This window comes from Diabrotica virgifera, chromosome 6 (assembly GCF_917563875.1).
Source record: "Diabrotica virgifera virgifera chromosome 6, PGI_DIABVI_V3a".
Classification (NCBI taxonomy): Eukaryota; Metazoa; Arthropoda; class Insecta; order Coleoptera; family Chrysomelidae; genus Diabrotica; species Diabrotica virgifera.
In genome coordinates, this window is record NC_065448.1 from 116,403,585 (window position 1) to 116,475,673 (window position 72,089).

The 72,089-nt window shown below is 33.6% G+C and overlaps 3 protein-coding genes across 3 annotated transcripts; 1 reads left to right on the forward strand and 2 right to left on the reverse strand.

Moving 5' to 3' along the window:
- Nucleotides 1-26,491: 26,491 nt before the first annotated feature.
- On the reverse strand, nucleotides 26,492-27,175 carry LOC126886160 (uncharacterized). The gene has a single exon (XM_050653011.1). It carries the CDS (start codon nucleotides 27,173-27,175, stop codon nucleotides 26,492-26,494), a length of 684 nt encoding a protein of 227 aa, XP_050508968.1.
- A 9,333-nt stretch (nucleotides 27,176-36,508) lies between these two features.
- On the reverse strand, nucleotides 36,509-38,062 carry LOC126886161 (matrix metalloproteinase-18-like). The gene has a single exon (XM_050653012.1). It carries the CDS (start codon nucleotides 38,060-38,062, stop codon nucleotides 36,509-36,511), a length of 1,554 nt encoding a protein of 517 aa, XP_050508969.1.
- Nucleotides 38,063-43,048: 4,986 nt separating this feature from the next.
- On the forward strand, nucleotides 43,049-46,921 carry LOC126886162 (uncharacterized). Its single transcript, XM_050653013.1, has one exon. The coding sequence runs from the start codon at nucleotides 43,049-43,051 to the stop codon at nucleotides 46,919-46,921; it is 3,873 nt and encodes a 1,290-aa protein (XP_050508970.1).
- Nucleotides 46,922-72,089: the final 25,168 nt, after the last annotated feature.

The following is a 72,089-nucleotide window of genomic DNA, read 5'->3' on the forward strand; positions in this document are numbered from 1 at the left end:
TTTATAATGTAATAGGTATATAGTATCCAAAAAATCCATTTGCAACCTGGCCGGTCAAGTGTTCCGAACGTATATTTTTGCCTTATTTCCCTGGAGTACAATGTGTCTCCGGTTATCCATTTCTTTTCTCTTTTTTTTTCATCCCTATAATTTCGTTTGCAGTTTTTGCATAATATCCTTGAAGTTCTTCCATATTTCTTCCACTGTTTCCTCATGTTGGGACACTGCTGTTCGGTTTAATTTCAATCTTTTTGTGAATTCGATTCTTTTGTTTACTTTCCGGTTTTTGTCTTTGGCTAATTTCATCTTTATTTTGACCCTTACTTCAAAGACGCATGTCTTTGATATGTTTAATTGCAGACCAAATATTTGATTTTCGTTTTCAACCAGTCGTGTAAGATCAATCAGCTCTGATTGACTATTTGCAAGAAGGGCTGTGTCATCTGCGAAACGTAGGTTGTCTATTTTATGATTATTTATTGAGATGACTTTTTCCCATCCTTCAAGTGCTCTTCTCATAATATGCTCTTCATATATGTTGAATAATCGTGGAGATAGTATACATCCCTGTCTGACACCCTGTTCTGGATGAAATTCCTTTGAAAGTGTGTCAAGCACTTTAACTGATCCAATAGTGTGTTCGTATAGTTCAGTTATAAGCGAAATAAGGTGTTGGGGTACGCCTACTTCTTTTAGTATTTGCCATAAGTGTCTCCACTTGACCCTGTCGAACGCCTTACGATAATCTATAAAGCATATGTACAGTGGAATATTAAATTCCCTATATTTTTCGATTATCTGTCTTATATTCAACAGGTGTTCTCGAGTACCTCTACCTTTGGTAAATCCAGTTTGCTCTTGTGGAATTTCTCTTTGAAGGAATGTTTTTAGTCTCTCATTGATTACATTTAGTATTATTTTACTGGCATGTGATATATGAGAAATAGTTCTATAATTGTCGCATTTATGGAAGCTGCCTTTTTTATGAATTGTTGTTATTGTAGATTTTGTCCAGTCTTCAGGCCATTGTTTAGAATGCCATATTTGGTTACAGAGTAGATGAAGTAATTTTACGCCAGTTTCTTCTGTGGCTTTGAGTATTTCTGCTGTTATCATATCTGGACCTGGTGCTTTATTATATTTAAGCTTAATGATCACTAGTCTTACTTTATTTTCAAGTATATCAGGTTCTCCTTCTACTTCATCAAAGATTTGGTTAACAGGTTCTTGGGGTTAATCATCTTTATATAGGTACCTGCAATACGATCTCCATGTCTCTGCTATATCTTCTCTGATTGTTCTCAGAGTTCCAGTGTTGTCTTCAATGGCCCAAGTTCTGGCTTTGAAGTATCTTGTTAAGTAGCGTATTTTTCTAAATAGATCTCTCGGCTGATTATTCTGATCATGTCTCTCAATTTCTTTGCATATACTTTGATAGTACAGTTTTTTATCTGCCTTGCATCTTCGCTTTACTTTTTTATTGACGTTTCTCAAACTAGCTTTTTTCCTTTCACTATGCATACCACTTTGACAAAGATTTCTTCTATTCTCAATGATTTGAAAGGTTCCATCTGTTATCCAGTGTTTCCGTTTCACAGGATTAGGTGTTGTTACACAATGTTTAAAAGTCTCCCATATTTCTTGTGATGTTCCGTTACGAATAGAGGGCATTATTTATGTAATTACTTCTTGGAGAAGTTCGTCCTGCGTTTTTAGTTCTATCTAATGATCTATCTGATTATATCTATTATACAGGTGGTGACATTATAATTGATATATTATAGTATGAGAATAGAAAAATTATATTATTAAAAATATTGTAATAAATAATTATATCTATGCATCTATAAGCGAGGTTCCTATAGCCTCTGCTACTTCTCGCATTTCGACCGCTATCTTTTTCTGTCCATCCATTCGTCTTCTTTGATGGTTTTATCTCTCATGATGTACTGTACATCTTCTTCCCAGGTAACTGAAGGCCTTCCCCTTCTTCTTCTTTGTTGTGGTATGTAATTTAAAGCTTTCTTTGGCCACCTATCTTCATTCATTCGTTTGACGTGACCATACCACACTAGTTGTCTCGTTTCAATTCTATCTACACTGGAATATACAGTTTTTGTCCTCCTTCCTGATGCGATCTTTTATATACCACACGCTCTCCTTAGATAATCTATTTCTACTACCTACTTCTATTCTCTTTCTATCTTTTTTTGTGATCTGCCAAACTTCTGCTCCATAAGTCATAATAGGCTCTACCAAGGTACGATAGATTGTCGTTTTTTGTCTTATCTCTTTAGACCATAGTAGAGAGCTTAGAATGTTTACCGCTATTTTGCCCTGCTGTGTTCTGTTTTCGATGTCTCTTTTGCCTTCTTTAGATAATATAGATTCGAGATATTTATACTCTTTAAATGTATTTGTTGTTCTAATTTCTAAATCTGGATCTCCTAATAAAGAATTAAGAATTAAATTCTAACACTTCTATAATATGTTACAATTGAGCAATTAGACTACCAGTTTCGGCAACTGGTTATGATAAATTCATCAATTTTAATGAACATACTTCTTAATTGTTTTTATTCTTGCAGTAAAAAAATACACTGTTAATTATACAAAGAGAATATCATTAATCTGTCACAACAATAATTGTTTTAACATACTACAATAATCATTTATAAAAATATCCGAAGTCTAAATACCAACATTTGAGGTGGCAACAGCGTAGTAGAAGCCATGAGGACATTAACTGAAATATACGGATTCCGCGACAACCTTAAAATGAATAAATATATATTTGGACGTCATCAAAGCCGTTAAAGTGATTTTAGATATACAGCAAGCGAACGTGGCGCGCCTGACGGCAACTGCCTCAAGTAATGTGTATATTATTATACAGATAACGTGTCTGAGGACATCCGGCCAATATTTTGTTCAAGCATTGTAGGAAGTGGTACCTTTCACCTGCGATAAATTTTAGAGAAAATCCTCGTGGCAACCGTATATCGGAGTCCACGAAGACCTGGACGCCACGAGAGACTACAGTTTAACATGGGGGGACGTCATGAGATGCTAAAAATAAATATATATATATATATATATATATATATATATATATATATATATATATATATATATATATATATATATATATATATATATATATATATATATATATATAAATCCTACTATCAATTTGGCATCGATACATTATGCATTTACCATCAATTTGGCATCGTCTTGCAAAGTGGCATCTGTATATCGATGCCACTTTACACTACCTTAATAACTTTTTTCCTGTACTTGTTAGCAGAAGTCTAATCAACTCTGTAGTTAGAGATTTGATTCCTTGATGTTACTTTAATATATCAGCTTTCTTTGTTTATTCCTTACTGACTTAATATAAGTTTATTCCATAAAATGTTTGAGTTCAAAATGATGGCACAGTGAAAATATTATATACATTTAGTTCAGTGTTTTACCGTTTTGTCGCTGCCGCTATATACATGAAAACGTATATCCCACTTTCATTATCAATCATTTTGGCATCAGAAATTTGGCATCACTGTTGAATACAATATTATCCACAACGAAAAATAGGCAATTTGAGAATGTATATATTATTTTCATCAACAAATCATTCTGGCATCAAGTTGTTTTCACCCAATTTTGAAAAAATGTGAAAGCTTATAATCCAAGGATGGTACTAAAGGTGAGAAATTTGACCTAAACTATCTGTCCGTCGGTCTGTCCGACCGCGAATATAACTCTTACGTCATTATACCAGGTAGAATGACAAATGAGGTGTCAAATGAAAGCGTATAATCCAAGGATGGTACTAAAGGTGAGATATTTGACTTAAACTTTCTGTCGTTCGGTCTGTCCGACCGCAAATATAACTCCTCCGTCATTATACCAGGTAGAATGACAAATGAGGTGTCAAATGAAAGCTTATAATCCAAGGATGGTACTAAAGGTGAGAAATTTGACTTAGGCTGTCTGTCCGTCGGTCCGACCGACCGCGAATATAGCTCCTCCGTCATTATACCAGGTAGAATGACAAATGAGGTGTCAAATAGAAGCTTATAATCCAAGGATGGTACTAAAGGTGAGACATTTGACTTAGGCTGTCGGTCCGTCCGACCGCGAATATAACTCCTCCGTCATTATACCAGGTAGAATGACAAATGAGGTGTCAAATGAAAGCTTATAACCAAAGATGGTACTAAAGGTGAGAAATTTGACTTAGGCTGTCTGTCCGTCGCGTCGGTCAGTCCGACCCCGAATATAGCTCCTCCGTCATTATACCAGGTAGAATGACAAATGAGATGTCAAATGAAAGCTTATAATCGAAGTATGGTACTAAAGGTGAGACGTCGGTCCGTCCGACCGCGAATATAACTCCTCCGTCATTATACCAGGTAGAATGAAAAATGAGGTGTCAAAAGAAAGCTTATAATCCAAGGATGGTACTAAAAGTGAGAAATTTGACTTAGGCTGTCTGTCCGTCTGTCCGTCCGACCGCGAATATAGCTCCTCCGTCATTATACCAGGTAGAATGACAAATGAGATGTCAAATGAAAGCTTATAATCCAAGGATGGTATTAAAGGTGAGAAATTTAACTTGGGCTGTCTGTCCGTCGGTCCGTCCGACCGCGAATATAACTCCTCTACTATACCAGGTAGAATGACAAAAGAGGTGTCAAATGAAAACTTATAATCCAAGGATGGTACTAAAGGTGAGAAATTTGACTTACGCTGTCTGACCGTCGGTCCGTCCGACCGCGAATATAGCTCCTCCGTCAATATACCAGGTAGAATGACAAATGAGGTGTCAAATGAAAGCTTATAATCCAAAGATGGTACTAAAGGTGAGAAATTTGACTTAGGCTGTCTGTCCGTCGCGTCGGTCAGTCCGACCCCGAATATAGCTCCTCCGTCATTATACCAGGTAGAATGACAAATGAGATGTCAAATGAAAGCTTATAATCGAAGTATGGTACTAAAGGTGAGACGTCGGTCCGTCCGACCGCGAATATAACTCCTCCGTCATTATACCAGGTAGAATGAAAAATGAGGTGTCAAAAGAAAGCTTATAATCCAAGGATGGTACTAAAAGTGAGAAATTTGACTTAGGCTGTCTGTCCGTTTGTCCGTCCGACCGCGAATATAGCTCCTCCGTCATTATACCAGGTAGAATGACAAATGAGATGTCAAATGAAAGCTTATAATCCAAGGATGGTATTAAAGGTGAGAAATTTGACTTGGGCTGTCTGTCCGTCGGTCCGTCCGACCGCGAATATAACTCCTCTACTATACCAGGTAGAATGACAAAAGAGGTGTCAAATGAAAGCTTATAATCCAAGGATGGTACTAAAGGTGAGAAATTTGACTTACGCTGTCTGACCGTCGGTCCGTCCGACCGCGAATATAGCTCCTCCGTCAATATACCAGGTAGAATGACAAATGAGGTGTCAAATGAAAGCATATAATCCAAGGATGATACTAAAGGTGAAAAATTTGACCTAGGCTGTCTGTCCGTCGATCCCTCCGACCGCGAGTATAAATCCTCCGTCATTATACCAGGTATAATGGCAAATGAGGTGCCAAATGATAGCTTATAGTTCAAGCATGGTATTAAAGATGAAAAATTTTACCTAGGCTGTCTGTCCGTATGTCTGTCCATCCGCGAATACAACTCCTCCGTTATTAATACAGATAGAATGACAAATCGGGTGTCGAATGAAAGCTTTTAACTTAAGGATGGTATTATTAAAGATGAGAAATTTGACGTCGGAGTTCCGGTTTTAGAGTTGCAACCGTAAGTATTTACTATTTTAAAGTTGCCGAAAGAGAATAAGTGATATATTATTCAACGTGGCTTAGCAAGATGAGAACAAATGTAAAATTTTGGTTTTTACGTAATTTCCGCTTAAAAAGTTATAACCGGAAATGCCATTATTCGCGGTGTGCAAGTACTTGGAACGGATACGAGAAACGATCGTGCGCGAATAGCGGAGAAATATTGCAACTTTCTTAAATAATTCATATTGTCCATTGAAATTGTCAAATTGACGTACATTTCATACCTACTGTCATTGAAGAAGAAAAATTATATGTTGCTCTGCAATATTGATATTATATGCAATTATTATATGAAGGCAAATTAAATTAATTGTATTTTGCTTGCAGTACTGCATTTTAATAACTAATTTTATTTACTACATACAATTGTTTACGTTTTAATAACATAACCTGAATCTTATATTTTCTTCTTATTATTTTTTTGGATTATGGCCTTGACAATTATCCAGTAACCAGGACTAATATAATTGGCCAATATAATTAAAAGTGCGAATAAAGTTGCAGAGCGTAGAAACCAGGTGTCGTTTTGCCGAACTTGCACGGTCCCAATAGACTCAGAAATAGTATACGAACACATAAATCGAAGCGTATTGAAAGGTTTGAATCTTTAGAGTTATTTCTGTGTAAACAGTTTAGTAAAAATGACTCAAAATTAGTAAATTTGTATATCAATCCACGCAAAGTTACACGAAGAATTCAAATATCGACTTCCAATTCTACTTTCGATTACTTTGGGTGAAAACCTAGGACTTACGAAGTCCAATTACTTGTTTTCTTTAAAAATAAGACATGTCATAAATATGCCTTAGGCATCATAGAAGACAATGACACAGAAAAATCAAACAAGCAGCAGGTCAAAAGGGCCTTAGTTATGTATCTTCGGTCCTATTGGTTCAATCGTGACGTACAGCGCCTGAAACGATGGGATTTAACTGGCAGAATACGATGGTGTAGACAAATGAAAATGACGGCATGTAATAACACTTTAAAATTGTAGAAATAAAATGGATTAACGCACATGGTATGACATATTATGTGAGAGTATTTAACAAATAGAATACGATTACATACGTCCAGTTTTTGACAAGCGACTTCTCTACATATGATAAACGCGAAAGGGCCCCAACGTTCACTGTTCGACATAGGCCTCCCGTTCACTGCATATACCCACTGCTTTCTGACGCTGTGACTTAAGAGGATAGGATTTAACGAATAAAACGACAAAGAAGACTAAACAAGGCAGATCACGGGAAAAACACAACTGTCCGTTTTATACTCCACAGGGAAGCATCAAATATTCAACGTAAGGATATATTATAGTATAACGGTATGATAAATCTTTTTCTTTTTTTTTTTTTTCATTTAGTGCATTCCGTACGTTTTTTAAACATAATCAGGAGAAGTTGTTGAATTTCTGAAGTCTATAAAAGAATTTCTTAACAAACCTTTTTTTAATTGTGTTATGGATTATTTTTAAGAATGTGTTTAAAAGGTAGCTCACAGGCTTATTGTTCAATGGTCTTATCACTTTTAAACGCCTGTCTTTTTTGTAGGACTATTAATTGTGATTTCAAACATTCTAGCGGGACAATGCCTTTTGTGTAACTGAAATAAATATTGTTATCCATTTAATTTTTTTCCTCAATTAATTGAATGCCTCCTACTGGTGTTTGGTCTAAGCTTACCGCTTTTCCCCATTTAAGCTAAACTGCTCGTCAAAAGTTAGGGATATAGAAAATTATGCTCATTTTCATAGCTAATTTTTTCGAGAACAGATTAACGGATTCCACTAATTTTTTTTAATATTTTAGATTTTTCGTTAGTATTTACACAGTTGTGCAAAAGTTTACCCAAACTTTTTTTGTACTTTTACCGAGTGGTATAAGTACAAAAAAGAAGTTTGAGTAAACCTCTTGTTAGGTATTAGTTACGTATCTTCACTCCCATTGGTCCAAACGTGTCGTACGGCGGCTCAAATGATAGGAATCAGTCAACAGAATACAATGACACAGAAAAATCAATTACAGTAAAATATTGAAAGGGCCTTAGTTACGTATATTCGCTGCTATTTTTCCAATCATGACGTACGGTGGCTAAAATGGTAGGAATTAACCAACAGAATACAATGACACCCAAATCCGGTGTCGGAAAGCTGGTCGAGAACACTTCGTCGACGGAAAATTGGTCGACAACAGTTGGTCGACAAACAGTTGGTCGAATGCACAATTCATCGAATGGACAATTCATCGACGAACATTTGATCGAATGGAATTTTCGTCGACAAACTGTTATTTATCTTTAGGATAAAGGGATTAATGGTGACAAACGACGGGTAACTGGAATATTGTATTATATATATTTTTTTGGGTTTTGTTAATTTTGTACCTAAATCTTACCGGAGGTATTGCGCCTTTTATAAATGTGTAGTTGTGAATTAAGTTTTTGATAATAAAATCAAGAGGGTAAGAATCGCTTTACTTTTAAACTCTTCACTTTTGGCGCATCATGGACGGCTCGTTTTTAAAAGAATCGTTTTAATTTTTTTTTGTATAAACATGCTCTTTCATTCGTTTAAATGTTGCTTTTCAAATTTTCTAATATTTATAAACAAAGCCCCGGTGAATTTTTGAAAAAAGTGGCTAACTCGGGTTTTAAGGGTTGTAGGGCATTAAATTTTTGTTTCAGTTTCTATAAGAATACCAACATGTCGAATAAAAAAAATTAACTTCCTACGTGTTGTTGTTCTGAAGCTATTTTCTTGTGGCATTTTTGGAATTAACTAGTTTTGATGGGAAATAAGCCACAATTTTACTAAAAAAACTGATTTTATTAACGTTTCGACGCTCAAATCGGGTGTCGTTGTCAAAATAAAACCATTTTTTTTTAGTAAAATTGTGGCTTATTTCCCATCAAAATTAGTTAATTCCCACATGTTAATGCGGTTGTTATTTTAATTGTTTATTCGCGAACTCAATCGACTATAGGTGGCAGTGCAGTTGCATGAAAATGGCCGATGTAATTGGGATAATGCATTTTGATATAATTAATATTTTTATTGATGTAATTAATTAATATAAATAAATCATTCATTAAATGAACACACCAGACAAGCATTCAATCGACATTGATATATAGGTTAACGGATGTTTTGTTTAAATCTTCATCCCAATTCCTCTAGTTCAAAATAAGCGGCAGCACCCTCGCTTGAGTTCGCGAATAAGCTTAAAATAACACTACTTTTTCAAAATTATTTTATAATTATTTATAATATTTATTATAAACTTTTTATTCAAGACTTGATCTAATTTGATAAATTGAACCTTTCTCTTTGGTTTGATGTCTTTAGAATTTATGTTGACCTAATAGTTTATGCATAATAACGCTGTAGATAGAAGCTTTTTGGGATAAACAATTTCAATTTTGCAATAACTATTAGGTAAAACTTCTTGAAATTTTAACGGCTGAATACTTCTAATATTAAAAAACTCTAACAAGAAGTAAAACCACTTCTATGTAAATTGGTATATTTATTAAAACTTAAAAATCCCAATGGATTGAATAAAAATGTCCAATTCAGAACGTTTTCAGACCTATCGGTCCATCATCAGTGAATGTGCATACTTGCTAAATAGCCCCAGAACCAAACAATGGTTGAATTTAATTTCAACCATTGTTTGGTTCTGGGGCTATTTAGCAAGTATGCACATTCACTGATGATGGACCGATAGGTCTGAAAACGTTCTGAATTGGACATTTTTATTCAATCCATTGGGATTTTTAAGTTTTAATAAATATACCAATTTACATAGAAGTGGTTTTACTTCTTGTTAGAGTTTTTTAACTATATGGTATACAGCCAACCTAGGGAACCTCCCTTTTAACTTCTAATATTGTTCCTTTACTTACGCGAAAATAAAGCTTTTAGTGTATTTTTAGAAAAGTTATTAATTATTTTCAAAAAATCGACTTTTGAAGCTATTTTCCCAATAACTAAGCAACAAATTAACAAAAAGAACTTTCCAAACACTCATTTTAAAGAATTTTCTATGCTCTTCAGTAAAATTGTATCACCTTTCCATACAGCATACCGGTCTCCACCTTTAATATTTACAATCAAATAGCGATCTTTAATTGTTTATATATTGTTTATAAGTTAAAAAGTACGTTTGATTTTTTGCATAATTTTTATATTGGATACTGTTGTAACTAAATTTACCCTAATGCCATAAGCAGTTCTTAGATACCTGTATCAACGGATGTCACGAAAGAGGCCATTTATTTGCTAATTTCTCTGGTCTATCACACCCTTTCTTATCTGTGTTTACAATCCAAATCATTAAGCCACATAAAGAGGTAGGGCAATAAACTCACTATAGCTATAGAAATGCTTTTACTACAAAATTTTAAAAGATAAGAGTTATAACGGAACAAGTATGCATACCTGCATTTTAAGACCCAGGTAGATTTTTGGGGATGACACAATGACACTAAAAGATGGCTTTGCCGATGATTGCATTCAATTGAGATGGTAAGTAGGTATGAATCACCTCTAGTTATATTTTAATGGCTTTGTAATTTAACTTCATGGGGTACGAAAGAATTAAGAAACTTTTAAGAATTTGAAAAAACATAGTTTTTGGGGGGTTTAGGTGTTTTACACAATTTTTGAATATCCCTAAAAACTCAGTTATTTCAAATTATATATACGTAACCTATAAAAAACCTTGAGTTAGTCTATTTTGAAGTATATAAAATGGAGAAAATCCCAAAAAACTACCGAAAAAACCAGTTTTCCGGATTTTTGAAGATGGCGCACCTTACGAATAAATCTGAAAAAAGTCAGAAATACAGATTTTGATAAAATTCACAAAACGCAAAAAAATTAGACATGCAGCCATCGCCAAAAAAAGTTATACGTACCTATTAAAAAAACAAAAAACATTGAGGTTATGTACACTCGACCTTCGGGTCCATAAAAATATATGTTTTGTAAAAGCCTCAGCTGTGCGTGTGAATTTTTTGTAATTTATAATTTAATTGCAAACCAACTTAAAAAAAAATAAAATCGAAAAATTGACATTTTTTGATGTGGGGAAAGGGGAAGGGGGTGGTGGGCTAAAATTGCGGTGATTCTTAATTTTTTTAATCACATAGAACGTAAAAAAATAAAAAAAAAATATTCAGGCTGTATCGACTTCAAAATAATACAGCATCATGCCAAAAGGGCCTTAGTTATGTATGTTCGGCCCTATTGATCCAATCGTGACGTACGTCGGCTGAAATGATAGGAACTAACCAATAGCATACAATGACATAGAGAAATCAAATACAGCCTCATGTCAAAAAGAATAGAATAAACAAAAATTTCTTTTGAATTAAATATTTGAAATAAAAAATCACACTAAATTTTCTTTTTTTTTCACCCTTTCACTTATCAATATAAACATAAAAGTTTTTAGAGAGTTTCGCCCTCGGTTATAATGTAATCTTTCATTCTGCGTTTAAATTTTTCCAAAATTCTTATTAGTTTTCTCAGGATTCGAATAAACTGAATGCATTTAAATAGCATTGGTCATAATTTTGCGCCTACTCCCTCAAGGCTTAAAAAATGTAACATTTCAAAGGAATGGAGATATTTCAAAGATTCGCTGAGACTATAATTTTTATCTAATATACATATATCTGTAGTCCATCCACTCACGGTAAATATTGCAAAACCTCCGAATTTTAAACAACCGCTTGGATTGACATGAAATTGGGTATGCACATAGCTGACAGGTCAAAGAAAAAGTGATATTGTGCCGACGTGTGCTTTTGCCTTGGGAGTTAGTACAACCACTTTTATAATGTGAAAAGACATACATTCAAAATAAGTCCTAAAGTGGATAAACTGAGTAATTCTAAGCTAGTTTTTGTTCTATAGATTTTTTCTTAACATACTGTTTGAGTTATTTGCAAGTGAATATATTATGTTCGTTTTTCAACAAAAAAGTCACGTTTTTAGACGGTTTTAGAAAAAAACTCAAAAAGTATTTTAACGAAAAATATTCTTAGCAAAAATATAGCGTATAAAAAAGTGAAAACAATGGTGTATGTATGAAGTCTGTAGACCCTGTAAAAGTAGAGTTGTAGTTAAGAGGAAACAGTAGCGATCAACAGGTAGCGAAAACGCGTTCCAAGATTGCGGCTGTAATTTTGAATATTTTTTCGAGATATTTGGCACACGTATTCGTAATATAATAAAGAATGGCGGTACAGAGCCCAATTTGAAAAATATATGAATATGTGGAAATTACTCTGTAATTAAATACAATATTTAAAAAACGAGCCTGTACCGCCATTAAGAAGAACAAAAAAATACACTTTCTTCAAATGAACTTTTTTATCCGATGCCTAGATTTTGTGTCATTTTGGAACTACTAAAATTTTGTATTTCATTAGTAGTTCCAAAATGACACAAAATCTAGGCATCGGATAAAAAGTTTATTTGAAGAAAGTGTATTTTTTTGTTCTTCTTAATGGCGGTACAGGCTCGTTTTTTTAATATTATATTTAATTACAGAGTAATTTCCACATATTAATATATTTTTCAAATTCGGCTCTGTACCGCCATTCTTTATTATATTACGAATACGTGTGCCAAATATCTCGAAAAAATATTCAAAATTACAGCCGCAATCTTGGAACGCGTTTTGGCTACCTGTTGATCGCTACTGTATCACCTTAATGGAAAGCAGGTTCTACTTCGTCAAAATACAAATCGAATATTTTAACATGAAATAACCATAAAACGAAGCACTTTTCGGGAAAAACTCATGACTTACAACTGTTATAAAATGTCTAAAAAGTTTTATTTGTATTTTTATAAACGTTTCTAGCATCAAAAGTTAGTTAGCATCAAAATGAAGTCTCTTTTTTGTTAAAAAAATGTAAAAATCACCGCCTAATTTACTTATGTATTGTTTATGTGATATGTACATTTTTTACTCTTTGAGATATTTAGTATCACTAATGTTTAAGTTATTTTAAACCAAGGCATTTTTTTTCAAAATTAAAATTTTTTTATTTTAAAACCAATTTTTTTTAATAAGCATTTCTTGCCAATAAATCTTATAGATCATATAAACAGTATAATATAAGTAAATTAACTAGGGCGGTAACTATTAATTTCATATGGAATGCTAATTAGGTGGTGATTTTCACGATTTCTTTTAGCAAAAAAAGGGACATATTTTATTTAAAGCGTAACTTACTTTTGATGCTGATGGTGATAGAATAGATACTTTTTAAATAACAAAAATAAAACTTTTTTAAACACTTTAAAAAATTTGTGGCGAGTTTTCCCCGAAAAGTGCGTTATTTTTTGGATATTTTACGTTGAACTAGTCGATTTGGAATTCGACGAATAAGAACCAACTGTTGTTCAGCTCCAACTCTGTTTTTATTGTGTGTCCAGACTTCATACATACATAATTTTTTTTACTGTTTTATAAGCTTTATATTTGCTAAGAATAGTTTTTTCGATCAAATACTTACTTTTTGATTTATTTACGAAAAACCATCTAAAAACAAAAAATACAAGGAATTTAATTAGTTTATCCACTTACGGACATATTTTTACCTATATTTTTTCACACTCGAGAAGAGGGTGGTACTCATCCCCAGAAAAAAGCACACACTGGCACAATATCACTTTTTTCTTTGACATGTTAGCTATGCTTATGTCAAATTTCATGCCAATCCAAGCGATTTTGTAAAATCCAAAAACAGTGAGTAAATTGTCCAATGATATCTTTAAAAAAGACTAGTGCATTTTACAAAAACTTAGGTCAATAAATAATATGAAAACAGCGGAATATCAACCAATGTTGAATGTTTTTACAAAGTATTGTTTATTTTTCGCTACTCGAAGGGGACAACTATTAAACTGGTTTCTTCCACTTCCAGACAATTTTTTAACCGCATATGACATCAAAACCAGAATTAAAAAAATTCGGTTTCGACCTCTTAATACACGTAAATTGATCAAGTATATTTTTCTGTGACTATGTGTGTCACTTCCGGGTACACCATTTTAACCGGAAGTGGTGTAAAACTAAAAAAAGTATTTCTTTGTTCTCATTTTTCTAATGCGCGTCAAATTTCTAATCGCTAGTACCATCTATGGGTTATAATCTTTCATTCAACCTCTGTGATTATATCTGACAGACGGACGGACAGACAGGCATAAAACCGGACAGGCATAAATATTTGTTCTCGTCTTTCTAAGGCGCGTCGAGTAATACATAGTTTGTACTATTTCTGCGAATTTAGAACAATACTTCGGGTTGCAACTCTTTATCCTGAAGTCGGAGGCCAAATTTCTCACCTTTAGTACCATCTTTGGGTTATAAGCTTTCATTCCACATCTAATTTGTCATGTTTTAACCCGGCATCCGACAGGTGAACTTTTTTGCCACTAACAGACAGGTGGGATGTGACAAACCCCAGCATTGAAAGAGTTAAAGAATCTCAAAAAATATCTCTACGTTTAGATTAGTTAACAGAAACAGTAAAGATGCAGTAGAAATAAACAAACCAAGACACGTTAAATGATACTAGGAGCACTCCCGAATCATAATTTACAATGTGTAAACTTTGGAAATCATGACTTGGAATTTACAATGTATATACTGATGTGATCTTGATTATTGATATGAGATAATATTCTTATATGTCACTTAATTTAATCAATGTATTAATACTAATCTAATTAATTAACCAGATCACATATCAATATGTTTTCAATCTCAGGGCGAATTATAAATTAATTACTTACTTTCGTGGCTTCTGAATATTTCTTAATGGTTCCTAATCGGGATAGAAAAGAAAAGAGTAAAAAAAAATACAAATATGGGTTACAATTATAATCAAAATATTTTTTATTTTATTCAAAAGGCAATCAATGCTTAATATTTGCTATTTCTTATTATTCTTAAACATAACATTTACAACTGGGAATTTTATTTCCTTTTGGTTTTCTATTGAAAGTTTTTATTAACATTTAACTATTAGGAGTTATTAGGGACAACTCTATTTAAGTTTGATGAAGCTTTTCTGATATTATTGATTATGTTATTCAATTTTTTATGTGGAATTTAATACGAAAAACCCATACATTCATGTCCAAACAAATGAGACTGACCTTTTCCTGGTGAACTGAAAATGTCCTCACACAAAACCCTTTCCTGCTATCCTTGGCTGCGATCAAACCTCGTCCTGGCTTCCAGTGATGTTCTCCTTTGAAAAACTAGCTCGAATAGCTCTCGTTCCTGCTTTTGTCGTGATGCTGTGTTCTACCTTTTTCGAAACTGCTATCAGCTACCGGGACACTCTGGGCTCAAGGAGGTTCTTTTACTCTCGACCTGGCCTACTTCTCGTTCCACGATAGATACTCCACACTCACGGAACTACCGGCTTTCTCACTCCTCGAACACTACCGTCTACTACTCGACTTCACTTCTCGACAGCTCAAAACATTCTGATCCCACTTTGTCATTCATTCACCTACTTTCTCAATATCCCTTCCAGATTCACAAATCAACCTTCCACCACCAACTCTCATTCTCAGTATTCCTCAAAAACCAATTTTTAATCTTTCTAAATATGCTTAATGGATTTCAAAAGAAAATATTTAATTCCCATTCTAAAATCACTTTCTACTATTTACAAATTTTAATGACCTATTCTCTCTTTCAAATGAGTCTTATTTAGCATAGGCTAATGATCGAAACCTTCCGCGAAAAACGATAATGAACTATCATCTATTTCACTGAGTTTTATTTAGCATAGGCTAATGATCGACCTTCCGAGAAGAACGATAATGGTACGCGTCATTCACTTTGTTTATTTTAAGCGCACTGTCCCGAGTTCCGTCTAATCACTTCTTAAAATTAAATATAACAATTTGTTGTATACAGGGTGTTCTAAATTTATATGCCCGTGGTTGAGAAAATTGAAAATATTTTATATTAAATTGAATCCTGTTTACAACCATCAAAATTTAATTTTCATATCAAATAGAAATATAACAATACATTGTAAATAATTATGATTCGGGAGTGCTCCTAGTAGCATTTAACGTGTCTTGGTTTGTTTATTTCTACTGAATCTGGATTTTAAATTTAGTATAAATTTCTACGTATTATGACTGTTTCTTGTTGAGAATAAAGAAAAAACTTCACCAATTATGGTTTCATTTCGAAAACAACGCACACATCTTATGGAAAATATAATGTCACTCAAATTCAATAAAATTTATACGAATAGATCCGTTTTAATTTACCGATCAAATCTTATCATTGCGCCAACTCTCTATTTTCAAAAATAAGAGCAGAAATTGATACAAATAAATCTGAAATCAAATGGGTAGGTACATAAGTTAGAGAGAGAAAAAATATTTTAAACTACCCAGATTTTCGGTACTCCATAAATCAGCGGATTAGTTTCACTAATCCGCTTAGGCCCAGCGGGATTTAAGCTCTTATGAATAGCACTCGGAGCAATAATGATTGTAACTTTAACACTTTTAACACTTTATGGACTCCAAAAATGTGATTTCGATAAACTTTAATTGCAATTTGCGCCGTAATTAATCATAATTAAGAGTTGGCGCAATGATAAGATTTGATCGGTAAATTAAAACGGATCTATTCGTATAAATTTTATTGAATTTGAGTGACATTATATTTTCCATAAGATGTGTGCGTTGTCCGTATTATGACTGTTTCTTGTTGAGAATAAAGAAAAAACTTTACCAATTATGGTTTCATTTCGAAAACAACATAAGTCCACAAACTTTAAAACATAATATCAAAAAAATAAGCAACATTTAAACTTTTTTGGTCTTTCAGATATAGGTCTGGATCCCGCGTATGAAAAAAAAGTTGATTAATAGCAAGCTGAAAATTTGTTAATAGCTTAAGGGTGTCTAGTCGGATAAACTTTGATATATGGGAACACTGGAACAGGGGCAGTTTTAATTTTGGAACAGGTTAAAAATTTGAAACGGTCACACCACGAAAACGGCACATGTATTTTGTCCGACAGAACAGACTTAAACTCTTCGAACAGAGATTAAACTCTCATGCAAAAATTAGACTGCTATTTATCACCAAATGGGCCTTTTAATGAGTAGAGCATGTAGAATATGTCAAATGACAGGAATTATGACAGGTGATAAATAGCAGTCTAATTTTTGCATGAGAGTTTAATCTCTATTCGGAGAGTTTAAGTCTGTTATGTCGGACAAAATAAATGTGCCGTTTTCGTGGTGTGACCGTTCCAAATTTTCAACCTGTTTCACAATTAAAACTGCCCCTGTTCCAGTGTTCCCATATATAAAAGTTTATCCGACTAAACACCCTTAAGCTATTAACAAATTTTCAGCTTGCTATTAATCAACTTTTTTTTCATACGCGGGATCCAGACCTAATAGATGCATTTATAACCCATAATACTTATATAAAATATAGTATTACTATCAGAATCTCTAACTACTAATGGAAAGATTTTTACGTTTCCTGAAAAATTTACACATTGTAACATACAGTGCTTCCATAAAGTAACGCATAATTTCATTATTTCGTAAACCGGCGACTTTAAGGAAAATTTTCGAAACAGGTCGATTTTTATTTTTAAATTACAATTTTTTGGCATATTACATATCATACTAGTGATGTCATCCATCTGGGCTTGATAACGTAATCGATGAATTTTTTAAATGAGAATAGGGGTCATGTGATAGCTCATTTGAAAGGGTATTTAATTCTCTATTTACTAATACAAACAATAACATAATTATATATACAGGGTGTCCAAAAAGAATTCTTTAATTAAATTAATTGAGACAAAAAGAAAAATGTATGTAACTTATTTAATTCAAAATTCGTTTTACTTTTGTCAGAAAATTAAATGTTAGAGCTGCCATCCACCTGCCTCTTGGAAGTTTAAGATTACGCTTAAGCGAAAATCAATATTTAGGTTTTAAATAAAACATTTTTATGTTTGCTGGCACCAATAAAATATATTTAGAATTAAACAAATTACATACATTCATCTTTTTATACCAATTAATTTAATTTAAATAACATTTTTTGGACACCCTGTATAAATAATTATATTAACAATTATATTATTGAATAGAGAATTACATACCCTTTCAAATGAGCTATTACATGCCCTTTATTCTTGTTTAAAAAAATCAACGATTACGTCATCACGCCCAGATGGATGACGTCACTAGTATGATATGTATGCCAATAAATTGTAATGTAAAAATAAAAATCGACCTGTTTCGGTATTTTTCCTGAAAGTGTCCGGTTTGTGAAATAATGAATTTATGCGTTACTTTATGGACGCACTGTATATTGTTTCGCAATGACCCATTAAATTATTATAAATGCAATTAACCATTGACCATGTCATGAAAATGGCAATATAAAATTAATTTTTCAAATGTCAAACTTTAAAATTTGTTTTTGTTAACAAAAAAATAATTTAAATATCTATTATGAAATTCGTTACAAACAAAATCTGATATTTCAACTAAACGAAACAAAATACACAATAAAAGTGAATTATTAAACTCATTCAGGGACCCGTTCAGACAAAAGAGCCTACAACTGGTTTTTACCTGAGTGCGAGTGGAAGACTTGTAACGTGAAGCGATCGATATTATGTATCTAACTAGGTACTGTCTTTTCCGTAAAAATGTATATCTTGGCAACATCCTGTTGTTGCCAAAGTGATGTTTAAGCAATGTTTTTGACCTACGGGGGTCAAATTGTCGTTATAGTGTAAGGAATAAAATATATAAATAAATCGGATTACTGAAAATCCGACAACGGTGCCAAGCTTAAAGAAGTGTACTAAGCGAACATTCACGGATTATACCTAGAAAATGATAGCATTTCTAGGTGATGCCAAATGACTGCAACGTGAAAAGATGCCAATTTAATAGCGGGATGTATATATATATATATATATATATATATATATATATATATATATATATATATATATATATATTGCACAAATATTATCGACCGTACTGTGTTAAATAGTAATGTTTGAATAACGGCAATTCGGTCAGTTGAAAGAAAACTCTATTTGTTTTAAGTCTCAATATTTCGTCACTATTTGGTGACTTCTTCAGGAGAAAACTGCAAATTTATTAATATTAGACATGGACAAACTTAAATATTTCGATACTTGACAGAAGAGAATAATCCCGAATGTGAAGTCGTGGTTCGCTTGCAAGTTCAAGAGGACCAACTTTTATTTTACACAACTTCTAACGGGACATGGTTCGTTCCGAGCGTTCACACACCGCATCGGGAAGGCTAACGATGACCTGTGTCTGACCTGCCGCGTGAGGGAGGACGCGGAGCACTGCGTGTTTCGGTGCAGCGTCTACGCTCGCGGGCAGGCCAGGCTCAGAAACCGATTCGGGGATATAGGTCCGGACAACATATTAAACCTCGCGTTAGAAAATAGAAACAGCTACGAATACATAATTGACGTCGTAACTAATATAATTAAAGAAAGGGCGATACTCGAGCGCGCAGAGCAAAACGGATAAGGGGGTTTCCTCACCATCCTCGTATAAATAAAAAAATAAATAAATAAATAAAAAAATAAATAAATAAAAAATAAAAAAATAATAATAATGTTAATAATAATAACAAAAGTACTTTCGATCATATGTAGAGACCTAATCTTGATCCTTAATACATCTAAGTCCTATCACTTCCCGATAGGTGCTTAGCCCACTTTCCACTTCAGGAAAATAACATCCGCCTATTCCTGCCGTTCTTAGGCAGAAAAATAGGACACACATGTTTCATATTATATCCTAGACAGCGCGGAATGTCCCCATGTATCGTTCTCTAAAGAACACGTCCAGGGATATTCCGGGTCGGAAGAGGGGGTGGTTTTAGTTGGTAGGCGGCTGGTTATGGGGATCATGCAGGACGCATGGATCGTAATCTGGTCTGTGGGCCCTAGCTTGTTCTCCTCTCCTGTCCGAGTTCAACAGTACTAGGGACACCTTTCCTAGTCTGCTAAGAGCGTTTCGCCTCAATAAAAAAAAACAAGTCTAAAAAACAGAATATGTAAACTATCACATAGGGATTTTATTAATAGTGACCTCACAAAATTAAGAGAAATTTTACTAGAAAATGGATATCCTAGTAGGGGAGTGCAATTAGAACGAATAGATAAAATGTTTCGGAAAAAATCAAACAAGGTTATATTTTTCTAAAACTTTTTTTGTTAGTTTATAAACATGTTAAAGTAAAAATTCTACTCACATATTTCGCCGCTAATTGTTTATTAACTGTTTAAACAATAACAATTGTTTTGTATAAATAATGTTAAGAATATGGGTGAATTCAACATTTTATTTTGATAAAAAATGTTTTTATTTTAGTTTTGATTATGCTGAACCCGAATCTGATATTACAATTTGCAAATTCAAAATGGCGGATTTTTTCCTAAAAATCCTTAAAAAGTAGTTTTTTTTTAAATTTTTTTTATAAAACGTGTTTGCTTACATATATGTGGATATTTTTGGGAGGTTGCTGAACCTGAATCAAATTTTGATAATTTAAATTATAAAATGGCAGATCCAAAATGGCGGTTAACTTAAAAAATAGTTGTAAAATCGTAATTTCTTTACAAAATGTATTTATTTCTACATAATATATTTATTTTTGAGAGCTTTGATAAACCTATATATTATATATTCAAAAACGACCGCTTTAAACCGTTAACAAATTGTTATCTTAATAATTTTTCTATTGATGAACAAAATATGTATTTTTTTGCTCTTAATATGAATCGCTTCGTTCGCTCTTAATTAAATTCGGCCTTACTCGTAGTGATGTGAAAATTGTGCTTCTACCTTTTCAAAAAATTGTTGCAATGGGATCATAAATAAAAAAGTTATTCTTAGTGAAAAGCTCTGCATATTCTAAAACTTTAAATGCAATCATAAAATATCAATTTTTATCAATTTTGTACAAGATATGTAAATAAATAAAAATTTCAGTTAGGAGTAAAATATCTATATTTTTCATAATACTGAAATTTGTTATTATGGAAAGTTGTTCAGAATTAAAAACGATGTGTCAATATGCAGTTACACTCTTCTAATCGAAATATTGTGAACTATATAGGTACATATTTATTGCGAGAAATATTATTTTTTTACATACCTCGTATATTATTAATAAAATATAATATTTTATATTTGCATATTAAGTGTTAGACCATGCACAGCTATTTATGATGAATAACTTTCTTCCTAAAATTAATAATAAAACAGTTATCATAAATAATAAGTGAAAATTTAATGATGTTCGGTGTAATTAATTTGAAACAATATTTAAGAAAAACAAATTTTCGATTAGAAGGATATAATTACATATTGAAACATAGTTGTTAATTCCAAACAACTCTTCTTTATAAAAATTTTCGATATTGTGAAATATAAAGGTATTACTCCTGAGTGAAATTCATATTTTTTGACATACCTCGTACAAAATTAACAAAATTTGATATTTGATAGTTGCATCTTATGTTATATACGATGCAGAGTATTTTATAAAGAATAACTTTTTTTCGTAAAACTGATCTTAAAAAAGTTATCAATGGGTTCCAAGTTACGCAGACATACTGTGTAAGAGCTAAAAAAAAATTTTTTTGTTGAACATTTATTATTGTTGAAGCTCATTAGTAAATGTATTTTAGGTAAGTTTTACAGAAAAAAGCTTTGGTCACTCTGTATATACATTTTTTCAACTGGTAATTTTCGGTTTTTTTATTACATGTTTATCTTTCTTAGTTTTCTCAAAAAGAAATTGTTTATTTCAATTTAAAACTAAAATAATTCAGTGTTTTTTAAAGATTACATCCTAAGCTTTAAAAAGATATCAAAAAAATTGTATTAGATTTATTCAAACTTAAGTAATACCGTCTGAAAATGGTGGGAATTCTGTAAAACTACGAAGTTTTCAAAAATTACATTTTTGAGACATCGTATTATTTGAATTAAATTTTTGAGATTTTTTTTGAACGAAACATCGTTTAGTAAGATGATTGAGAGGGAAGTTGTGCAAATTTGAGAGTTTTATAAGTTAAATTGTATTAGTTAAACATTTTTAAATAATTTTTAAACAAAATTCATGTAAGGCGCAATTTCCGCCCACACCGTACTTATGTCCATATATTTTATTTCTTTTTATTAGAACCATAAGATAGCTTATTTCATCTTCTTTCACGTCCAATTTGTAAAATTTCTTCTGATCCATTAGTTAAAGAATTACTTTAAAAAAACTCAACCGTGCACTTCTTCCAACGCTAGTTCATAGTGCGCCAATGTGTGTGAGAAGGGTGACTTTAGCGTTATAAATAAAAAATTACAGAAGCTAGAGATTTAATTTTAGAAAAATCTTTATATAAGGTTTTTTTTGTAAAATTTTCTGAATTTTTCAATGGTCAAGTCAGTTTTTTCTAAAAATTATATTTTCGGAGTTATTTAAAAAAAACATCTAACTTCGCTGTTCATTTGTTTAATAAAAAATGAAGCACCCACTTCTCGAGTAGAACTTTTTGATATGTTGTTTATTAAACATTTCTTAATGAAATTACAAAAAGTTTTATCTTGTTTGATTTTTTCCGAAGTGAAAATCTAAATGCACTCCCCTATAAGGGTTTATTAAATAAATTAATCTTTAGCACTAATTATAATAGAACACTACAGGCAGATATCAATGAAGAAGGAACAGAGATAGAAAGTTTACCTACCTTATCTTATTTTTTTTACCATATGTACCATCTTTAACACCAAAATTAATTAAGTTATTTAAACAAAACAAACACATTAGAATTGCTACTCAAAATGTTAAAACTTTGAACAGTCTTTATACCAGAACTAAGACTCCGCTAAAAATTATGGAGCGTTCTAATGTTATTTACTCCATACCTTGTAGTACTTGTGGCAATTAGTCGGATTTCACGTAACCTATCTCTTAGATTAACGTCTCATAAAAGTGATATCAAGAGAAATATCCCTTCTTGTGCATTGGCACAGCATGTTATTAATGAGAATCATGTTTTCATTTTTCAAGAAGCAACAGTTTTGGAGAGAGAAATAAATTTACGTAGAAGAGAATTTAAAGAAATGGTTTGGATAAAAAATCAAATTGTATTAATAAAAGATCTGATATCAATAATCTAAGCATTATTTATAATAACATTTTGGCTTTGACTAACTAACTTTGACTGTAATTTTTACTAACTTTGGCTTTAATTTTGAGATCTGATATTACTAAATTATGCATTTAATAAAGAATTTTCTTACGTTGGGATGTCCACGAGTTACTTCACGCAAAGATCCTTGGTTCGAAATTAAATTATAGAAAATAACTTTCGACTACAGATAATTACCCCTATTAAAAATACGCAAGTGTAGCTTAAAATAAAGTTTTTATTTGGATGTTATCCGAAGAATGGTACAAACTCGACTGACTTTAAAAATATATTACAATATCTACACATTCCTTAAAACAGCAATATATTCTTATCTCAAGTGGGCTAGTAAGCCCAACCATCCCTTCATCTTAAAATAACGATAAACAAGCCATATGGCCCTCCGTATGTATAAAGTAGAAATATCTTTTAAACACGGACACTGCCATATTTATAATGACTCGACATTCTCCCACCTTGGGGAATTTGACAAAATTTCTCAAAAAATACAGAGAGTCACGAAAAATTATAACAAAATATCAAATAAAGTGAAAAGTTAAATATCAAAAAACAAACAGTCATGAAAAAATAAAGTCAAGAAAATGTCACTTGAATCTTACAGGAGTTTTACCTACCCGGCCACTTCGCGTACATCTTTCATTTAAATCGAGTGCTTTGCTTTTTGTCACTCCCGCACTTATTTCACTTGATTCTTCCTCATCCTGGAGCTGACAACCGTTCTCTTGAGGCACTGTCTCTGGAGCCGCATCCCGTAGGGTAATACCCTGGATATTCTCGCCAGCAGTAACTGCCTCCACGACTTCCACTGGGTAAAGCCTTTGCAACGGTCTCAGAAGTTGGCCTTGTGCCGTCGCAAGACGAATTAACCGCAACTGATTATCTCTACCGGGTAAAAGTTCAATAACTTTTCCTAAAGGCCACTGAAGACGCTTGATGTTGTCGTTGCCTACTAAAACGACATCCCCGATAGACACTTTAGACACTTTCGTCTTCTTCGTTCCCGCTTTGAGTTGAGCCAGATATTCAGTACGAAATCTTTTTCGCAAATGATTTCTCAACTCTTGCAAACGGCGTATTTTGCGTGTGAGAGAATTCTGCTCTAGCAAATCACAATCCGGCAACTCGTAACTGACTTGCTCACGTAAAAAGCGTCAACGCGGCTAACTCAGTAGGATCATCCGAAATATACGTCAACGGCCACGAGTTGACTATACTCTCACAATCACACAACAATGTCAATAAGTCTTCATAATTGAGAGACGCTCGACCCAAAACTTTTCGCAAAAGTCCTTTCACAATATCTATCAATCGCTCCCAAAATCCACCCCACCATGCAGCTGTAGGGGGGTTGAAACGCCACTTAATACGTTGTGTGGAACTATATTCCGCGATCATGTTCCAGTCCAATTGCTTAAGCGCGTTCTCAAGTCCCGTAAAATTCGTTCCATTGTCACTATAAACCGTTCTCGGGCGTCCACGCCTTGCAACAAAGCGACGGAAAGCTTGAATAAATGCATTTGTTGACAAGGAGGTAACGAGTTCCAGATGAACTGCGCGATAAACGGCACAAGTGAACAAACAAATCCATGCCTTCTCGCCCGATTTCAAGTAAAGGGGCCCAGCTAAGTCCACCCCGGAAATCTCAAACACTGCAGCATCTCGAACTCTATCGGCCGGCAATGAAGGCGTTTGTACTTCGAACGATTTCCCATCTTGTCTCTTGCACACACCACATTCTTTTAAAATGGACCGCAAAATCCGCCTACCCCCTAAAGTCCAATATTTTTCGCGGAGCAAACTAAGCAGTCCCTGTGTACCAACGTGACAAGAGTTTTTGTGTAAGCTCAAAATCAACTTGCGCACTACAAAATGTTCACCCGGAAGTAAGATAGGCAGACGAAAATCTTCCGTGTCAATTCTCTCGGTAACGCGAGTTTTTAAACGTATAAGTCCAAATTCATCGACAAACGTGTTTAGCGAGGAAATTCGTTTCGTATCTGAACCGAACGCTTCGTTCTGCACTAACTTCAACACAAACATTTCGGCTTTGTCGATTTCCTCCGCGACCAATTCGCCTGTAAGTTTTCCATTTGAATTTCTCGTATTGTAACAAAATCGTAGCGTCCAAGCCATCATTCTTAACAGTTTTGTGTACTGAGAAAAGTAACGCAGGTGCCAATCGTCGGACGTCATATTCAATAGTGACGAAATGGCTTTTTTCTTTTTCTCAGTGCCGACTTCTTCTTCATCAACCTCTACTTTTTGTTGGGGACAATCATTTTCGTTTCTGTACAACCATTCCGGGCCTTCCCACCATCGAGATTCGAACAATTGCCTAACACCAAAGCCTCTTGATGGAAGATCGGCAGGGTTGAGAGAACCAGGCACATATTTCCAACACTCAGCATTGGCTAAATTTCTAATCTCCTGAACTCTATTAAAAACAATAACAGACCAGTCATCCTTACGTTGAATCCAAGAAAGAACCGTAGAAGAATCACTCCAAAAATAAGACTCAACATGCTGAGAAAATTGTCTTTTGACTGGCTGATAAAGTCTAGCACCAATAGTGGCTGCCAACAGTTCCAATCTAGGTATAGAAATCTTCTTCAAAGGAGCCACGCGACTCTTAGCTGCTACAAGAAAAATCGAAACACCATCATTCCGAAGAACTCTCAAAAACACTACGGCTGCATAAGCTTTCTTACGTGCATCTGAAAAGGTGTGCAAACTCCAATGGTCAGCTTCAATGGGCCCAGCCTGGATCCAACGTGGAATCTCAATACTCGACAGTTCAGGAAGATGAGTAACCCATTGACAAAATTCCTCAGCCATGTCATTCTCGACTGGTGCATCCCATCCCAGGCGCTTTTCCCAAAGTTTCTGCAGCAACAGTTTAGGGAACAGAGATACTGGACAGGTAAAACCAATAGGGTCAAATATACTCTGAGCTACAGAAAGCATCAGTCTCTTAGTTATGGGTTCTTTTCCGACCACTCCCTGAAAAATGTCACCATTGATTTTTAGTGTGTCTCCTGAGGAGTCCCAGAAAAGACCAAGAACAGGGACAACTGTTTTTGTACTACCAGAAGACTCCCACCCTCTCAAATCCATCTTAGCTTCCTCCATGATGGCAGTTGCTTCTGATACGAACTTTCTCAACTCATTCTCATTAGTAACACTAGTCACACAATTATCTACATAGAACCCAATCATAAGCCTTTCAATTGTATTTTTAGAGTACGGCATATCATTACAACACTTCTCCAGCGCCTTTATCAAATGCAATTCTATAGTAGCACCCAGAAGAAATGGACTAGAGTTGACTCCAAAAACAACTCTCCTTTGTCGAAATACAAACTTTTCCTTCATTGTTTACCCATAGGATCCTCAAAAAATCTCTGCCCTTCGAATGTACAGAAATTTGAAGAAAAGCCTTTCGAATATCCGACACAACACCTATTTTTTGTTGTCTGAACCGTAATAACACAGAAGGAATAAGTTCAATAAGATTAGGCCCTACCTCTAAACACTGGTTTAAAGAAGGACGACCCTGTTCACGAGATGATGCATCAAAGACTGGCCTAATTTTCGTGGTTTCGCTGGTATTTTTAATAACGGGCCTGTGAGGCAAATAGTGCACACAATTATTCTCTTCGGGATTATTTACTATTTCGATCACACCCTCGTTCAACCACTCATTGAATAATAAATTATACGATTCAAGCAAATTGGACTTTTTCAACTTATTTAAAGTAGTATCTAATCTTCTTCTAGCGACAACTAAATTATCTGAAATTAAAGGATGCTTGTTCAACCAAGGTAACATAACCTCATAACTACCTTCGTTGTCACATCGGATAGTCTCATAGAAAAAATTCTTAGCCTCCTTGGCCGCCACCTCTCGTGTCAATTTTTCTACAGGATCGGTTATCCCAATAGTATCAAGCTCCCAGAGTTTCGCCACAGAAGAACTATCAACAAACAACGAAATCGACATCATAGATGTGCTGAAATTAGAAGCAACTGCCGGCACCTTGCCCATAAGAGTCCAACCTAACAAAGTTTCAACTGCTACAAGACCACACTGTTACTGATATTTCCTCCCTGTATACAATTTGCCTACAACATCAGCTCCTAACAAAATCTCAATTAGTGCTATATGTCCGACATCGCTGAGCGAAATATTCATGTCACTAAGTTCCTCAACCCAAGGGCCGTGATAAACAGGAGAGACATCTGCACAAATTTTTGGTTGATCTAAGGCATCAAATGAACAAGAGTAAGCTCCTTCACTCGCAGTTACCTTGTATAATTTATGTCGTTGTTCAGAAGTACTTTTACCGCCAAATAACGTATGTACGATATTTTCCGTTCCTTTAGCAGAAAAACCCATTTCTTGTGCGGTACGCTGTAAAATATATGTTCTCTGCAATCCAGTGTCAATAAGTGCCCTTACTTGTTTAGTACCATGTGCACTTCTTATGTTTACTCGCAGAGTTTGTAAAAAAACCTGTGTATTATTCAAATTCGCAAGCGTCTGATCCTCAGTCCTGTTTTCTTCCGAGCGGCTGATACTTAAGGTCGATGTATCAATTTTGTTAACAGGTAAATCAGGACACATCAAAACAACATGGGATTTACAACACAAAATACAATTCAAACGTGCTCTACAGTTCTTCGAAGAATGTCGCACCTTTAAACATCGAAAACAGGCTTTCTTTTCTGACAATGTTCGTCGTTTCTGTTCCATAGACAATTTTTGTGCTTTAAAACAATTGATACTGTCATGCTGTCCTTCGCAAAAAATATACCTGTCAACCTCATAATTTACCAACCCAGCAGCGGTCGCTGATGGCTGATCAGTTCCTTGCTTTGGTAATTTTATATTCTTCTTTTCAACCAGGTTATTGGATTTACATTTATTTTCAGTTGATAAACCAAAACCTTCCGTTGCTAAATTAATTTTTTGTTCATTTTGAACTTCATTTTGTAGAAAACTCATTAGCCCACTTAATCTTGTCTCCAAAGTTGAAACTTCTGCAGATTCTTCGACATTGTGCATGGATACGGAACCAGAAGGCCTTAAAAACTGTGAAGATCTATGCCATAGTCTGATCATATCCTCCGGTAAACATGACTCAATAAGGGGATACAATATTGCCGCATATTTGTCAGCAGTTATGCCTAAGGTCTTAAGTGAACGAAGTTGACTCTCTATCATATCATATAGTGCAGAAACATTACAAGAACTACTAGAAACTCGACTCAAAATTAACTTTAAGGGCTCCCTAATATATACTTTAATCTGAAGATCCTCTCTGCCAAACCTAGATTTCAAACTCTATAATTTTTGAGTAATTATCGGCTACTGCAGGAAAACTCTCCACTAAACGTCTGGCTTTACTACCGTCTACAGTGGCTTGTCTCAAATAAGCTATTTTGTCGTTTAAATCAATCGATGGATCATCATGCACTACTTTGAACTGCGACCAAAATGGAAGCCAATCTATCAAGTCCCCAGAATATTTCTTGAATTCGATTGGAGGTAATTTAAAACTGCGCTTACCTTTTATTGATGACTCTGAACTTACTAAACTGGGTCTGTCTTCACATTTGTACTTCAGTTCATAGTAGCGTGTGCTGTATCTATCCTTTGCCTCCATCTCACTGATTAATTCTGCCTCGGAAGCCTTTTCGACCATAGCTTCAAATACCGCACTTTCCACGACACAAAGCTCATTGTATGTTAACTTGTAACAGTTCCCACTGTACACTAATTTGTTGCCAGGGTCGAGTGTCCACCGTTTCAGATAACAAATTGTCCAAAACATTAGCAGCTATCGTAAAAGCAGTACGAAGCACTGTTCGGCGTTTTGTTTCTAATTCTAATGCCATATTTTCTCGCTTACAAAGGTAACAACTTCGGCCGAGCCTCACGACAAACGAATTTATTCGCCGGAAAAAGTTTACTCTAAAATAAGCGGAAACAACTAACTTTTAAGCACACCCGTATAAAAGTCCTTATCGCGGTCGCCAAATGTTACGTTGGGATGTCCACGAGTTACTTCACGCAAAGATCCCTGGTTCGAAATTAAATTATAGAAAATAACTTTCGATTACAGAAAATTACCCCTATTAAAAATACGCAAGTGTAGCTTAAAATAAAGTTTTTATTTGGATGTTATCCGAAGAATGTTACAAACTCGACTGACTTTAAAAACATATCACAATATCATACTGAAGTAAAAACTTCTTTTGTATATTGGTATAAAAAGTTTTATTAAAAAACATAAAAGTCCTCCAAAAGGATTTGCAAAACGTTTTCAATCTGAATCAGATCATCCTCAATGCCTAGAACGAAGTATTTCCACATTAAAATGAATGCAAAAGGTTTAACATTGTGACTAGGTTAAAGAAAAATGTGGCAATACTTACGTTCTGCTTCATAAAAGAAACTAGCAACTTATTTAAAAAGGTTACATCGATATAAATGGTTTACATAATAATTAAGTGATATTTGTAGCGACTCCAAGTCGATGTTACAAGATGAAATGTGCTAGGAGTGCTCAAAGGGCAACATGGTTCCCTGCTCGTTAAGAACTCGTGGTTCTTGCCAGTTCAATGGACACAGACCAACTAAAGTGAAGGAGATGACAATCCAATTATCAGACCGAAGTGACATGACAAGACAGGTAGTCAATTTTTGGTTATGACTTTCAAATTATTATATTACAATATCTACACATTCCTTAAAACAGCAATATATTCTTATCTCAAGTGGGCTAGTAAGCCCAACCATCCCTTCATCTTAAAATAACGATAAACAAGCCATATGGCCCTCCGTATGTATAAAGTAGAAATATCTTTTAAACACGGACACTGCCATATTTATAATGACTCGACAAATTTGGTCTTATTAATTTTTAAAATTTCAATAAATAGTAGCAAAACAAAAATATTTATTTATAACATTCTAAATTAGTGGCAAAACAAAAATATTTATTTATAACCTTCTAAATTAACTTGTTTTACATTACTATCAGTTTTTTTACCAATAATTATAACTTAAAATTTGTTTATATCTTTATATCATTATTGTATACACTGTTAACTAACTTCTTTCCCAATCTATCGAGTTATTAAAGTAGTCTAACTACATTTGATTAATGTCCTTTTGACATATTTCAAAATTAATTTACGTTTACAATTTATATTTTTTAGAAAGAATTTTTATGATTTTTATAAGTATGTTAGTTATTTTGTAAACCACAAGCAGTAAGTTTTCTATTTTTCTAGTTTTCATCTAAAAAACATTTGTATTTTTAGATTGTCTTGATAAAGGAAATAAATTGTCCGAAAGCTCGACAAAAGTTCAAAGTGTTTCACTTCTAATCAACCCAAAACACATTGACTGCATGCCCCAAAATTATTAATTTTGTATATGTATATATATATATATATATATATATATATATATATATATATATATATATATATATATATATATATATATATATATATATATATATATATATATATATTATCTTGTTAATTTTGAGGTTGCAGTCATAAATTTCAGGGGGCAGGATAAGTAAAACTCTTAGTTATTATCAAGCTTTCGCAAAATTTATTTGCTTCTTCAGGATATGCTAAAAAGTTTTAGTAGATACAATGAAATTAAAATGATAAAAAATATTGTACATAAAAAGCATAAAAAACTTAGAACGTGAGGTTAATCCATTAAATTTTTGGCATACATAACAAATAGTCTAAGAGCTGGGAGCGGATTTTGTGCGTGATAAGTAATATGGAAAAACTATACGGGGATATGTTGAATTAGTTGTGTACATGACTTTCACTAACGGCCGGAAACCAGAGTTGGGGCCGAGGGTAGTTATAAGGGGTCAAAGTCGCGGATTTTATTATTTTTTTTATGACGCTCATGATCGAGATAGTGCACCAAAATTTGGGAATAAGTAGGTCATGACGTACTTAAGTAAAATCTCTAGGGGCTCAACGCTGCGTGGCCGACAAAGGGGTGGGGGTAGGGGTGAATATAAAAAATATAAGAGGTTTTTTGCGACGTTCGTGATTGAGACAGTGCACCAAAATTTGGGTATAAGTAGACCATGATATAACTAATTAAAATCCCCAGAGCCGGAAACCAAAGTGGGGAAGGAAGCTAGTTATAAGGGGTCAAAATTCCGTTTATTATTATTTTTTTTGTGACGCTCATGATCGAGATGAGCGCGTCAAAATTTGGGAATAAGTAGGTCATGACGTAAATAAGTAAAATCTCCAGGAGTGGAACGCTGCGTGGCCGACAAAGGGGTGGGGCAGGGGTGAATATAAAAAAATGTAAGGGGTTTTTTGCGATGTTCGTGATTGAGATAATGCACCAAAATTTGGGAATAAGTAGACCATGACATAAGTAAGTAATATTCCCAGAGGCGGAAACCAGAGTGGCAGACGAGGGTAGTTATAAGGGGTAAAAGTCGCGGTTTTTATTATTTTTTTTTGTGGCGCTCATGATGGAGAGAGTGCACCAAAATTTGGGAGTAAGTAGGTTATGATGTAACTAAGTAAAATCTTCAGGGGCGGAACGCTGCTTGGGGTACAAAGGGGTGGTAGGCAGGGGTGAGTATAAAAATATATGGGGGTTTTTTGCCGTTCGTGATCGAGATAGTGCACCAAAATTTGGGAATAAGTAGATCATGACATTACTAAGTAAAATCTCCAGAAACGGAACGCTGCGTTGGGGACAAATGTTGTGCCGGGTCACAAAAAAAATAATATACACTGCGACTTTGACCCCTTAAAACTACCCTCATCCCCAACTCTGGTTTCCGGCTCTGGGGATTTTACTTAGCTAAGTCATGGTCTACTTATTCCCAAATTTTGGTGCACTATCACAATCCAGCACGTCGCAAAAAACCCCTTATATTTTTTATATTCACACCTACCCCCACTCCTTTATCGGCCACGCAGCGTTCCACCCCTGGAGATTGTATTTAGTTACCTCATGATCTACTTATTCCCAAATTTTGGTGCACTATCTCGATCATGAGCGTCACAAAAAAAATAATAAAAACTGCGATTTTGACACCTTATAACTACCCTCATGCCCAACTCTGGTTTCCAGCTCTAAGGATTTTGCTTAGTTATGTCATGGTCTACTTATTCCCAAATTTTGGTACACTCTCTCAATCACGAACGTCGCAAAAAACCTCTTATATTTTTTGTATTCACCCCTGCCCCACCCCTTTGTCGGCCACGCAGCGTGCCACGCCTTGAGATTTTACTTAGTTACGTCATGATCTACTTATTCCAAAATTTTGGTGCACTCTCTCGATCATGAGCGTCACAAAAAAAAATAATAAAAACGGCGACTTTGACCCCTTATAACTACCCTCACCCCCAACTCTGGTTTCCGGCTCTGGGGATTTTACTTAGAAATGTCATGATCTACTTATTCTTAAATTTTGGTCCACTATCTCAATCACGAACGTCGCAAAAAACCCTTTATATTTTTTATATTCACCCCTACCCCCACCCCTTTGTCGGCCACGCAGCGTTTCGCTCCTAGAGATTTTACTTAGTTACGTCATGACCTACTTATTCCCAAATTTTGGTGCACTATCTCGATGATGAGCGTCATAAAAAAAATTATAAAATCCGCGACTTTGACCCCTTATAACTACCCTCGGCCCCAACTCTGGTTTCCGGTAGTTGGTGAAAGTTATGTACACAACTAATTCAACATATCCCCATATTGTTTTTCCATATTACTTATCACGCACAAAATCCGCTTCTATCTCTCCGACTAAAAAAAATATATAAAATTCTTAATCTAATTCCTAATCTTCTACAATGCCTTAATTTTAGTTAATTTAAAAAGAGAAAAATAATTTGACAATTTAATTTGAAATTTAGTATGTCAGAAAGACATTTGTATCTGTTTATTATATTTTATTTTAAGTTGCTAATAACTAGTTTTTTATTATTTTTTATCTGCGTACTTATTATAGAATTTATGGATATAAGTAATTTGTAAAATATTAGTTTTAGCAATAAAGTGGCGCCAAATTTGAAAATTTAATTTTGAATTTAGTCAGGCAATTTAGTATTTTTAAATTAAAATATTAGTTTTCGTAAGATAGAATGTAATTATAGATGGTGCTTAGTTTATCTATGTCAGTTTTTTTATTGACACATTGATATTTGTTGATGCATACCATTTCGAGAAATTCCCTTTTAATTAAGTTGTTTTCATGTTTTAGGATCGTTGTTTCATTAAAATTGAATGAATGATTTTTACTGATTGCATGATCTATTAATGCACATGTAAACTAAAATTTATGACTGCAACCTCAAAATTAACAAGATTTTACATAGTGTTAGTCAATATTAAACCAATTACAAAAAACTCGAAGATGTACTACAAGGTTATTTATTATTGTTAAAAAACATGTAAAAGGACGCGTTTCGGCTTTACACAAGCCATCATCAGCTTAAATACAGGACTGAAAACAACGGACTGACCTACAATGTAAAAATATCCAACGTTAGTAAAAGGGCTATACGGGAACGGGCTATTTGGTGGAGGCGCCCCATGTTATTTCTTATGGGAAAACGAATAAAATCGCTAAGGTTCATTCTGCTCATTTTTGACGCTTTTTGTTGTGGAGGCGCGACGGCTCATCGGATCGTTACGTGTGAGGGGTCGTTGAAAAGTATAGGGGGTAACGAATACGTTAGCACAAAAAACAAACGCAAAGATATTATCAAAAGGGCATTACTACATATCTCCGTTGTTAGTGGTCTGATTTTAATGATTAAAACGTTAAATGAAAGAGGAGGGTGTAGCGAATACGTTAAGATAAAAAACAACCACACATAGACAATATCAAAACGGCACTATTTCATATCGCCTTTGCTATTGATCTGATTTTAGTATAAGAGATATAGAATGAATGGAGATATGCCAATCGAGAAAAAACAAACAGGACAACAGTACCAAAACACTACTATATCATATCTTCGTTGCTATTGGACCTATTTTAACGTGTCAAATTAATGTGAGATTACTATGAGAGTTCTTTCGTCTTATCAAACAAACCGCCTACACTATGTCCAAGCAATCTAGCATCTATAGTCAGCGTAAAAGACACCTTCAGCCTATGGCGTCTCTCTCTCTCTCTCTCTCTCTCTCTCTCTCTCTCTCTCTCAAAACAATTCATAAAAGATACAGACGAGGTGTCGCTGAAAACGATATACCCTACAGCAGCCTATGAGGTATTACTAGAAATAGTATATGTCGAAGAACGTATACCATTCTTACAGTATGTCCAAACCAACAAACATCCTCAATATTATCTTCTCTGCTTGAGTACTACTATACATGGATCTCCCTCCAATCATACACCTGCTCTTTGCAAAGAACATATACCATTCTTACGGTGTGGTCAAACTAACAAACATCCACTATACAAATGTTTTCTGTAAATGGGTATTATTTTTATGTAAATTACTAAATACAGATGTATTGTGAGTTGCATACAATATTTTATCTACAGAAAGTCAGGTAATATTATGAAAATCACCAAATACAAATGGTATTGTGAGTTGCATACTTTATTTTATCTACGGTAAGTCGGGTAATATTGTATTTTGTAGGTTGGTAGTGGACTTCCAGTCTCGGGTTAATAATGGAAACATACTGGTATGATGTATATGTTGACATAGAAAAGGCATTTAACATAGTGTAATAAGCAGTATTATTGAAATAAAAAATACATGTACTATATTTTACCTATGACCATAAATTAATTTAGAGTGCATAGCTACAAAGACTGTTTGAAAAATGTTAGCAACGACAGTCAAGCAGTAACTAATGGTTAAAATAAGTATCTAAAAACGTTAATAAAATAATGTTACTAACTAAGCGACGGAATGTGTGTAAAGCGATGTATAAAAAATGATGTAAGCATGCAATGAATGAAAGGTAGTCAATTCGGTCGAACATAAATTTGTTGAAAAAACAAAAATATGTTCTTAACAGCAGTCACCAACGTGAAGGTACGACTACATCGACCGCCATGTTAGTAAGGATGATGGTTAGTAGGAATGAATTATTTTACATTATATGATAATATGTTTAATAATAGCAATATACGTAACTTACATACTAAGATCAGCTCATTATTATGTAACTTGGTTTAGTAGACATCTTTTTATTGATCTGTTAGACATCTTTTACGTATTCTAATTAATGTTAAAACATCGATACTTTGGTGTTAATTCATTCGGTACTATGTTCTGTAGTATTCAAAATGAATTATTGAGGGTAAATTTGTTCGATAACTCTAGGTTATCTAATCTTAAAACTAGATTTTTTTCCGACTCCTGTTTTATGACAGGCTATCGAAAACTTAAAACAAAATCAGAGAAATTGACGTCAATAAGTGAAAACTGTAAAGGTCAAAAGGTCAACTCGTAAATAAGTTGTTATCAAACTACAGGTCAAAAAGATCAAGTTATAGTGATGATAGGGATATTTATACATTGGTTTTTAATTGTTTGGTTATCGCTAATTGTAATAAAACAAAAATCAGTATCAATCAATCATTCGATGAAGTAAGATGGAAAAAATTGAGTTGTTCAGAGGTCCAAGCGCATTCAGAAAAATTAAGCAGTTAAATGTAAATGACATACTTATTGATCAATGGATGACAAACACAAAAGTTACTTGCTATATCCTTTATGTCAGCGGAGTACCAGCATCATTTGCACTATTATCAAAACGTGACTTTGATCCACTCGGAAAACACGATGTACCAAGAGTATTAGATTACGTATACACTTTACCTAACCATCGGAGAAGAGGATATGCATGCAAACTTATACATCACATAAAGAAAAATAATGAATTCACAACATTTTGTTCCAACGATGAATCTGAACGGCTTTTTTTTAAATGTAGATGTATTAATCATGGAATAATGAATTATAATGTAATGTTTAGATATCCATAATAAATTTATATAAAATATAGACCATATTTTATTTCCTTCGCGCTTAATGAACCTTAATGTTCTTTAAAATAATGGATGGTGTAGCGTACAATGACAATTCATGGATTTCCCTCTAATTATGCACCACCTGCTCTTTACAAAGAACATATTGAATTTCTAAATCAAATGTGATTTCAAGATCGTATATATGAAACTTTCACAGTTATTAATCCCATATTAGATATCGTACAATAGAAATAAGGGATATAATAAAATGAGGATAACAAGTTTATTATTTCATATAATATATTACAAAGTTATTTATAAAAAGAGCCAACTTTATTCAGTAAATATTTCAACTGTGTAACTAAGCCATCATCTGGACAAGGAATCCCGAATAAGTTCCAATTAAATCTGCCAATTTCGATCATTTTCTTTGTAAACTCATTATATTTGTAATAAGTGCTGCCATCTAGAAAGTATAAATGACCGTCTATGTATTTAAACACTGATTTAACGGTGGTCGGTACTCCAGGAAATATGTCCTTTATAAGGCCTCTGCTAATGACTAGGTCTATTAGATCGTCATATTCGATGAATGATGTATTGTCATACCATATATATGTTTTTCCGGTGTGAGTCTGAAATACCACATTTATCTCAGCATGGGGTGGTAATACAAACAGAGGTATATCTCTTGAAATAGTTATGCTGGGAAATGATACAGAGTACATAGTGTTATTTGATGCTACAATTAAGTTCCCAGCTATATTCTGAAACACATGCGAGATATTTCTTATTTGTTTAGGTAAATAAGTACTCAAATGCTCTGGATTAATTGGTACCATGTGTCCATTTAGATCATTCTTCCACACAAATCCTTCATGTATTATATACATATGATGGTTTTTAAACTGAGGATCATATGCTAGAAAGAGAATATTGGGATATTCAATAGCACAAAAATGTGGTGTAGCTTTCGTTGATTGTTGAGGAATAATCTCGTTTGGTCTAGGACGGGATCTTGTAGTATGCACCCTCGATATATGCGACGTTGACCGTGTTGGTGCACTAGTTTGTGTAGGGATATATGCATCTGTACTTTTGCGTCCGTATAAAGCCTCTAAGCCACTAATATCATCTTGACTAATATTTCGTACTTTATTAGGGTACCATGGATACATTATAGCTGACTCATCGTTACTGTGTAATAATCCTAAACTGTGACCGATTTCATGAAGAATAACCATAAAGAGATTGGTGAAATCATAATCTGTATCATTCAAATTATAACTCCATTTTTCATCCAAGTCTAAATGTATTTCTACGCAAGTATCATTATCGATGGGAAAATAAGAATGTGCTAATTTTCCACCAGGACCATCAAACTGAATTCCACACTTTTGGTTCCCCATACAGTTGGAGCGAAAATAATGTTTTCTTTTAACTGCTGTTATAGTGATATCTGGTTTCGGAACAGGAACAGTCACTCTAGTAAAATGCAAATTTGAAGCATCTTCCCACATTTTAAAGGCTCGTTCAACTAATTGAATTATATCTTTCACATGATTCGCCTGGGGAAAATACCATCTTAGATTATGTTTGTACCATTTTCCCTTAAGAGAGTAATCATTTTCGCCAGTTTGACATCGAGGTTTTTGCATTAGTGCTATGGTTTCATCGTTTAGTGTACCATCCACATATAAATTATATTGTTCTTGGAAATGTAGGAGCGTTGTATTGAAATCTGCTATAGAATTGTTATCTATATATCCATATCGTTGAAGAAACTTCATAGCATCGTCTTCGGAAAAGGCGTCTGTTGCTGCTATGAAACGCAGAAGTAGAACACATATTAAAAACACCTCCATCCTTGTTTATATTTAAAAATAGACTGATCCATAATTGTATAAGCATCAATTTATATAATCAAATAACACGTATGATAGAATACCAAAGAGGCCTTATACGTGGTATTTTCTTAAGCCAAATATCACATCATAATTCATCATTCAAAATCCTTCAATTTAAGGTGTCATATGATAAGATTCGACAATTAATGCGAATATTAAGTGGTAGGATTTCAAAGAGGCCTTATACGTAACATTTTGGTAAAACAGACACCACAACGTACTTTATCATTCAAAATAATTTAATCTGTGGTGTCACATGACAAGATTCGACAATTAATACTAATAATAAACTCACAGAAGCCTTATGCAGAACATTTTGTTAAAACAGACACCACAACGTAATTCATCATTCAAAATCCTTTAATTTGATGGGTCATACATCGATTTCCGCTTATCCGTTCAAAAGATATTACGAAAATCACTCACCAAGTGCGATACGATCATTATTTATGACCAAAAACATCATAAAACGAACCAACGTCAAATTCTCAATACTCTTGTACTAATTATATCGATATAAAACTTATTTATAGGATATCAAAAAGGCATTATACGTGGTATTTTGTTAAAACAGACACCACAACGTAATTCATTCTCAATACTCTTGTACTAATTATATCGATATAAAACTTATTTATAGGATATCAAAAAGGCATTATACGTGGTATTTTGTTAAAACAGACACCACAACGTAATTCATCATTCAAAATCCTTTAATTTGATGGGTCATACATCGATTTCTGCTTATCCGTTCAAAAGATATATGGTAGAGTACCATAAAGGCCGTTGCGGTAGCTTGGTCGAACTGCAAACGCTTATTTATTGTTATTGACACTAAAACAAAACCATTGGCATAGAAAGATCGCTTATCGCAGTTTGATCTCTAGCAAATCCTAATTCGCTCAATTTTGCACCAAGTGCTCCATACAATATACCATTCGAAAGGTATTTTCATGCATATTACGAAAATCACTCACCAAGTGCGATACGATCATTATTTATGACCAAAAACATCATAAAACGAACCAACGTCAAATTCTCAATACTCTTGTACTAATTATATCGATATAAAATTTATTTATAGGATACCAAAAAGGCATTATACGTGGCATTTTGTTAAAACAGACACCACAACGTAATTCATCATTCAAAATCCTTTAATTTGATGGGTCATACATCGATTTCCGCTTATCCGTTCAAAAGATATATGGTACAGTACCATAAAGGCCGTTGCGGTAGCTTGGTCGAACTGCAAACGCTTATTTATTGTTATTGACACTAAAACAAAACCATTGGCATAGAATGATCGCTTATCGCAGTTTAATCTCTAGCAAATCCTAATTCGCTCAATTTTGCACCAAGTGCTCCATACAATATACCATTAGAAAGGTCTAGACGCTCACGAAGAAGAAGAAAAAGAAGTTGCATTTGAAATGTGGGTGTACCGACGCAATTTTCGTATATACTAGACCGAACATGTAGCCAACGTGGAGCTAATCCACATAATCGGAAAATGGAAAGAAATCGTGAACACAATTTATTATCAAGGGCAAAATAGACAGTACGCAAGGGTTGGTCAGAAGAAAACATTCGAGGGTCCAAAATCTGTGGAAGTGGTTTGGATGCACATGGATGCGCATTGCGCAATGCGAATGTTTACGTTTGGTCGAACTATTCAGAAGTGCCGTACGTAAGCAACATCAGAATTTCCAAATTAATAGCCAACGTTCACAATGTACTTAAAGAAGAAATGTAAAATCAATATCAAATCCTAGTATATTTTACGAAAATATTATATAATTTGTATGAAATGAATAATCAAAGACTTAGAATTATTTTTATAGAAATATTTTAAACTGCATTTTTACAGATCAAGAAGGTCAACTCTGACGTAAATAAGTTGTTATCAAACTACATTTTTACAGGTCAAAAAGGTCAACTCTGACGTAAATAAGTTGTTATCAAACTACATTTTTACAGGTCAAAAAGATCAGTTTTATGATGCGGTTTCTACTAATAAAAACGATAAATATATTATTTTGTTCTAGAATTTTAAGCTGAGATAAGAGAGGGTATAAAATGACAGAATCTAACAAGAACATTATAGATGAGCGAAAGAAATAGTGAATTCAGTGAAGTGTGTGTGTGTGTATACTTTTATAAGGTAGGTGTATTTAGTAAATGTAGAGATTTCTTGTTTTCTGCAATTATTTTTAGCACATAATAACAAATTAATATAATTTTATTTCTTTTAAAGGTATTTGATTATACGGTTTATTTCTAATTTCTAATTTGATTTACAAATATTTTTTATTTCTTGTTTTTTCTGAATTGTAGATGTACCTATCCTCATATTTTTTGTTGATTTATGTTTTATTTTCAAAAATAATGCCTTTTGATGACACATGTAGCAAGTACTTCGTCTTGTTTTGTCATTTTCTTGTTATAAGACAGAAACGAGATGGGATTTGATTGCTATCTACATTAGGATAATAGTATTTTATGGTTTATTTCTTATTTCTTGTTTTTATAAATTGTATGATACATCTGTCCTTATATTTTTAAATAATTTTACGATTTATTTAAAAAAATAGTTTTTTATGCTACATTCTACCGTATTCCTTCTTTTTAACAATATACTACCAAGTATAGCTGATTCTCAGTATGACAGTAATGAATTTTTAACAGTATGAGAGTAATCGTGTTGCATTTTATTTTATAAAAATGATTTGTCAATCTTAGTGCTGCATTGGGTAAGTAATAAAAACACTATGCGTTATTTTATTATTTTTATTTAAATTCGTACTAGTACACTGTTAAAGTTGGGAATTAAAAAACTAGATGCCCTAGCTGATTTATTTTAACATTTTCACACATGGACCTAACGGCATAACGGTTAAACGATGGTGTCTAGCATTCTATGTCTGTGCGCTGTTTAAATTGTCAATTAGATTGTTCATCACTATTGCGACGTTTTTTTTTTTTAATTTTTCTTGGCATTTTCAAAGCAGCCTCGACGATGTGGTTGCTCATTTTTAAACAAAGGCTTGATGAGTTTATTAAATTTATCCGGAAATGCTTGATGTCTCAAATATTCTCTGGAATCTCTATGCATACATGTGACTTCTAATATTTTTTTATAATTAAGGCTGTCCTTTGTCGTAGTCTTGTGGATTTTTATAAAATAGTAAATTATATAGCCCACAAGTAGCTGTATACTTGTTATCGTTAATCCAAATATTTTTGGGAGTAAATTTGATTTCCTTATCGCCCATAATCCATTTATCAGTTTGCCAAACATACTGTGGATCATAAGCTCTATCAATATCTGATGAATGATACCAATATGTTTGAAGGTGTTCATCTTCTTCGTCTATGCTCTCTTCGCCCTTCCGTTGCATATTTTTTAAGTAATTGTGTTGGTATCCGCTGGTCTCTTCAGTAAGCTCCTTGACACATGCACACACTAAATAATTTCATAACTGTTCTGATATCGAACAGATATATTTAGACCAGTTTGAAACCTGTTCAGACCTGTTCACCACCTGTTCAACACCTGTTCAAAGCTGATCGAGACCTGTTCAAGACCTGATCAAAGCTGATCAGACCTGTTCGAGACCTGATCGAGACCTGATCAAAGCTGATCGAGACCTGTTCAAGACCTGATCAAAACCTGATCGAGACCTGTTCAAGACCTGATCGAGACCTGATCAAAGCTGATCGAGACCTGTTCAAGACCTGTTCGAGACCTGTTCGAGACCTGTTCGAGACCTGATTCAAAGCTGTTCGTGACCTGATCAAGACCTGTTCGAGACCTGATCAGACCTGTTCGAGACCTGATCAGACCTGATCAAAGCTGATCGAGACCTGATCGAGACCTGTTCAAGACCTGATTCAAAGCTTTCAGACGTTGATACCTACAATGAATAAGGATTTAAAGAGACAACTTATAACTAAACGAAAAAAAAAATCCGAAATAACTTGAGACAACTAAAACCTACTGATACTTTCATGTATCATCTCTCTCTTGTCGTTTCCCCATTACTGAGGATCATGATTTCTTCCAATATTCCTAACAATTCTGTTTCATTGGTCTCTATCTTCAGCTACTCTAAGAACTTCGCGGAATGAGTTTTCAGCTGAGCTGAATTCATAATTTGGTTGGACTATCTAGTTGGTAATCGTCCTCTAGATTAATATTTTCAAACTATCGTCACCTCTGCGAACCACGTGACTGATGAATTGTAGAATTCGTTGCATACATATTGTGGACAGCCTCTATTTAATGTCGAGTTGGTTTACAATGGAAACGTTTGTCCTATGAGCTGTCCAAGGTATGCGCAGCATTCTTACTCAACTCTTCGAAGGAAGCATTTCTTGCTCATTTGCTGCTATAAGTGTAGTGTCATCAGCAAATCTTAAATTGGAGATTTTGCTACCAGCTACTGTTTGTTATTCCTCACTGTTTTCGGATTTTTTCGATAACGCTCTGTATTCATCGTTTGTTCCGTATCTAGTTTTATGTTTTTTCCGCGTTGAATCATAGTCATAGCTCACTAGAATCACTCATGCCATGAGCAGGGAAAAATCTAACCAAGTTCAATAAATGTCTTAAATGCAGCACTTTTACATTGATTCTTATGGAAGAACAAGCACACATTTAGACATTTGAGGGGCCTTTTGAGCATAACATAATACCATTCAGTTTTCCGTCCAACTAAAAGTATATTTAATAGTCTTCATTATGGTATTTTCTTCATTCTGTTTCAGATATTCCTAGCGTTCAGGCGTGTGGTCTGGTGAGTTTGAAATCGTTTAGACGTGCTCTGGTGAGAGATAACTTATTGATTTTTTGATACAGATTTTTGATAATTTTTTGGGTTTTTCATATTTTAAAAAATTTATTATTAATCTATCTTTGAATAATAACTTTTGTGTTTAGACATGTTGGCTAAACTTATTCAGTTAATTGCATCCATCTTAGGTTTAATCAGAAATGATTATAATGATGAAAATTTAAGAAAGGGGTTGATAGAATGTAATAAGACATCCAAAAAATTAAGGGACTCTATGAGATATGCCAAGACGATTGGTGAAAAGCAGCACCTCGAAGCCCAGATGCGGCAGGTGAAAACATTAAGAAACCAACTAAAAGCCGAACAGAAGAAGGGGGCGGGACTTAACACTCGACCGGAGACTGCTTACAAAAGGGTACAATGGGATGACTCTATATCTGCATTTAATTCAAGAATTAGAACTGGAGTCATCTCAAACCTTAAACACAAGGACCCGGGTAGTTTCCTGGTAGATTGCAAAGCCCTATTCAAACGTAGAATTCATAACGCTCTTAAGCAAAATGAGGCAGTAAAGGTGAATATGGTATTTGGTGGAGAATTTCAAGTAGCCAGCGGAGATAAGGTCCTCAATGATACCAAGTATTTCACTACTTCAAACTCCCCCATCTATAGAGATACGAATATTGATGAATGGTTTGAGAAAAAAGTAGTGGAGCCCATCTCCAGAGACTTGGAAGAATTCCAAGAACGCGATTCTGGATGGGCTCTAAAGGCAGTTGTTAACCTGGGAGTCAACATTAACAAATTTACACCGCAGCTTGGCTCCTCATACATTGAACTTCCCCCTCAGATAAAAACAAAACAGGCATGCATTAATGTTAAGAACGATGACGAGGCATGCTTTGCATGGGCTATCATATCGGCATTATACCCTACAACTAAAAATGTCGATTTAATGACATCTTACCCGCACTACTCGAGCATATTAAAACTTAAAGGTATTCAGTGGCCTATGACCATCAAACAGATTCCGAATTTTGAAAAGCAGAATAATATGTCGATCAACGTATACATTTTGAAAAAGGAGAAGAAAAACTATACGACCCTCCCAACCTTCCTAACAAAGAACAAGAAAGATAAACATGTGAATCTTCTTCTTGTTCAAGATACATATGATGAGCAAGGTCCGATTAGATATCATTACGTTTGGATAAAAAATCTATCCCGTCTGCTTTCCAACCAATTAAGTAAAGATAAGGGAACAAAGTATTTCTGCGATAGTTGTTTACATTATTTTATTACTAAGGAAAAGCTAAATGTTCATAAGGCATGCTGCAAAGGGCGATCAGATGTTAACTGTGATAGGTGTTTACAAACATTTTCATCGTCTACACAGCTAGAAGCCCACACCAACGATTGTGTAAGAATAAATGAAACAGCCATCAAAATGCCAGAACAAAGTCGTAAAATGCTAAGATTTAAGAATTTCTGGAATAAGATTAAAGCCCCCTTTACCGTTTACGCAGATCTCGAAAGTGCTCTAAAACGTACAGGAGATCCTAAGAAACATCAGGAACACATTCCTGTAGCAGTTGGGTATTTTTTCAAATGTTCATATGATGATACCCTATCGTTTTATAGCTCATATCGAGGAAAGGATTGTATGAAATGGTTCGCAGATGAACTTAATCAGCTTGCTGTGAATGTTTCTACAGTGTTTATGTGCCCATATGATATAGATATGACATCTCAGCAAGAGAGTGATTTTCATGCAGCCACTCATTGCCATATCTGCGAGCAGCGCTTCTCCCTCGATGATAAGAAAGTGCGGGACCACAACCACCTCACTCCAGAACATAACTACAGAGGGGCTGCCCATGAAGGGTGTAACATTAATTATAAAGATGCTCACACTATCCCAGTGATATTTCATAACCTTAGTGGATATGACGCCCACTTTATTGTTAATGATATTGCTACACAAATCAAAGGTCCCGTAGATCTTCTTCCTATTACTAAGGAGAAATATATCTCTTTTACGAAACACCTCAATGATGCTCGAATTAAATTCCGTTTTATCGATAGTTTTCGATTTTTGGCGTCTTCTCTCGATAAGCTCTCTTCTTATTTGACCGAATATCCTAATCTCCGCTCTCAATATACTTCGCTTCCTGAGGAGAATTTTCATCTTTTAACTAAGAAAGGAATCATGCCATATGATTATATCGATTCTTTTATAAAATTTACTGAAACGTCTCTACCTCCTATTGAGTCTTTTTATAATAAACTTGACGATAAACCATGTCCCCGTCGGCATTATCATAGAGCCCAAGATGTCTGGTCTTCATTCTCCTGTTCCACTCTCGGGGATTATGTCGATTTATACATGAAAACGGACATTCTTCTTCTTGCAGACGTCTTTGAGCAATTTCGAACCAGTTGTCTCAAAACATATAATCTTGACCCAGCTCATTACTTTACTCTTCCCGGCTTCACGTGGGATGCAATGCTTAAGCACACAAAACAGGAACTGGAGCTTTTAACAGATCCAGATATGTTTCTGTTTGTGGAGCGTGGTATTCGTGGTGGTTTGAGTCAAGTTTGCTCGAAACGCCGCGTCCACGCTAATAACAAGTATATGACATCTTACGATCCATCGAAGCCCGACTCATATCTGATGTATTTCGATGTCAATAATCAATATGGCTGGGCAATGTCTCAATTCCTTCCATATGGAGGCTTCGAATGGGTCGATGCCAACATTGATGTCCTGTCCATAGCTGACGATGCTTCTGAAGGGTACTTTCTCGAGGTCGATCTGGCGTACCCCCAACATATCCACGATCGTCATAAAGATCTTCCGTTTTGCCCCCAATCATTGAACCCTAAAACTATGCTTCCCCCTAAACGACCGCGAGAGCAAACCAAATTAATGGCTACCCTTCATGATAAAGAAAGATACGTAATTCATTACAGGGCCTTGAAGCAAGCGCTAGCTCACGGATTGGTGCTCAAAAAGATTCAGCGAGTCCTGAAATTTAAGCAGTCTCCTTGGTTAAAGTCATACATTGACTTGAATACAAATCTCCGGAAGGCAGCGAAAAATGAATTTGAGAAAAATCTTTTCAAACTTATGAACAATGCTGTGTTCGGCAAGACCATGGAAAATGTACGCAAGCGCGTTGATATTAAATTGCTTACTGAATGGGAGGGTCGTTACGGAGCTGAAGCTCGAATAAGCAGTCCATTGTTTAAGAATGTTACTATTTTTAACGAAAATTTGGTAGCTGTCGAGATGCGTAGAGCGGAAATATGGTTAGATAAACCAATATATGTGGGCATGAGTATACTGGATTTGGCTAAAACTACGATATACGATTTTCACTATGGGTATTTAAATAGAAGGTTTGGTGAGAACTTTACGACCTGCTATACAGATACCGATAGTGTGATCGTGGAGATACGGGAAAAAGATCCCTATGAGGCTATGAAAACAGACTGTCATCGGCACTTTGACACGTCTGACTATCCTAAAGACAATATTTATGGCATTCCCCAGGTTAACAAGAAGGTGTTGGGTATGATGAAGGATGAGAATAATGGCTGCATTATGACTGACTACATAGGGCTCCGATCTAAATTATACACGATAAAAGTAGCTATCACAGATAATGACATCAAAAAACTGAAGGGGAAGTTGATAGATCAGGAGTATGAGGACGATGAGATTGAAATACTTATTAAAAATTATGGTGTGACAAAGAAGGCGAAGGGGGTTAAGAAATCTGTTGTAAACACTAAAATTACCTTCGAAGACTACGTCGAGTGTTTAGATAACTTTACAACTAAGACAGCCTCACAGAATCTAATACGCTCAGATAAGCACCATGTTTATACCATAACACAAAGCAAGATTGCGCTCAGCCCTAATGATGATAAAAGAAATCACCTTCCGGAGTCTTATGACACGCTTCCCTGGGGGCATTATTTAGTTGATAATCTTGAGCTGGACGTTGATTAGATTTAACACAAAGTAAGATTTCGATAAGCCAATCCTATTTTAACATTTATCCTTGATAATTTGATTGACTTTAAGATGGATGTTAATTGAATAGTCATTTTTAAAGCTTTATTTATTACAACTACAATATTGATACCTACATCTGAATCAGTCACTTTTTATTATATTGCTCTTTTCACCTTTTAAAATCACTCATAATTTTATATCAATATGACTAGCATATTTAGGTGATTGAATCATACCATTCTTTAAAACTTTATTTATTTATTATATAATATTTGGAACAGACCCTTTTTACTACATCCCCTTTCTCAACCTTTCCTTGCTCATCGTTTTTATATAATATGATAATTCTAATAGATCTTAGTTTTGTATATATTATCTCTAAATTAAGTATAATTATTAAGATTAGCCCATATAAAAAAAGATGTTTAGTTATGACCACTAAAAAGATATCTGTTATAGACCACATAACTATATATAACAGGCAAATAATGAGCTGTTCTAGTTAACTCTGGAGCCGTTGCTCATGTAGCCTGCAAGTTAAGACAATCGATAACTTAATGGTCTTCTTTCCCCCGATTTAGTTTTAAGTCTTCGATAGCCTGTCATAAAACAGGAGTCGGAAAAAAATCTAGTTTTAAGATTAGATAACCTAGAGTTATCGAACAAATTTACCCTCAATAATTCATTTTGAATACTACAGAACATAGTACCGAATGAATTAACACCAAAGTATCGATGTTTTAACATTAATTAGAATACGTAAAAGATGTCTAACAGATCAATAAAAAGATGTCTACTAAACCAAGTTACATAATAATGAGCTGATCTTAGTATGTAAGTTACGTATATTGCTATTATTAAACATATTATCATATAATGTAAAATAATTCATTCCTACTAACCATCATCCTTACTAACATGGCGGTCGATGTAGTCGTACCTTCACGTTGGTGACTGCTGTTAAGAACATATTTTTGTTTTTTCAACAAATTTATGTTCGACCGAATTGACTACCTTTCATTCATTGCATGCTTACATCATTTTTTATACATCGCTTTACACACATTCCGTCGCTTAGTTAGTAACATTATTTTATTAACGTTTTTAGATACTTATTTTAACCATTAGTTACTGCTTGACTGTCGTTGCTAACATTTTTCAAACAGTCTTTGTAGCTATGCACTCTAAATTAATTTATGGTCATAGGTAAAATATAGTACATGTATTTTTTATTTCAATAATACTGCTTATTACACTATGTTAAATGCCTTTTCTATGTCAACATATACATCATACCAGTATGTTTCCATTATTAACCCGAGACTGGAAGTCCACTACCAACCTACAAAATACAATATTACCCGACTTACCGTAGATAAAATAAAGTATGCAACTCACAATACCATTTGTATTTGGTGATTTTCATAATATTACCTGACTTTCTGTAGATAAAATATTGTATGCAACTCACAATACATCTGTATTTAGTAATTTACATAAAAATAATACCCATTTACAGAAAACATTTGTATAGTGGATGTTTGTTAGTTTGACCACACCGTAAGAATGGTATATGTTCTTTGCAAAGAGCAGGTGTATGATTGGAGGGAGATCCATGTATAGTAGTACTCAAGCAGAGAAGATAATATTGAGGATGTTTGTTGGTTTGGACATACTGTAAGAATGGTATACGTTCTTCGACATATACTATTTCTAGTAATACCTCATAGGCTGCTGTAGGGTATATCGTTTTCAGCGACACCTCGTCTGTATCTTTTATGAATTGTTTTGAGAGAGAGAGAGAGAGAGAGAGACGCCATAGGCTGAAGGTGTCTTTTACGCTGACTATAGATGCTAGATTGCTTGGACATAGTGTAGGCGGTTTGTTTGATAAGACGAAAGAACTCTCATAGTAATCTCACATTAATTTGACACGTTAAAATAGGTCCAATAGCAACGAAGATATGATATAGTAGTGTTTTGGTACTGTTGTCCTGTTTGTTTTTTCTCGATTGGCATATCTCCATTCATTCTATATCTCTTATACTAAAATCAGATCAATAGCAAAGGCGATATGAAATAGTGCCGTTTTGATATTGTCTATGTGTGGTTGTTTTTTATCTTAACGTATTCGCTACACCCTCCTCTTTCATTTAACGTTTTAATCATTAAAATCAGACCACTAACAACGGAGATATGTAGTAATGCCCTTTTGATAATATCTTTGCGTTTGTTTTTTGTGCTAACGTATTCGTTACCCCCTATACTTTTCAACGACCCCTCACACGTAACGATCCGATGAGCCGTCGCGCCTCCACAACAAAAAGCGTCAAAAATGAGCAGAATGAACCTTAGCGATTTTATTCGTTTTCCCATAAGAAATAACATGGGGCGCCTCCACCAAATAGCCCGTTCCCGTATAGCCCTTTTACTAACGTTACACATGAGAATAAAGTAAATGGTGACAACGCCCACCTCAGTTAAGGAACTTACCAGAAAAACAGGAAGGAGGAAGAATCAGCTAGTTTACATTACATAGTACAGAGATTTACACATTTCTTCATTAATAATTAGCTATTAATAGCATTTTGTTATTATTGTATTGTAAAATCCTCAAGGACTTCCGCATGTAGAGGAACCATCATGTGAGCCGGTCAGGTGTAAGGACCTTCCGGTGAAAAGTCAAACTGCTGTCAATGATGACATAGAGTACTCAACAATGAAGTGTCATTAATGGTGGTAAACTTTGTAACTAGGAGACTGTTCGAACTAAGGAAAGAAAAAGAAGAAGATAAACGTCAGAATTAATTTAAGTGGATTGAGCAGAGTGGAAAGGAAACTGAGACTGTATGAAAGCGTGACAAAGATGGAAACGACCAGAGAATGTCTGTAATAATGTTGAATAGCAATAACTTTTATGTAAGTAACTACTGAGGCGGACGAGACCAAGTAAGGTTGGATAGAAGTAGGCCAGTCATTAAAAAGATTCAATCAGGACAAAAAACATATTACGGTAGCACCAAATAAATTACAATAAGATAATACTCCGAATTAGGTATCACAGTCAGGAAGAAAAATAAATAAATAATATATATTACAATATCTGTTTAGGTAAAATGGTTTAAAAAACCGAAATAACACCCTGTACCCTCAAAAGTGTTAAACTAAAAGAGTACATAGATTAAATGTATAAGGTTATTTAGTAAGAGTATGGGTGTTAAAACAGTTCTATCACAAGAAGATGCATGTGATGGACTACAATAATTAGGTGAAAAAATGTAATATTGTACAAAAAAGACCATGAGTGTCTTTGAACATGTTACTTGGTAGTGACACCATGAGAAAAATATGTGAAATAAAATTTTTATATTGAAATTGATTGATTATTTAACAAAATTGATATGGAAAGAAGGTAAGTTAAAAAAGTGAGATTTAAATAGCAAAAGAATCCTTAAGACACTAAATCAGGTCGCAACAAAAACAAAACCCCAACTATCAGACAACTATACAACAATCTTTAAAGTATATTGAAATAAAAGGAAGGGTTTAACTGGCTGGAAGGAAGAGGTGAATATTGGGATAAATGATAGGATATATCTAGATGTGTGTATTATGAATAGGTATAGTGTAAGAGATTTTATGAAAAAAGTTCTATAGGAGGAAGCATCCTGTAAGTCCGTCTATTGAAAAGAGAAAAGAGACAGATTATGTTAAAAACAAGAATGAGATTATATTAACTGAGAATGTGGGTAAAATCCAATATCTTGGTGACTGAAAAAACTTAATTATAACGCTAAATTAAGACAAATATAAGGTTCAGTAGGTAGGAGTTGTTCATTGAGAACAGTTAAAGATGAGTTATTGGTAGCTTTATGTATTTCGAAGGCTTCTAGTATGTTTAATAGGGTGGAACGAAAAAGGTCAAAAAAATAAAAGAAAAGAAAAATTCTTGTGGCTATCGTTTAAAAGTTGTGTCAGGTGATGATAACAATTGGTGCGAGAGCATTTTGAAATAAAAAAATATCCTGAGGTTCCATATTGGATTTGAAAAATGAAAAAACAAAAAAATTATTTTTGTCGAAAAAATCAATATGGCTCTGATCAAATTTCAATGATCGTGTTTTACCAACTAAATGTGACATTCTAAAGTGCTTTCTCTTTATTCGTAATGAACTTAAGTTGACAAATAATAATAAAGATCCATCTATTGCCGAAGTATTGAATGCCGTTGCAAGGAACGTAGAACAAATATGAATAAAAGCTTCCATTCCAACATTATCGCATAAGTGCATTCAAGATATGATTTAAAATATTTATACAGGGTATCAAAATCTTAAGCGATAGGTACACAAAAACTCAGCAAGCATCTGATTCATAGATAGAAAAGATTTGCCAGTTTCGAAAGGAGTGTAAAAAGTTATTGAGTATCGCGGCTTGCAAGTGCAACATGACTGGAACTGTGGGTGCATTCAGCAGACACAATCGCTAACTAATCGATTAGTGATTTTCTGCTGAATGCCACATAAATTGTGACATTTAGCATGTAAATCACAAATCGATTACTAATCGATTAGTTAGCGATTGCGTCTGCTGAATGCACCCTGTGTGTGTACCCTTGTGATAAAATCAAGAAAGTACCACAAAATGAGCGAATTTTTCTTCAAGATCAACGATCCTTTCGAAAAATGGCAATTGGACCAGTGGATATTGCAGCATCTGCAGCAATAAGGAATAAAATAATGTTGAATAGCAATAACTTTTATGTAAGTAACTACTGAGGCGGACGAAACCAAGTAAGGTTGGATAGAAGTAGGCCAGTCATTAAAAAGATTCAATCAGGACAAAAAACATATTACGGTAGCACCAAATAAATTACAATAAGATAATACTCCGAATTAGGTATCACAGTCAGGAAGAATAATAAATAAATAATATATATTACAATATCTGTTTAGGTAAAATGGTTTAAAAAACCGAAATAACACCCTGTACCCTCAAAAGTGTTAAACTAAAAGAGTACATAGATTAAATGTATAAGGTTATTTAGTAAGAGTATGGGTGTTAAAACAGTTAAAACCATGAAGGCAAATGCAAGTTCTCAAAAATATAATACTGACGAAATTGTTCTTAAGGCATGTACCGTAGATTCCTCTAATCCTTCCATAAGTAGCAGCTTGTCTGACTCAAATTCTTCTGATGCAGATGATCATGAAGAAGAATTCATTGCTCCTTTGTCAACAGTTACAGTCCAACCATCTACGTCACAAACACTGCGGCACTTCACTTCAATGGCTAGTATGCTTATTTCATTGCAATGAGCTACCTCTACGTCATTTAATTCAACAGTTAGATGGACGCACCAGTGGATCACTTGGTTTTTCAGGGCCAATAGGGAAACTTCTGGAACGCTGTGAAGAGAAGGCTGTTATCGATTTTGTCGCAATAGAAAACAACCTAGCAATATTATTAGAAACAACAGACCTTAGTAACGATCAGAAGTACTTGTACCAAATCAGTCAAGCAGTTGCTGCGGGAAAATGTCCTAATGGTTTGAGCCTTAAAAAACCTGGGAAAATATCACACACAAGGTGGCTGATAGTTGATAATCGGTTGCTTCGATTGTATGTTGGAACTGAATGCCCCAGCCCCCAATTAGTTATGTTAGTAAGTTTCATCCAAAAAATGTATGCACCAGTTTGGTTTTATATAAAACTGTATCCTAGCTGTTCTGATGGTTCAAAAGCAGATTATAATGACTTAATTTCTATTTCTGGATTCAAAGTTACGGCTCCTCTTTGCTGAAACATATTTCCAATGAAGATGTAAGGGATATGATTGATTCTGGGCATTACAAAACATAGAGGTCTTAAACTGCCCTTGTCATACAAAATCCGTGGAAAGAACTGTTAAGTTAGTAATTGAAGCATCAGCTGCTGTTTGTGGACCCGAATCAAGGGATGGCTTTATTCGTTCAAGGTTGCATTCTAGAAATATTATGCCGTTTTTTAACACAAAATCAGACTACCTTAAAATGTATATTGTATCATAAAACAATTATTTAGATTCAAAGAACTGATAAAAAAATTTTTTTAAATTTTTTTTTGTTATTCCCAAAAATTTAAATTTAATATGGAACCTGAAGATAGGGTCCAATACAAAAAAGATTTCTTACAGTTTTATTATACATCAAAACACAACTTTTTCGCACTAGCCCCATAAAAAATAATGACTTCGAATTTTTCGTTCCACCCTAATGTTTAATCTATTGCCTTTATTACAAGAATGAACTATTTGAAAATCAGAGGTAGAAAAATGATGATTAGTAGTTAGAATGTGATTAGCAAAGGCAGAATTAGTGTTAGAGATATCCGTGTCTTTATATTTTTCAATAAATTTCAAATGTTCTGCAAAACTGGTGTCTAGACGTCTCCCACTCTGTCCAATATAGACGGAACTGCAAGAAGAACAGCAAAGCTTGTATACTCCTGATTTGTGGAAAGGTGGAACTGAATCTTTAGAGTTTACTATGGAACTAAGGTTATGATTAGTTTTGAAAGCAATATGGATGTCATATTTTTTGAAAATTTTTTGAACTTGATAGGAGTGAGGACCTAGAAAATGTAATGAACCATAAAATGAGGAAGTGGTATTAGTCGTTATAGTAAGGTATGTTAACATATAACAGTATAACTCCCATATATCGTAGCTCAACACGCAAGAAAAAATATGCAATAATTTAAGAAAATTTATAAATCAGTTTAGCAAATTGTAATTTATAATTGATATCAATAATGCAAAATTTTATCATATGGAAATTTTAAATTGTTCAATCTGTTAAGTAAACTATTATTATCAAAAAAAGTGGGAAAAGCTTGAAAAAACCACAAAAAAACTTTTTTTTTTACAATAAAATAATTTAAGTGTAATAACATCGACTGATTCCGCAAGATCAATATTAGAGAAGTGGGAAATGCCTGAAAACCGCAAAAACTTTTTTACAATATAATAATTTGAGTGTAATAATACCAACTAATTCTGCTAAATCAATGCATGGTATATTTGACTCAAGTTACTGATGTCAGTTCTCTTGTTAAGTACATTAGAGGTTTTTAATATGAAACACATCTCTAAGAACTGTCTTTTCGAGAGGTTGCGTTCATTGCAAAGGATCTTGGCTTCATCAAAGTCCACCTTATGTTTTGTATATATTGCATGTTGGGCTAAGGCACAAGTTGGTTTTTTCAAATTGATATCACTACGGTGTGAAATTAAACGTGATTTTAAAGCTCGCTTTGTCTGCCCTACATAACATGCGTCACATTCAGCACAAGGTATGTGGTAGACCACATTAACTTGTTCCAAAGGGGACAAGGGTGTTTTAGTCTTAGAGAACAAATTTCTGACTGTTCTTGCGTTCTTAATTGCAATCTTAACAGGAATATTATTATTTTTATATAGTTTAATAAGTTTATCAGTAACCTGAGGAAAATAAGGAAGTGAAGAAAACTGGGAAACAGGAGTCCCAAGATTAGTAGTAGGCAGAATTGTGATGTTAACAGTATTACTCGATATTGATCTAAGTTGGTCACCATTGGGTATGTCGTTCAGAGAAGAACCGTAGCTTTGGGAATAAAGAAATTTATTGATAAGGGAGGAAGGGTAGGAATTGTCTACCAATATACTTCTGAGTAGCAGAAGGGATTGCCTTCGATTAACCGGATGTGTCAACATATGTAGCCTACAGCTTAAAGCTTTAATAAGATTTATTTTATATTTAAAAGGATGACAAGAATGGTAGTTGAGAAACTTATTAGAGGCCATTGGTTTCCTATACCAACTTGTACAAAGTGTGTTATCTCCACTTCTAGTGACACGTATGTCCAAGAAGGGGATACTCTGATTGATGGGGTCCTCGAGTTCACATGTGAACTGCAAATGAGGATCAAACCCATTGAAGATGGACAAGGTGGCCTGAGTCTTGTCTGGTGGTAAGGCTAGTAATAGGTCGTCCACATAACGTTTAACAAAAGGACTTGAAAATCTAAATGACCCAGACGGTCAGAAACTAAATCATCCAAAACATAATTCACTAGGATAGGTGAAATCGAGGAACCCATTGGTGTCCCAAAAATTTGTAAATAAATTTGGTCGTTGAAGACCAAAAAATTAGTGTCAAACACTAATTGGAGCAATTCTGCAAACACTTCCCAGGAAACTGGAGAATTAGGTTGGATAATATTCCAATGATTTCTTAGTGAAGTAAGGACACTAGCCAAGGGAAGGTTAGTAAAAAGTGAAACTACATCAAAACTCACCAAAACTCACCAATGGGTTTGATCCTCATTTGCAGTTCACATGTGAACTCGAGGACCCCATCAACCAGAGTATCCCCTTCTTGGACATGCGTGTCACTAGAAGTGGAGATAACACAATTTGTACAAGTTGGTATAGGAAACCAATGGCCTCTAATAGGTTTCTCAACTACCATTCTTGTCATCCTTTTAAATATAAAATAAATCTTATTAAAGCTTTAAGCTGTAGGCTACATAGATTGACACATCCGGTTAATCGAAGGGAATTCCTTCTGCTACTCAGAAGTATATTGGTAGACAATTCCTACCCTTCCTCCCTTATCAATAAATTTCTTTTTTCCCAAAACTACGGTTCTTCTCTGAACGACATACCCAATGGTGACCAACTTAGATCAATATCGAATAATACTGTTAACATCACAATTCTGCCTACTACTAATCTTGGGACTCCTGTTTCCCAGTTTTCTTCACTTCCTTATTTTCCTCAGGTTACTGACAAACTTATTAAACTATATAAAAATAATAATATTCCTGTTAAGATTGCAATTAAGAACGCAAGAACAGTGAGAAATTTGTTCTCTAAGACTAAAACACCCTTGTCCCCTTTGGAACAAGTTAATGTGGTCTACCACATACCTTGTGCTGAATGTGACGCATGTTATGTAGGGCAGACAAAGCGAGCTTTAAAATCACGTTTAATTTCACACCGTAGTGATACCAATTTGAAAAAACCAACTTGTGCCTTAGCCCAACATGCAATAGATACAAAACATAAGGTGGACTTTGATGAAGCCAAGATCCTTTGCAATGAACGCAACCTCTCGAAAAGACAGTTCTTAGAGATGTGTTTCATATTAAAAACCTCTAATGTACTTAACAAGAGAACTGACATCAGTAACTTGAGTCAAATATACCATGCATTGATTTTGCAGAATTAGTTGGTATTATTACACTCAAATTATTATATTGTAAAAAGTTTTTGTGGTTTTCAGGCTTTTCCCACTTCTCTAATATTGATCTTGCGGAATCAGTCGATGTTATTACACTTAAATTATTTTATTGTAAAAAAAAAAGTTTTTTTTGTGGTTTTCTCAAGCTTTTCCCACTTTTTTTGATAATAACAGTTTACTTAACAGATTGAACAATTTAAAATTTCCATAGGATAAAATTTTGCATTATTGATATTAATTATAAATTACAATTTGCTAAACTGATTTATAAATTTTCTTAAATTATTGCATATTCTTTTCTTGCATTTTGAGCTACGATATATGGGAGTTATACTGTTGTACTATCTTATATATTAGTTAGTTAACTGGATAACCAGTACTAACGTAGGCACTCTTCCATATAATTGTGTGAATTGCCCTCACATGTTTAAAATAAACTGTGATTCTTGTCTACGAGGTATAAGGTACATCCTTTGATTACTTCTTGATATTACTTTCACTTTTTAAACACTTTTATAACTGTTTTAATTACATCAATTTAAATTTTACCGCGCTTCACTGCAGGTGTCAGTCACTCTTTGTTATAATTTTTCAAGGTTGCCTGCCTCTTAGCGAGATGTCAGTTTACACCTGATAATTCAAACTCCATTTTCTTTTGTGTGTCCGTTGGGCTCAGATGACCTGCTGGTAACTATTTAACTTTAAATTTTCAAAATTGCATATTAGCATTCTAGTCATTTAATGATGTTACCTAAAGTTAAAATGAAGTATGCTTAAATACTACTAAGTTTTTGGAAGTGTGAATCTGGTTTTTTCTTGGTTCATTCTTGACTTTAAAAAAAGCAAGCCGGCCTTTTCTTCACTTGTTTTTTATATGTGACTGTTACCACATGGTCTTGTCTTTGGCTGTACTAAAGTTTTTTAAATATTAACTATACACTTAAATGTTATATACTTTTACATTACGTTGGTTCATGGATAAGTACATCTTATCTTTTGCTACATGTCTTTTTAAGGTAACGCTAGTGCTTTTTTGTCTCTCTTTTGGATGTTGTTTCTTATAACACTCTTTTTGTAGATGAACTGATGATGTCTACTGAGCAGTAGACGGAACGTCTTCAATAAATAGATGAAGTAGCTGAATTCTTTGTCTCTTTTTTCACCCACTTGACCGATAAAACCCTACACTTACGAGTGCTCCTTTGTTATATTGGAATTGACGGTGGTACTCCTTTATGATATATATATTGTTTCGTCCACATAAGTAGGAATAACAATTTTTAATTTTCTTGTTTTTGTAAAGAATATTTTAATTAATTTTCTTTTCAATATTATGGGACACCCCGTATATACGAGTAGGCCAATACCTAATTCAGTGAGTATGTATTAATTTTTATCATTATTTTCAAGTAAAAACCTTAAAGTTTTTTGTATGTAATTACCTGCCTACTCGCCTCATTTTAAAAAGACAATTCGCCAACCAACTCTCTTGGTTAACAGTCACTTACAATTATTCCGAAAAGTGTATAGAAACTAAATATAGTCCTCGCGAGTGATTTATACTACTCAGCAATAGCAGTAAGAAAAATAGCAGGCCTGCTCCAGCTTGTGCAACGAGAAATGACAAGGTAGGAAATATTTTTATTACAATTTACTTTAAGGTCTGGTTTTTTTACTGTTATTTTTTTTATTCTATTTTAAATTCACCCTATGCTAAACAGTCCACTAATAAAGCTCTCACTGAGTTAGTAGTCTCCTCCAAGATGATTTATTGATCCGTTACGAGCCTGATAGATCCATTTTCTATATTTTTTTCTTGCATTTTTCATTTTTCTAAGAGGGTAATATAGTCGGGGAAAGTTTCTTTTAAACCTGAATTGTTTGATTTTATTGTCATACTTTGCTAATTTACAAAGATCAGAATCAAATTCAGGTTATTTAACCGCATTTCCTTTGACTTTATTTTTTTGTTATTCTTTAACATAAGGCGATAAAATATTCTTTACAAAATTAAAATCACGTATCAATTAGTAAATTGGTTTTTTGTTTGTGCCGATCGTTAGTGGTACCTATACCTCAGTTAATGTTGTTTTTTAAGTAAAAAAGGAACACATTAATGTAAAAGTAATTATTATTAAATTGTCAACGTCGGCCAATAGACAAATTTTGTTATAATAATTATTATACAGGTTGACTCTATTATAGATGAAACTGTGTGTTTATTTTACACAGTAATTTTTATTTAAAGGGTTTATGTTTTACAATTATTTTTTGTCTATAAATATTCAAATAGCAGAGGACATAGTTTTCTATTTTATTAGCACAAAGTTCGGTTGTATTTTATTAATTTTCGTGTGGTGAACCTATTTTATTTCCTAACGCTAATCTCATATTTTTCTAAATTTATTAATTCTACATTTAAATTTACAAAATGGCAGATAAAATTAAAAAATATCAATCTTTAAGACAAGTTGAAGTGCAACAAATGACTGAAATTCATGATGTTGCTTTAAAGGTAGCTGCTGACGATAAGAATTTTTACCCGGTTTTGGAAGTTATGTATGAAGGATTGGAAAAAATTCGTGACAATTTTTATGATCTTCATAATAAAATAATTATGTTAGTTTCTGAGCAAGATAATGAGGACGCGCTATTTAAAGTCGAAGATGATTGCCGTAGTAATTTTGACAAATTATATTATAAAATTAAATTAACATACGTGCAAGCCTTTAGAAAATCTTCAACATCAAGTCAGCAAACTACATCAACTTCACAGTCTCAAAATCCTTTACCTATAAATTATTTTAATTTACCGAAACCGGAATTGTCATCTTTCAGTGGAAAAATAACTGAATTTAGAAGTTTTATAGATCAGTTTGATGCTCGCGTTCATACTCTTACTTACTTACAACCAATTGACAAATTTAATTTGTTACTATCGTGTTTAAAGGGTGCAGCGCGCGATGCTGTGGATCATATTGACATCACAGCAAACAATTATCCAATTTCCTATGATCTGCTTTGTGAAAGGTTTAATAATGTTAGGGTAATCGCTGCCAATTTATGGAATAACCTTGAAAGTTCACCACAACTGACTTCAGAAGATCCAAAAGAACTACGCAAGTTGTTAGATACATTTTCGAAAAATGTGGCATCTCTAAATAAGCTAGGACTACCCACAGTACATTGGGATTTTATACTTGTTCAAATGATTTTAAAACGATTAACTGTTTCTTTAGTAACACGTTTTGAGCTTTTTCATAATAATTCAACCATCCCAAGCTATAAAAAACTGATTGATTTTTTAAATCAAAGTTGTCTCGCTTTAGATAATATTGATTTTCACACTAAACCAAAATCTAACTTTTCTAAAAAACCTAATTCTTCCAAATCTACATCATTGCTTGCTCAAACAGAACCTGAACCAAAATGTTCTATCTGTAAAAATGATACCCATGCCATTTATAAATGCTCCGTTTTTTTGGCAAAATCTCCTGTAGATCGATTTCAATTAATAAAAAAGAACAAGATGTGTATTAACTGTCTTGGATCACATCGTTCTAGCCAATGCAAATCTACATGGACTTGTCACTCGTGCCATAAAAAACATCATACACTACTTTGCTTCTCCTCTTCTAAGAAAGAAGAGAATGTTCAAGATTCGGCGGCATCCACTTTAAATTCAACGACTGGATCATCCGTTTCTGTGTGTTTTTCTTCCGCTGATAAAAGTACTTTGCTTTCCACTGCATGTATTGAGGTGCTTGATTGTCACGGTAACTACCAACCTGTTAGGTGTCTGTTAGATTCGGGAAGCATGACATCCGTCATCTGTCAAAAGACCCTTAGGCGTTTAGGTTTACGTCCCATGAAAACTTCAGCTAACATCCAAGGATTAGGTTCTATGCAGTCGAACACTAATTTAGGTGGGGTTACCATTTCTTTTAAACCAGTACGTAAATCTTCTCCTATTTTGACAACCGATGCGTTAGTCTTGACAAAAATATGTGAGGATCAGCCTTTATGTAATTTAGAAGTTAATACTTGGCCCCATATTGCTAATTTAAAGTTAGCAGATGATAACTTCTTTCGTAGAGGATCCATAGACATTCTTTTAGGAGCTGATGTATTCTCTACAATTCTTTTGGATGGACGTATTTACGGCAATCAAGACCAACCTGATGCAATTAATACTATATTTGGCTATGTGCTTATGGGAAAAGTAAATATTTCAAAGGCACCTACTCTTACTTCTTTATTTTGCCAAGTTGAAGATACGGTTTCTTTGGATCAGCAAATAAAGAAATTCTGGGAATTAGAAGCAGTCCCTGAAGTTTTTTGCTTAGCTCCTGATGACGCTAAAGTGGAAAATATGTTTATGAATACTTATACGCGTGAACAATCAGGACGCTTTGTAGTAGATCTACCTTTTAAGGAAGAAAATCCTGTCTTTCCTAATATTAGATCACTTGCTCTTAGTAGGTTTTATTCATTAGAAAGAAGGCTTCAAATATCTCTTGAACTTTATGACCAATACCGCACCTTTATGAAGGAATTTGTTGAGCTCGGTCACATGGAACCTGTCCCATTGAATAACTTCGATTCACCTTACGTTTACTATTTATCGCATCATTGTGTTTTAAGACCTGAAAGTCTAACAAGTAAATTAAGGGTCGTTTGTAATGGTTCCGGGCATCTTCCAAATCAACCCTCACTCAATGACAAATTATTCACTGGTCCTAAGCTTCAGACTGACATCTGTACAATTTTGATTAATTTTCGATTGCATGGTTATGTATTTACGGCCGATATTTCTAAAATGTATAGGCAAATTTTAATTAATCCTACTCAAACAGATTATCAAAGAGTACTTTGGCGTTCTAATAATTCTGAACCTGTTCGAGATCTTCGTATCAACAGAGTTGTTTATGGTCTCTCTTGTTCTCCTTATCTTGCTATTAGATGTCTACATCAGTTGGCTAATGATGACGGGGATTCGTTTCCTCTAGCAGCCGAGGCACTTAAAACTGGAACCTACGTTGATGATATCGTTTCTTCCTGTCCTAGTTTCGAAAATGCCTTAGCACTAAGAGACGAACTTATTGCCTTATTTGCCAAAGGAGGTTTTGAGTTGAAAAAATGATCCAGTAATGTACCCGATTTATTGAAAGGATTAGCTGTATCAGATTTAGCAATAAAACCTCTTACATTTAATGATGATATTTCGTCCAAAACACTTAAAGTATTAGGGTTGGAATGGGACGCTTCTTCGGATACATTTGCTTTTAAAGTTCAAGTTTTAGACTTTTCTTGTACAAAACGTCATCTTTTGTCCAATTTAGCAAAAATATTTGATCCTCTTGGATTTTTATCTCCAATAACATTTCTAATTAAACACCTTATTCAAAGAATATGGACTCAGAAGATTGGTTGGGATGATGCTCCATCAAAAGAAATTATCCGTTTGTGGAAAAAATACATTGATGATGTAGCATATTTGAGTAAATTAAATTTACCTCGTCGTTTATTAATTGACGATATTTTACGCTTAGAAGTTCACCGTTTTGGTGACGCTAGCGAGAAAGGTTACTGCGCTGTCTTGTACTTTCGATGCTTATCACCTTCAGGCCAACCTTTTGTTTCTTTTGTTATAGCTAAATCTAAGGTCGCACCCATTAATAAGGGACTCACTATTCCAAGATTAGAATTGTCTGTTGCGGTTTTAGTGGCTCGACTAGTCTCCTTTGTTTCTTCTGTTATTAAAGATAAAGTAGAAATCAAGGAAATATACTGTTATTCTGATTCTGCTGTTACATTACGTTGGTTACAATCTTCCCCTCATCAGTGGAAAACTTTTGTGAGCAATAGAGTAGCTTTTGTGCAGGAACGAGTAACTTCTTCATGTTGGCACTATGTTCCTTCTGAAGAAAATCCTGCTGACATTGGTTCAAGGGGTTGCTTACCCTCTGAGTTAATTAACTGTTCCAAATGGTGGGCGGGGCCAACCTTCTTACAATCTGATCCGCTAACGTTCTTTGAACTTAATTCAAAGGAGTCTACTAATGTAAATTTGGAAGTGCGGACTGTCGCATTGATTGCTGAAATTCCCAATAATTTTTTAGATATTTTATTGGATCTTCATTCGTCTTTAAATAGGTGTGTTCGATGTTTGTGTTACATTATTCGTTTTTTCCATTATGTAACCAAAAACCGATATGGTAATCTGGAAATAGATTGTTTAAGTTTATTGGAGCAACATAACTCCTTACTGGTTTTTGTTAAACGAACACGGCAGATCTTTTTTAATACTTTAATAAATTTTATCCAAGATAAACAGCTGCTTCCAAAAAATATAAGAAAGCTTTCACCTTTTATCGATGCAAAGGGAATTCTACGTGTAGGTAGTCGCCTAGCTAATGCGCCCATTTCGTATGATCGCAAATTTCCTGCATTACTTCCTAACAGTTGTAAATTAACTGATATGATTATTGAATCTACTCATCTGCAATATCTACACGCCGGGCTTCAAACTGTTCAATACCTAATTTCTCAGCGTTTTTGGATTATATCTTCCAAACGAGCCATTCGTAGAGTACTGTCTAAATGTGTTAAATGTTTTAAGGTGAATCCTTTGTCTCCAGTTACGTTAATGGGAAATCTACCGCTAGCTCGAATATCTCAACTAAAACCTTTCAGTAATGTTGGAGTTGATTTTGCGGGCCCTTTTCCTATAAGAGCTTCCAAACTTCGAAAGTCTCAAACTCTTAAAGCGTATTTGTCGCTTTTTATTTGTTTCTCAACAAAAGCTCTTCATTTAGAGCTCGTATCTGATTTATCCACTGACGCGTTTTTAGCTGCGTTTAAGCGATTTGTCAGTCGTAGAGGCCGATGTCAACATGTTTATAGTGACAATGACACTAACTTTGTTGGAGCCAGAGCAGAACTTAACAGATTGGCATCACAAGCTGCTTCTCATGAATCTATTCAATGGCATCTCATTCCCCCTTCTTCTCCACACTTTGGAGGTTTATGGGAATCTAATATTAAGACGGTAAAGGGTCATTTAATTCGCACAATTGGAGAACAAGTACTAACTTTTGAAGAGTTATATACTATTTTTTCTCAAATTGAGGCCATCATGAATTCGAGGCCAATATGCCCGTTAAGTTCAGACCCAAACGATCTTAGTGCGTTAACTCCAGGACATTTTTTGACCATGGAGCCTTTGAGTGCTCCGCCCGAAGAAACGTTGCTCAATGTTCTGCACAATCGGTTGAATCGTTGGCAATTATTAAATAAGTTGCACCAACAGATTTGGGAACGGTGGTCTAAGGAGTACCTCCAAACTCTTCATCAAAGGGCTAAATGGAATTCTCCGTCTCCAAACGTCCAACTAGGTACCTTAGTGGTAATCCGCCAAAATAATATTCCCCCGCTACAATGGCCTTTGGGCCGTATAATTGAGGTTCATCCTGGATCTGATGGTATAGTTAGAGTGGCCACAGTGAAAACTAATAGTGGTATATATAAACGCTCTATAGTAAAATTGTGTCATTTGCCTTTTGAGCCGTAACAATACTGCGTATTGTGGTGGGCGGTTGTGGTTCGTCCACATAAGTAGGAATAACAATTTTTAATTTTCTTGTTTTTGTTAAGAATATTTTAATTCATTTTCTTTTCAATATTATGGGACACCCCGTATATACGAGTAGGCCAATACCTAATTCAGTGAGTATGAATTAATTTTTATCATTATTTTCAAGTAAAAACCTTAAAGTTTTTTGTATGTAATTACCTGCCTACTCGACTCATTTTAAAAAGACAATTCGCCAACCAACTCTCTTGGTTAACAGTCACTTACAATTATTCCGAAAAGTGTATAGAAACTCAATATAGTCCTCGCGAGTGATTTATACTACTCAGCAATAGCAGTAAGAAAAATAGCAGGCCTGCTCCAGCTTATGCAACGAGAAATGACAAGGTAGGAAATATTTTTATTACAATTTACTTTAAGGTCTGGTTTTTTTACTGTTATTTTTTTTATTCTATTTTAAATTCACCCTATGCTAAACAGTCCACTAATAAAGCTCTCACTGAGTTAGTAGTCTCCTCCAAGATGATTTATATATATATATATATATATATATATATATATATATATATATATATATATATATATAAAAGAGACCAGAAGGGAAGTCTTTGCTGACAATGTTAGATAACAAGGTTGTATTATTGGGGAATTCAGCAAATTTTATGTTAAAAGAAAACACTTTTTACTTGATCCAAGCTTTCGTAAACTTTAATTAATTGTTTACATCATCATTACATGTACAAGTAAAAAGTGTTTTCTTTTCACATAAAATTTGCTGAATTCCCCAATAATACAACCTTGTTATATATATATATATATATATATATATATATATATATATATATATATATATATATATATATATATATATATATATATATATATATATATAAAGAAGACAATGAGTCTTTGCTGACAGTAATTATATAAATTTGGTTATTGGGTTATGCAGCAAATGAAAAAGTGTACTCTTTTAAATTTCTTTAATCCGAGCTTTCGGTTAAGATTTTAACCATCATCAGGGTGCTACAAAGATATTTTTGGTGTAAGATAATATGAAAACATGTATAAAATTTTGTACTTACAAACTTATTGAGGATATTTCAAATATGGTGTAACTAAAATGAGAATCAAACTTAACATGGTCATGTAAATGCTTCAATGGAAAAAACGTAAAATAAAGTAGTAATTTAGTAAAATAAAAGTTAATTAATTTAGCACAACTTCAAAATCAATAAAAGATAAAATGACATTTAGACATGACATGACATTATTTGAAATATCTTACAAAAATTTTTAATATAGATGAACAATTTATTGAAGGACCAATAGGGTCAATGATAAGAATTGAATATTTTTAATTTTTATAAAATATTGTTAGCACTTAGAGGGATCGCAGTGATTGTGACTATAGGCCGACTATACTCAAAGGTAACACGAAACCTAATAGAAAATGATATTAAAGACAAAAAACCCGAAGAACAAGCGGGATATAGGGCCGGACGCTCCAATATGGATATTTTTTTTACAGAGAAAAACTAGTGCAGAGAAATAGAGAAACCATATAGCTTCAATAGATTTGGAAAAAGCATATGACAGTGTACCGACCTCCTAACTATGGATAGAATGGGTAAATTGAAAATAAATCCAATTCTTATTAACGCCACTCAAAATTACTACGAACAAAAGTTTGCAAGAATTAAAATGGGACAAGAAATGACCTCTCCTTTTCAAACAACAAAGGGACTTGAAACAAGGCTGCTGTATGTCACCTACCTTTTTAAAAATTTATTTGGACAGATTCTTAGTGAAATGGGTAAAAAAATTGTAGAAACATGGGAATAAAGATGGAAGAAAACACGTTATATACGACGATCTCAGTTATATGGTAAGAAAACTGCAAGAAGAATATGAGGTGGCAGGTCTAAACATGAATATGACAAAATATGAATATCTCTATATGTAACAGATGAAATATGTGACCTAGTCTTGGAAGACGACAAAATCAAAGGCGTGCATCCTGCAAATATTTGGGGGTCATGTTCAACAAGAAGGGAAATAGCGCAGATGAAATCAGGGAAAGAATTAACAGGGCAGAGCAGTAACTCGTGCCTTAAGCTATCTTCTCTGTGGCAAAAAATTTTTTTGACAAGAAACCAATACATTTACGGAAGTATAGTCCAAAGTATTACACTTTACTGTTCGGGAGTATGGGACGTCGTCAAAGGTAATAGAAACAAACTTATGACGACAGAAATGGATTATCTGATATGAAGCTGCGGTAGATCAAAACTGGAGTTAGTTAAAAACGAACAAATAAAAACGAAATGAAAGTGGAGCGAAATATCAATGATGACATAGAACGAAAACATTATCTGGTTCGGACATGTTAAAATAATGCCAGAGTACAGATGGTCTAGAAGAGTATTGGAATGGATACCTTCTGAAAGAAGAAAGAGAGGACGGCCACGGAAAAGTTGGCAAAACGAAATTGATGGAGCAATGGTGGCAAGAGACTTAGAAGAGGCAACTGCATATGACAGAAGAAGATGGAAATTGAGGGTGGAGAAGCGGCGATAGCTGTAATCAATCCGTTATATATGTATATAAATAATTGTTGTAATTATAACTTACGGTTAAATTTAACAGGAGTAAAATTATTAATTAAAGTTAATTAAATTTTTTTAAATGATTAATACAAAAATTAATATATTATGTTGTTGACAGGTTAGAGTATCTAGAAAAGGAGTTAGGAGATAACTCACGATTATCTAAAAAGAGTAAATAAGAAAACATTTCATTTAAGTGGCCTATATCAGTACGATGATTCATTGAATTTGGATTTTTATTTATGTGAACCATTTCCAAAAAGAGCCTCTTTGTAGTATGTGACTCACGATCCAATATCTGCACGTCATTGTAATCAATTTGATGACCATTATTGAAAACATGTTCACCCAATGCACTTCTACCTGGGTACAATCTACAGTCTGACTTGTGTGAAGTTATTCTGTCTTTTAGTCTTCTTGACGTTTGACCAATACATATTTGATTACAATCTAAACAAGAAAGCCTGTAGACTGTATCAGTTTTAGAAAGCATTGGAGTCTTGTCTTTAATGTTAGAAAAAATCTTATTGACTGTGAGAGCAGTTCTAAATGAAAGTTTGATGTTTTCAAAAGGTTTGAAAAGTCGAGTAAATTTCGGTGCAATATCACTAATATATGGTAATGTCATATAAGTTACATTAGGAACGGGAATCGTGATGGTTTGTGAGTTGTCTGTATTAACATTGTTATTAATAATTGTTGGTTGAATGTTGATTGTATTAAACAATAATTTCTTCAACAAAGAAGCTGGATAACCATTTTCCAAAAAAAGATGATATAATATTTTTAAATTTTTGAGTGAAAAGAAACATCGCTAATTTTTAAAATGCGGTTTTTCATAGATTTAATTAGATTGATTTTTATAACGTGTTTATGGTATGAATTATAGTTAAGATATCTGCCTGAGCTAAGTGGTTTACGATACCAATCCACTAACAAAATGTTATTCTTACGTATAACTCTAGTGTCTAAAAAAGGTACAGAACATAACGTGTCCTCTTTTTCAAGAGTAAATTGTATGTGATGGTTAAAGTTGTTAAAATAGAATAACAAATTATTAAGTTCATTAGTAGGTAAGCAAAGAAGAATATCATCTACATATCTTTTGATGAAAAATAATTTAAAAGGTAACACCCTTAACACAATATCCAAAATATAACTCATAACATAATCAGCTAAGATAGGGGAAATTGAACTACCCATAGGTGTACCGAAAGTCTGCTTGTAGAATCCACTGTTAAATACAAAATAATTATTTTTAAAAAGAAAAGTTAAAAGTTCAAAAAACGTTGACTTAGACAACTCACAATGATTCGAAATGTTAGACCAATTATAGTCAATGGCAGTAATACAGATATTAAGATATACATTACTAAACAACGAAACTACATCGAGGCTGGCAATCACGTAACCATCAGGTATTTTTAAATTATTAGACAATGAATTGACCTCAAAAGAGTCTTTTATGTAATATTCGTTGTTAAAATCATAAGATTTAGTAAGAATTTCAGACAAAAATTTTGATAGATTATCTGTAGGAGTGCCTATAGAAGCTAAAATTGGTCTAACAGCCAATGGGTTTTTGTGGAGCTTAGGTAAAGTGTAAAATTTTCGGGGGACACCACTATAGGTAGCTAACCGTTTCTTTGTTGGTTCTGAAATGTTACCATCATCACATAATTTTCTAATAAGTTTATTGAAATTGTTTTCAATAGTATTTGTTGGATCTCTGGTCAACATCTGATAAGAACTATCATTGTCGATAATATTACTACTTAAATCAATATATTGTTGTTTGTTCATAATAACTGTAACACCACCTTTATCAGATTTAGTTACAATTAAGTCAGGATTGTTCTTTAAAAATTGTTTTGATTTAAAATATAGTTTTCTAAAGATGGAGTTATTAATTCTAGAATGTTGAACAGAATTTGTAATGATGTTAACGGACCTAGCTAAAGTAATGTTCCTGGTGTCTTTATCAGGGATTGTAGACAAAATGGAGTCAATGTCAGCCAAGAGGTTCCTTATGGGAATGTCTGATCCAAAACAGGGCTCAATACTGAATTTAGGACCTAATAATAAAAATTTAAGAACGTCATCAGGTATGTCTGTAGATGAGATGTTTTTTATCCACTTGTCTTGCGTAATGAGATGGTTGTTAATGTGATCTTTTTTAAGTCTTTCGATTTTTTTTAAATTATTACGTTTTACTTCATGAAATGTTCTATTATATATTATTTTTTGAAAGCTTTTAAAATTATTAAATATGTCAACATTTGTTCTTTCAATTATGTTAATTTTAAGTGAGTTATTTAGAGACTCTAACTTGTTAATTAATTTTTGATTACTACTAATTTCAATATTTAAAATTTTGTTTCCTAATCTATGATTTTTTTCCCAGGTGATGTTTCTTTTCACTCAAAAAATTTAAAAATATTATATCATCTTTTTTTGAAAATGGTTATCCAGCTTCTTTTTTGAAGAAATTATTGTTTAATACAATCAACATTCAACCAACAATTATTAATAACAATGTTAATACAGACAACTCACAAACCATCACGATTCCCGTTCCTAATGTAACTTATATGACATTACCATATATTAGTGATATTGCACCGAAATTTACTCGACTTTTCAAACCTTTTGAAAACATCAAACTTTCATTTAGAACTGCTCTCACAGTCAATAAGAATTTTTCTAACATTAAAGACAAGACTCCAATGCTTTCTAAAACTGATACAGTCTACAGGCTTTCTTGTTTAGATTGTAATCAAATATATATTGGTCAAACGTCAAGAAGACTAAAAGACAGAATAACTTCACACAAGTCAGACTGTAGATTGTACCCAGGTAGAAGTGCATTGGGTGAACATGTTTTCAATAATGGTCATCAAATTGATTACAATGACGTGCAGATATTGGATCGTGAGTCACATACTACAAAGAGGCCCTTTTTGGAAATGGTTCACATAAATAAAAATCCAAATTCAATGAATCATCGTACTGATATAGGCCACTTAAATGAAATGTTTTCTTATTTACTCTTTTTAGATAATCGTGAGTTATCTCCTAACTCCTTTTCTAGATACTCTAACCTGTCAACAACATAATATATTAATTTTTGTATTAATCATTTAAAAAAATTTAATTAACTTTAATTAATAATTTTACTCCTGTTAAATTTAACCGTAAGTTATAATTACAACAATTATTTATATACATATATAACGGATTGATTACAGCTATCGCCGCTTCTCCACCCTCAATTTCCATCTTCTTCTGTCATATGCAGTTGCCTCTTCTAAGTCTCTTGCCACCATTGCTCCATCAATTTCGTTTTGCCAACTTTTCCGTGGCCGTCCTCTCTTTCTTCTTTCAGAAGGTATCCATTCCAATACTCTTCTAGACCATCTGTACTCTGGCATTATTTTAACATGTCCGAACCAGATAATGTTTTCGTTCTATGTCATCATTGATATTTCGCTCCACTTTCATTTCGTTTTTATTTGTTCGTTTTTAACTAACTCCAGTTTTGATCTACCGCAGCTTCATATCAGATAATCCATTTCTGTCGTCATAAGTTTGTTTCTATTACCTTTGACGACGTCCCATACTCCCGAACAGTAAAGTGTAATACTTTGGACTATACTTCCGTAAATGTATTGGTTTCTTGTAAAAAAAAAATTTTTTGCCACAGAGAAGATAGCTTAAGGCACGAGTTACTGCTCTGCCCTTTTAATTCTTTCCCTGATTTCATCTGCGCTATTTCCCTTCTTGTTGAAAATGACCCCCAAATATTTGCAGGATGCACGCCTTTGATTTTGTCGTCTTCCAAGACTAGGTCACATATTTCATCTGTTACATATAGAGATATTCATATTTTGTCATATTCATGTTTAGACCTGCCACCTCATATTCTTCTTGCAGTTTTCTTACCATATAACTGAGATCGTCGTATATAACGTGTTTTCTTCCATCTTTATTCCCATGTTTCTACAATTTTTTTACCCATTTCACTAAGAATCTGTCCAAATAAATTTTTAAAAAGGTAGGTGACATACAGCAGCCTTGTTTCAAGTCCCTTTGTTGTTTGAAAAGGAGAGGTCATTTCTTGTCCCATTTTAATTCTTGCAAACTTTTGTTCGTAGTAATTTTGAGTGGCGTTAATAAGAATTGGATTTATTTTCAATTTACCCATTCTATCCATAGTTAGGAGGTCGGTACACTGTCATATGCTTTTTCCAAATCTATTGAAGCTATATGGTTTCTCTATTTCTCTGCACTAGTTTTTCTCTGTAAAAAAAATATCCATATTGGAGCGTCCGGCCCTATATCCCGCTTGTTCTTCGGGTTTTTTGTCTTTAATATCATTTTCTATTAGGTTTCGTGTTACCTTTGAGTATAGTCGGCCTATAGTCACAATCACTGCGATCCCTCTAAGTGCTAACAATATTTTATAAAAATTAAAAATATTCAATTCTTATCATTGACCCTATTGGTCCTTCAATAAATTGTTCATCTATATTAAAAATTTTTGTAAGATATTTCAAATAATGTCATGTCATGTCTAAATGTCATTTTATCTTTTATTGATTTTGAAGTTGTGCTAAATTAATTAACTTTTATTTTACTAAATTACTACTTTATTTTACGTTTTTTCCATTGAAGCATTTACATGACCATGTTAAGTTTGATTCTCATTTTAGTTACACCATATTTGAAATATCCTCAATAAGTTTGTAAGTACAAAATTTTATACATGTTTTCATATTATCTTACACCAAAAATATCTTTGTAGCACCCTGATGATGGTTAAAATCTTAACCGAAAGCTCGGATTAAAGAAATTTAAAAGAGTACACTTTTTCATTTGCTGCATAACCCAATAACCAAATTTATATATATATATATATATATATATATATATATATATATATATATATATATATATATATATATATATATATTTAAGATTATGGTGTTCTTGAAAATATATATATATATATATATATATATATATATATATATATATATATATATATATATATATATATATATACATCCCGCTATCATTATGTCATCTTTTCATGTTGCAGTCATTTGGCATCACTAAGAAATACTATCATTTTCGAATTTTAATTCGTGTATGTTTGTTGAGTGCATTTTTTAATGCCCTGTATCGTTCTCAGTTTTCTAAAATTTTGATTTTAAAAATTTAAATTATATACAAAAATTTTTACACTTCACAGCCATTTTGACTTCCACCACATAAAAATGTGTATTTGCGGTGTATTTGCCGTCAATCGATGTTGCCACGAGTTAAAAATATCGAGCGTTTGAGGCCAGGTAGAAAACGTATATTATGAACTATATAAAAGGTGGGTTCTTTACCTGTTCGGCTGGTAAGGGTCCAAATATTTTACGAGTTGAATTGTGTTTATTTTATTTCATCTGTTAAATTATAATTTTCTCATAACGACTTAAAATATTTGTTTGAAAAATTAATTTTGTGTCATTCCATTTCAAATCGCTCAATTTTGGAGCAAAAAAAAATTTGGACCTCCGATTTGTCTGAAAATTAGTATATAGCTTCTGCGGGACGTAAAAATAAGATATTTAAGGTCAAAAAATCTTCTTCTTTTTTTCTCAAAATGTTATTTTATTCGATTTTACAGTGATTTGGTGTTTATTT

Coding starts and splice junctions, on each gene's coding strand:
- LOC126886160 (XM_050653011.1), bottom strand. CDS start 27,175: ATGTCGATTTCGTTGTTTGTTGATAGTTCTTCTGTGGCGAAACTCTGG.
- LOC126886161 (XM_050653012.1), bottom strand. CDS start 38,062: ATGGAGGTGTTTTTAATATGTGTTCTACTTCTGCGTTTCATAGCAGCA.
- LOC126886162 (XM_050653013.1), top strand. CDS start 43,049: ATGTTGGCTAAACTTATTCAGTTAATTGCATCCATCTTAGGTTTAATC.